The 71838-nt window shown below is 43.0% G+C and overlaps 3 protein-coding genes and 2 long non-coding RNA genes across 6 annotated transcripts; 3 read left to right on the forward strand and 2 right to left on the reverse strand.

Annotated features, from left to right (window-relative positions):
• Window positions 1-14701: 14701 nt before the first annotated feature.
• On the reverse strand, window positions 14702-45109 carry LOC122047463 (cationic amino acid transporter 1-like). Of its 2 annotated transcripts, XM_042608791.1 has the most exons (5): window positions 44917-45109; window positions 44248-44340; window positions 17024-17113; window positions 16489-16949; window positions 14702-16198 (listed from the first exon to the last, which is right to left on the reverse strand). In XM_042608791.1, exons 4-5 carry the CDS (start codon window positions 16922-16924, stop codon window positions 14832-14834), a joined length of 1803 nt encoding a protein of 600 aa, XP_042464725.1. In that variant the 5' UTR covers window positions 16925-16949; window positions 17024-17113; window positions 44248-44340; window positions 44917-45109; the 3' UTR covers window positions 14702-14831. The 2 variants fall into 2 exon arrangements, with proteins under 2 accessions (XP_042464725.1, XP_042464726.1); XM_042608792.1 differs by lacking the exon at window positions 17024-17113.
• LOC122047466 lies at window positions 30006-31491 on the forward strand. The gene is made up of 5 exons (XR_006130543.1): window positions 30006-30072; window positions 30453-30518; window positions 30749-30866; window positions 31209-31385; window positions 31478-31491. It is a non-coding gene; the product is annotated as an uncharacterized LOC122047466 (long non-coding RNA).
• Window positions 31754-35667, forward strand: LOC122047467. Its single transcript, XR_006130544.1, has 3 exons — window positions 31754-31805; window positions 32004-32069; window positions 35608-35667. It is a non-coding gene; the product is annotated as an uncharacterized LOC122047467 (long non-coding RNA).
• A 1614-nt stretch (window positions 45110-46723) lies between the features above and the next one.
• On the forward strand, window positions 46724-49160 carry LOC122047465 (L-ascorbate oxidase homolog). The gene is made up of 8 exons (XM_042608793.1): window positions 46724-47027; window positions 47099-47208; window positions 47287-47557; window positions 47627-47726; window positions 47796-48141; window positions 48209-48553; window positions 48616-48694; window positions 48776-49160. The coding sequence occupies exons 1-8, from the start codon at window positions 46782-46784 to the stop codon at window positions 48977-48979; spliced, it is 1701 nt and encodes a 566-aa protein (XP_042464727.1). The 5' UTR covers window positions 46724-46781; the 3' UTR covers window positions 48980-49160.
• Window positions 49161-69305: 20145 nt separating this feature from the next.
• LOC122047468 (feruloyl CoA ortho-hydroxylase 2-like) lies at window positions 69306-70492 on the reverse strand. The gene has a single exon (XM_042608795.1). The coding sequence runs from the start codon at window positions 70432-70434 to the stop codon at window positions 69373-69375; it is 1062 nt and encodes a 353-aa protein (XP_042464729.1). The 5' UTR covers window positions 70435-70492; the 3' UTR covers window positions 69306-69372.
• Between the last annotated feature and the right edge of the window lie 1346 nt (window positions 70493-71838).

The raw sequence follows: 71838 nt of genomic DNA on the forward strand, positions 1-71838 counted from the left end.
TTTCCATCTGCCTGACTTCACTCACCAGGACTTCACCTAGCTTCACTCACTTGGATTTTTCCACTGCCCAGCTTCACTCACCGGGACTTTCACCTGCCTAGCTTCACTCACTAGGTCTTTTACCTAGCTTCACTCACCAGGATTTTCCAACTGCCTGACTTCACTCACCAGGACTTCCCCTTGCCTAACCTCAAGTTAGAACTTTCCCAGTCAAGTATCCGGTCAACCCTTTGACTTACTTGAGTCTTCTTCACATCAGGCTGGTCAAATCTTGACCAGACGAGAATTGCTCCAACAATCTTTCCAATTGGACGATTACTTCTGCAATCTTCATATATTGTCAAACATCGAAATCCAAATATCAATACTCAAGCTTGAGTCAACTCAAACTTAGTCAACCTGGTCAACCTGACCCAGAGGATATTGCACCAACACCCCTTTCGGTTATCAGAGTACCCCTTCGGGTAAGAGACATACCCTTCTTGGTATCGTCTCTATCGACCTAATCTTGTCAGTCGTTGAGTTATCCCTTCGGATATTGGCATAACCCCTTTGGGTAAACTTATTCCTAAGGATAAGAGTATTAAGGTCAAGATGAATGCTAGACCTTTTTTCTTTAAGACGATATTACCCCGCCCAGGTGCGTACGGTTTATTGGCAATCGTCTCTCATGATATAACGACTTGCATATTGAAATAGGAGCACTCTAAATTTTAAGCCCTATTGAACTTTTGAAGCCTTAAAACTCTTAAGAGAGGAGAGAGAGAAGAGAACCCAAGAGGAGAATTCACAACTTGAGAATTGAGTGTTTTGAGTAGAAGGAATGAGGTTTATTTTATAGGGATGAAGAGTTACTCCGAAGAGATGAAAATTTAGTTTCTTTCAAGAGGTGAAAGTATATGAGATGTGTCTTTTCCCTTAAACCTTTTTACTTAAACCTTTTCATTATGATTAATTAATTTAATTGATTAATATGATTAACTATTTACTTAATTTATTGTAAATATTAATTAATCAATTAATTAATATCATAATGATTAATTTTTTAATTAATCAATAAATTAATCATAATTTTATACCCCTCAATTGTTCCACATACTGAGTTAGCGTTCATCTATGAATCTAACTCGTATGTGAATCAAATTTCCATCCGATCATATCGGGCCAACTCTTCATTAGACATTAATTTTTCATTCACTCAAGAAGTTGGTTTATGACGGTCTACTCGCAAAATAGCCATCTTATCCCTATTTGTCACCAAACCAATTTTCCAACAATAAATTGGGAAGCGCTTGCGATGAGTGGCCCAAAAGCCCAACATATCATGGTGACAAATTGGTGCCCTTTCACAATGATTTTGAAGAGCCTATGGATAGTGATGGGAAGATTATGAATGTAAATATGTGAAAAAAGCAAAAATATGAGCATGTGACAAATAGAAAAGTCATAAGGGCAGTGTCTAAACCCTCATTTTTATTTTTATTTATTTATTTATTTTACAAGTATACCATTTAGGATTTTGCCTAAGTTTAGGGATTAGGTTATACTATTAAGCATAAAAAAAATTTCAAAATGAAAAAAAAAAAATTAGGCGCTCACGAGAATGACATAGTTCTGCCGCACCCCTTATTTCGTACACTTCGCGATCACCTAAATTTTTTTCATTTTGAAATTTTTTTTATTCTTAAAACTATAACCCAACTCCTAAACTCTAAGATAAAATCTTAATAGTATACTCGTAAACTAAAAATATTAAAAAAAAGGGTTCAGGCACTGCCCTTACAAGTAGGATCAAACAAACCTCCCTCATGAAGGTGGGTTCATTCAATCCTACCCATAAGCGTAGTGACTGAACCCTTTTTTTTTGGGTTCATGGGTATACCATCTAGGATTTTTCTTTAGGGTTTTATTGTTGAGTTATAGTATTAAGCACACAAAAATTTTAAAAATGAAAAAAAAAAAATTGGTGTTCCCGAGGTGTATGGGCTAAGGGGCACGACAAAACTATGTCGTTCTCGTGAGTGACTATTTTTTTATTTTGAATTTTTTTTTTTTACTTAATACTATAACTCAACCCTTAAATCCTAAAATAAAACCCTAAATGATATACCCGTAAATAAAAAAAATTAAAAATGATTTGGGTATTTCCCTTATAGGCGGGATCGAACGAACCCTTGCTTAGAGCATCTAGAATATCCTATTGCACTGATGTGGCGAGAGTGGGAGGAAGCTCCTTTATTAAACATGGGAGTGACTCCTATTTAGGGAGCCCCTCCTTACTTTCAAAAAAAAATTTGAGTTTTTTAATTTTATTTTTAAAAATTAAAAAAATTAAAAAATGTTATTCAACAGCTAAAAATTAGCCATTGAATAACGACTAATTTTTTTTTATTAAAAAATATCTAAAAATGCATCTTTAACATTTCATTTTTTATTTATTCTATCGCTCTCTTTGCTCTCTACTTTTTTTTTCCCTTCTTTTCATTCTTTATTTGTATTCGAGATAGATGAAATTTTTAGTGCTTCTTTTATAAATATTTTAAACTCATCAAATGTGGAAGAAAATACATCTTCTCAAAATACTCAGATTCATTTAAATGTTCAATATTCTCAATTTTCCTCACACATAATACCTTTAAATTTCTAAAATATTTCACTCTCCACAATATCCTCCAAATTTCTCAAAGTTTTCAAAAAATTTCAACAAATTCAAGTAATGTCGCCCTAACTCCATTTGGTACGTATCAACCTCAAGATTGGTCAACCATGGAAACCAATTTGGGATGTCTTCTCTGTCTTTTGTATTTTCTCATCCTCAATCATTAGTCATGCTTTTGAATGAATTAAAAAGGGCTATTGTCGACCCATCTATCAGCGATAAAGAACATGTAACATCATCATTTATTCTAGAAACTCAGTGGCCACCACACTCATTATAAGAAGAGCGTGACGTTGAATGGGAGAAAGATAATTTAAAACAAATATTCTAGTCTCCCAATGAAGACATGGTCCTTGCGAAGTCATGGGACACTATTAGCACCGATGCAATCATTAGTAATGACTAGAAGGATCACACTTTTTGAAAATGTATAGCTGATTACTACAACCATCATCGGCTCGGTGGAACTATGTTGAGAAGCTGTCAACGGCTAAAATCATATTACTATAAGTTTACGTCGATTGTAAATGGATTTTTAGCAGCCTACAATATTTTTTATACCCATCATCAAAGCAGTTGGAGTGATAAGAAACTGTTGTAAAATGCATTGAATATGTGAAAATCTAACAAAAATAACAAAGACTTTAACTATATGCATGTGTAGAGGGTTCTTAGAGAGTATGAGAAATATGCTCTACAATCAGTTGATCATTACTCTAACAAGAAGGCAAGAACATCTTAATCAGGGGGAACACTTCAATATCAAATCTAGATACGAGTGTTGATGTGGATGACTCTGAAGTCTGTATTCGCCTGATAAAACAAAAGGCAGCGAAGAGAATGGGCAAATCTGAGGGTGACACAATGGAACAAAGCATCGACAAAGATTGATAAGATATTAAAGAATATCAAACGCAAAAATGGATTTATGGGAAGCCTAGAGCCTTCATAAGAAATATAAAATTCTTATGAAGGATACTAATGAGATGACACTAGAACCTTCGTATACATGAAAATAATGTTGAAATAATTAAATAAAAACATGACATAGTGTAGATGTGTTTAAGTTGATCTTTATATATTATTATAATTTATATCTTTTATTTAATGTATTGCAATATTTATATAATATATTTTTTAAATTATTAATGTTATTTAACAATTTATGGATTTAAATTTTATAGAATTTTAATTATATTTTATTAATTTATGTATAAAAATTAAATATAAATCTAAATAATATATTAAATATATATTCTAAATTACCCTAAGTGTTCACAAGATCAACCACATCAAAGCTTAATCATGCACTAAAGAGCTTTAGGAAAAGCTTGTGAAATTCTTAGTTAGAGATAGAGGAGAATTTGTTGAATTGAAACTACATGTAATCAATTTTAGAGTTACCTGTCGAGATGACTTGAGCGGATAATCTCAAGTTACCAGGTAGGAAAGAATGAACTGCTTGGGATAACTAATCTGCCTTATATGGCTGAGCTACTTTGGCTGAGTTGCCTTGGTCAAGCTTCCTTGGTTTAGCTGGTTTGGCCGAGTTGTCTTGGTAGAGCTGCTTTCGCTGAGCTACCTTCGTCGAGCTATCTTGGCCGAGTTGTAGAGTTGTAGATGAGTTGCTGAGTGTTCCTAAGAGGCCAAATGCTCAGTTGTCAAGTGCTCCCGAGTTGTGAAACTGAGAGTCAACTGCCGACTGACAAGTCGGTAGAAAGAGTTGCCAAGGCTTGTGTGACATAGTTTCCTTAAAATAAATTCATCCTCCTCCAACTGTACTTTAAGGTTACAATAAACATCTGTTTCCTAGGATACAACGACAAAATCATATACACAATAAAGCACTAATTGTTCATGGCAAAATTGAGAAAATGCTTGATTATTATCATGGGTAAACTGCCGAATAAAAAAATATACGGCAGAGAGGAGAATTGAGGGAACAAAGGAGGAGAAAATTCTTTGCTATTTCTGCTTAGTATGTGTGTCCCATTGCCTAAGGTTGTTGCCTCCTTATATAGAAGTTCAGAATAAAGGTCATTACTCGTCCAACTTTGAAATGTTAGTTGTCGACCATCAATGGTTAGTCGTTTCACTCGGCAGTTATAGATTTTTTTATTAATCATCGATTAATGCATCTATTACACCCTTAAGTAGTTAATAAAAATATTCACGTAGCAAAAAACATGTTCATTTACTTGGGTAAATTTTGCCTTGACTAATCTAGCTTTCAACACACGCAAGTCGTGCTTGCATAGAAGTCAACTTGGTTCAGTGCAATCCAGACCCTAGACTTGTATAGGAGTCAACATAAGTATTCCTTCCTAAGCTTTTCTCGAGCCGTGGAATGGCCGACCTAACGATGCACAGCTTTACCTTCGGCGCTAGTTCTGAGAGACTTCCAAACGGATCCTGACTTCATAGATGCCTCTGCACAACTGGAATGCTGATGTTTGGACCTGTTCAGGCTATTGACAGATGACATCTTGTTCCTATTCAGGCTGAGCCGCACTCCCTTAGAATTACCACGCTCCTTAGGTATGGTTCATTTTACTCATGTTAACCCCTAGTTCTTTACTTTGACTTGGCTATTATCCTTGCAGCCGACAGCCTAGCCCAAGCGTCCCCAGTCAGGCCACTCCCCTTGAGTGATATGGAGATACAGCGTCGAGGACAAATAATATTGGACTGGAGGAATGTGTCGCATCTAGCTCCCCTCCCCTTGGAGGCCACCATTTCCCCCGCTCCCCGGTCATCCTCTCAAGCAGCTCCCCATGCTCATTTCACTGCGGAGCCTTCCCGACCTACTCCTACTGCGCCAGCACTTGCCGGCCTAGGACCCCGCTAGATGAAACAAATTCGGATGAACAACCACTCTCGTGCCGCCCCAAATATCGACATAGGAGACTCGGCCTGGTTTCTAGACCTCCTATGGCTGAGCCGGCATCCCGATCGACCCCTACACCTACTCCAGGACAACCTTTTCCAAGAAAGTCCACAATGGCCTCTGCGACCCGAGCTGGATCTGGGCGGGGGAAGACCCCGATCATCAAAGAAGAAGTTATTGCAAAACCTTCTCATGTTCCAATAGCTCCTGCTTCAAATGCCCCTTTTCAGCCTCCCTCTTCGAGGATGCCTCTCAGGACAGGACCAGATGACACCACTGCGACTCAAGTTGGATCTCCTACATCCCAACCTTCCACCTCTGGGCATCCGCCTATCATCGAGATTGATGATGGTCCATCAACCTTCCCGCTTCTGGCGAGACCAGGGTTGCACCATCTCATTCGAAGACCCCCAACAACGGTCTGTGACAATCACCAAGGCTTCAGAATGAAACATGCGTAAGAAGTCAGATGCTCCCACTAGTCGTCTCAAGCTGAGGGGTCAACTGTCAACTCAATGGGAGGAGCGTCTTCGTCAAATGCAAGCTCTTCCTATACCTTCTCAGCAGGATTAGTTATCCGAAGGGTCTGTCGCGATAAGTTTTTATGACCCTTTGTTGTTCCCCTTTTCTCTTTATTCTAACCCTTCGATTCTACCTATTCGTTTTCCCGCATAGGCTTTTGCTGATTCCATGGCATTGGGTTGCACACTTTCCCTCCTTCATCAGCAAAATAAAACCTTGAAAGAAGAGGTGGTTGACCTGAAACTTCAACTGTCTGATCCAACCTCAACCGGGTTCTTGCTAAGGGGAGAAATGGCCACTCTGAAGAGAACAAGCGCTACTCAGCAACAGCTTCTCAAGGAGACCCAGCGAGAGGCTGATCGCCTCCGCGATGAAAAGAGCAAGCTTGAATCTCTTTTACAAGCTACCGAGATGAAGTATCAAGAAGTCCAGTCAAATCTCTCGGGAGCCTTGGCTACCCTAGAGACTTATAAGACGGAGGAGGCTGATTGGCTAAGAGCGTACCTAGAAGAATACTTACGTTCTTCGAAGTTTGGTATGCAAGTGGTGGATCGCTTTACTACGTCCGTGACTTATGGGGTGGTAGGAGCGCTCAGGCAACTCCATAAGGGAGGGTACCTATCTTCCATTCCTCCAGAGAATTTCTTGGATCACCGACGCATCCTTAGAGAGATGTCCGATGATGTGTTTGATGCCTTTAAATGACTTTATGTGAAAACTATATGACTACTGTAGTGTGCTATGATATTTGATTATTATACCTTTTACTTAGTTATGACACAAGAGATCCTGAGTTGTAAAACCTCAGAACGAGGATGTGCCTCTATACATTCTGATATGGTTTTCCATGCCCGACCTATCACATTTTCTTCTGACCCTTATGTTTTACAAATCCTACCCTAGACCCAATAAGGCTGGAGATGGTTAGCGCTCCATGGGTGACTCAGTGGTCTACCCTGAGCATCTTGCAAATAATAGACCCCTGAGTCCAGCTTTTTGACCACTTTGTATGGGTCATCCCATTGAGGTGACAACTTAGTCACCTCTCCTACGGGCTTCGTCCGCTTCCAGACTAGATCCCCTTCTCCAAAGAATCGGGGCACCACCCTTTTATTATAATTTTGGTGCATCCTTTATCGATACGTTGTTAACCATATGATCGCCCGCTCACGAACTTCACTAATAAAGTCCAACTCTGATAGTCAACGTTCTGTATTTCCCTCATCATACAGCATTCTTCTGATCGAGGACACTCCAACCTTAATGGGCACCATTGCCTCACTGTCGTAGACTAGATGGAATGGGGTAAGCCCTGTGCTTTCTCGAGGGGTTATTCAGTATGCCCAGAGGATACTAGGTAACTCCTCCACCCAATCACCTCCAACGTGATCCAATTTGATCTTCAATCCTCTGACAATTTACCTATCAGTGACCTTAGTCTGCCCATTGCTCTAAGGATAAGCTATAGACGTGAAGACTTGAGTTATGCCGAACCCCTGACACCAGGCTTGGATTTTTCATCCTTGAAATTGTCTTCCATTGTCAAAAACCAACTTGTGAGGAATCTCAAATCGGCAAAGAATGTTCTTCCACAGAAATTGGATAACAACTCCCTCTGTGATCATGGCCAGGGCTGCTGCCTCTACCCATTTGGAGAAATAATCCACGACCACAAGTAGAAATCATTTTTGTCCTGGTGCCATGGGAAAAGGTTCTACAATATCCATGCCCCACTGATCAAATGGACAAGAGACCAGGGCAGTTTTTAGTGCGTCCGTCGAGTGGTGGGTCAAATTCTGATGTTTTTGAAAAGATAAGCAAGAGTTTACCAGTCGCTGTGCATCCTTCTATAGAGTGGGCCAGAAATATCCAGCCAGCGATACTTTCCGGGCGAGCATCCTTCCCCCGACATGACTGCCACAACATCCTTGATGTATTTTTAGTAGAGCATATTCTACTTCCTCTGCTCCTACACATTTAAGCAGTGGTCTAGAGAATCCTCGCTTGTACAATTGACCCCCGATCAGGGTGTACATATGAACCCGTTTCCTGACCAGCCTGGCTTCTTCCGGATCACTTGGCAGGATACCTCGCTGAAGATAATTGATCATTGTAGCCCTCCAGCCAATTACTTCTTCAATATTATTCTACAAGTCTATTTGAGCTATCAAGAAGGTTTGAGCGACCGACTTGTCCAGTACCCAAGTAGTCAAAGAGCTAGCCATTTTAGCCAATTCATCGGCCTTTTGATTTTTTTGCCCGGGGAATCTTAGTAACTATGACCTCCTTAAAGTCCTCCTTCATTTTCTCGTATGCCTCTCAGTATACTTGTAACTTATTACTAGTGACCTCAAAGTTGTCTGTCACCTGTTGAGCTACCAGTTGAGAGTCTGAATATACAATGACCCGAACTACCCCTACATGCCAAGCTACTTGCAGACCAGCTAATAGAGCCTCGTATTCTGCCTCGTTATTGGTGGCTCTGAAATTTAATCGGACGACTAACTATAAAATGTCTTCTTGGGGGAATATCAAAAGGATTCCCACCCCACTCCCCTGTTGAGTAGATGACCTGTCCACATAAACCTTCCAAGTTTCTTCAGATTCTATTTGATGAACTTCCATCATAAAGTCGGCCAGAGCCTGAGCCTTAATCGCTGCTCAGGGTTGATACTGTATGTTATATTCTCCTAGCTCAGTCGCCCATTTGATGAGTCGGCCCGCCACTTCCATGTTAGTGAGAGCTTTACCCATGGTGCTATTGGTCAGGACTGTAATGGGATGTGCTAAGAAATAAGGTCTTAAGCGGCGTGTCATGAGTACTAATCTGTACACTAACTTTTCTAGGGCTATGTACCGAGACTCATCCCCTTTCAATAAATGGCTGAAGAAGTACACCTGTCGTTGTAGATTATTTAGCTCCTTGACCAACACCGCCCTCACGGTCTCAGGGGTGGCTGACAAATAAACCCAAAGTGGCTCCCCCGCCGTAGGTTTAAATAAAGAGGGTAGAGTCTCCAGGTGCTTCTTTAATTCTTCAAAGACCTGATTGCATTCTTCATCCCACTGAAATTTAGCAGTTCCCTAAGAACTTTGAAGAAGGGTAAGGCTTGATCTGCTGACCGGGATATGAATCTGGACAGCGTCGTTATCCTGCCTACTAGCTTCTGAGCTTTTTTCAGATTTTGAGGGACCTTCATGTCTTGGAGTGCACGCACTTTCTCAGGGTTGGCCTCAATTCCTCGCTCAGTAACGAGATATCCCAAAAACTTTCCTCCCCGAGCCCCGAATAGACACTTCAACGGATTTAGCTTCAGCTCATATTGTCGTAATGTGCTGCAGGTCTCTTCAACATAAGCAATCAGATCACCTGCTAAGGTGGACTTGATGAATATGTCGTTCACATAAACCTCCACATTACGACATATCTACTCTCTGAATATCTTATTCATCATTATTTGATAGGTTGCTCCTACATTTCTCAGTTCGAAGGGTATGACAGTATAACAGAAAGTGTCATCGGCTGTGATGAAACTGACATTCTCTTGATCCTCTCGGGCTAGAGGGATTTGATGATAACCTTGATAGACGTCCAGCGTGCAAATCCTTTCGTACCCCGAAGTTGAGTCCATCATTTGATCGATCATGGGTAGCGGATAACAGTCCTTGGGGCTAGCGCGATTGAGGTCATAGAAGTCGATGCAGACCCTCCACTTATTATTAGGCATAGAAACTAAAACCACATTAGAAAGTCAAAACAGGAATTGTACCTCTCTAACGTGACCTGCTTTCCTGAGCTGATCCACCTCAGCTCGGATGATCTTATTCTGCTCAGTCGAAAAATTTCTCTTCTTCTACTTAACAGGTCGGGCGTCAGGCAAAAGGTGTAACTTATGCTCGGCCACCTCGGGTTTGACTCTGGGTAGCTCCTCAGGAGACCAAGTGAAAACGTCCCTATTACGAATCAAACACTAGACCAAGTCACCCTTGACCTCCATGGGCAAATCGCTGGGTATGTGGGTGAGACTTTCAGGGTGCTCAGGGTACAGTTGAACCTCTTCCGAGGGGAGGGGCTCCTCCGCGATAGACAAAGACTCCTCTTGGATGATGTGGATCCTTCCGTCCTGAGTTCTTTGGGTTTTGCGAGCCTCTACCTTCACCATGTCTACATAGCATCTTCGGGAGATCAACTGCTCCCCTCTTACTTCCCCGACCTGGTCCCCTACCGGAAACTTGATCTTTTGGTAGAAAGTGGAGACAGCTGCTCGAAACTCATGTAACGCCGGTCTTCCCAAGATGACGTTGTAGGAGGATGGTGAATCCACGACTACGAAGATGCTCCTCCTTGTCCACACCAGAGGTTCAGTACCCAGAGATATCACTAGCTTGATTTGGCCCATGGGGTGTACTTCATTGCCGATGAAACCGTACAATGAGGTGGCCATAAGTTGAAGCTCGTTGGCATCAATCTGCATGCTCTCAAACGCACTTTTGAACATCATGTTGACAAAGCTCCTGATATCTACGAAAACTCTGGCCACGCGACTGTTAGCTATTACGACCTTAATTATGAGAGCATCATCATGGGGAAGCTCTAACCCCTCCAGATCTTGCGGCCCGAAACTAATTATAGGCCCTACCGCTTGCTCCCGACTATATCCCACAGCATGTATCTCTAGACGATGCTCATGAGACTTTCGTGCCCTGGTGGAATCCCCACTAGTGGGCCCTCTAGAAATCAAGCTAATCTCTCGGACGACCGTGTTGCCCCGATTTTCAACCTCCCTGACTTCCCCCCGCTCCTGGTTGTGACTGAGCTGCTGATTCCTTTGTCTGGCAAGATCAGGCTGAGGGCGGCTAGGTTGGCTTGCCCCGGCTGCGTCCTGTTGGCTGGCCAGTATCCTTTGTTGAGTCCTAGGTGCGATTTCGGGTGGAGGTAGACCTAGCTCAGCAGCACGCCGAGAATCTCGGACGAACTGAAAGTAGTCACTAGTGGCATGGGTGTGGGAGCGATGGTAAGTGTGGTAGCACGGTCCCCACGACCCAGATCTTAGGGCTTGAACAGCTGCTACACGCAAAGTCGATCGGGTATCCAGACTGGGGCCAAAGGGGGGTCGAGCGTCGTGAGTACGCGGAAGAAGTTGGCCTGGCGGCTATGGTGCCTTCTTTTCTAGTTTGTTGGTGGAAGTAGACACCTTGTCTGCTTTCCGTCGAGCAGTTTGAGCCTCCTTCACGTTGATGTAGCTGGCAGCCTTTCCCAACATCTCGTCGAAGTTCTTTACGGGATCTCGAATGAGGTTCCGGAAGAACTCTCCCTCTACCAGTCCATGAGAGAAAGCGCTCATCAATATTTCGGAGGTAGCTGATAGAACGTCCTGAGCCACTTGGTTGAAATGCTTGATATAACCTCGTAAGGGCTCAGCTGACCCTTGCTTGAGCGCGAAGAGACAGTGATCTGTGTTTTGGTACTTCCTGCTACTGGTGAAGTGGCGCAGGAAGACTGTCTTGAAATCATGGAAACAAGTGATGGACCCGTTCGACAACCTGTCAAACCATTTTTGTGCTGAGCCGAATAAAGTATTAAGGAACACTCGGCACTTGATAGCATCACTATACTGATGCAACAGGGCAACATTCGTAAACTTACAGAGATGATCTTCCGGGTTTTGACTACCATCATATTCACCGATAGCAGGAGACCTGTCATTTTTGTGCTGAGCCGAATAAAGTATTAAGGAACACTCGGCACTTGATAGCATCACTATACTGATGCAACAGGGCAGCGTTCCTAAACTTATAGAGATGATCTTCCGGGTTCTGACTACCATCATATTCACCGATAGCAGGAGACCTGTATCCCTTAGGTAACTTTTCACTGAGCACCTTTGTAGAGAAGGGCACTTGCTCCTCAAGATCCATTCTAAGCTTCTCCTTGAGAACTATAGCTTTACCCTTCTTAGAATCCCTGGGCAGGGAGCTTTCTGCCTTAGAAGCTTGTGGTTGCTCTTTCTTATTATAAGTGCTTGGAACCTTGTGATGGTAATCGAGGCCCGGCTCTCGATAGAAGGCCGAGGGAAACTCCTCGGGCCCCTCTATCAGAAGTGTTGGTTGGCTCCATAGAAATTGCAGGCATCTTGTAAAGTCGAGAAACGGTGGTCTGCTTCTCAGAGGCTACCCGCCTCTTGGTTTTTTGTACAGTTCGTATTCTCCTGCCGTCATGGTTACGTTGATTCTACCGGTGTCCTCCATCCTTTCGCTCCATAACAGGCAAAGAAGTTCCCACAGACGACGCCAAATTGATCCTGTCCGGAGTCTGAGTTAAACGAAGGTCGGATGAAGTGTCGCTGATATTGACGGGGAGGAGACTATGATGCTGCGGTCGCACGAGATTCAGAGACCGGACCCCCATGTGGCCCGGAAGAACTGCTGGGCTTGCAGAAGCGGTACCAGACCTCTGCACACACTCCGACAAGCACATGAAACGTTTGAGACCAAGAACCAGGGAAAAAGTTCCCAGAGCAGGCCCTCCGACGCTCAAGTCAGGTATTTTTTCCCCAGAAGAACAGTGTACGAAGGAAGAAGAAAAGTAGACAAGGGTGCGAGTGAGCGTACCTGCACAAGGGAGAGAATGCCCCTTTTTATATGACAATACGTACCTTCTAGAGACTGACCCCTGTCAGAGGATGTCGGGTGTTAGGACTTGTCGAGTGGTGGAGGACACGTGGCCTTCTCCTACAGATTGAAGGAAGGTTCTACTTGCAAATGATCCTAACTGCTAGAATATTCCCTAACATACAGCAGATATTCTCTGACAAGTGGTTACGATTCCCTAATCTATTGTCGCGTAGTGTCTTCTATCCTGCCCGGGTGCGATTGAAAACAGCCTTGGTTGGTCCATTGGGTGTTGATGAACAGACTGATCGGGCCCCTTCTACCGTCCTTTATGATCCTGATCCTACCGAGGGTGATAAGTTGCTCACGTGGGCCAGCTTGACAACCCCTGATCGGTAAAGTCAAGTTGGGTTTGGTCCTGACCGCGCTTCCTGTCGTAGCCCTGATTTCTCAACCGACGGACCCCTCCCTGGCTTCATATATCGGCTGGCCCTAGGTGGGTTCACTCCATATATCGACTGTCACATCTCCTTATCTTTTGACTATCACGCCCCCTTGACTTCTGGCTGCCACGCCCCCTTGACTTCTGACTGTCGCATCCTCTTGACTTCTGACTGTCACGTTCTCTTGACTTCTGACTATCGTGTCCTCTTGACCTCTGACTGCTACGTTCTCTTGACTTCTGACTGTCACGCTCCCTTAACCAGATCCTACTACTATGCACTGTATCAGTGTTGTAAACATGAAGTTAATTGAATGGTTTGCTATGGAAAAGAAAGAGTGGCCAATGCGTACTAAATTTTCAGACTATGCACAGCAAAGGTGTTTTCGGAGCAGGTTGTGTGGAGGGATGGATTGCTGCCTAAGCATCGATTTACTTGGTGGATGTTGGCCCATGGACGATTGAGGATAGCGGACACGATGACTTATGAGTCGTACAAGATATGTTCCCTATGCAAAAAAACAAGATGAGTTGTAAGGCACATCTACTTTCGTTACGTTGCTCCATCATAAGAGCATCCGCAACGCTAATTTATTATAACATCCACCATCTCATCAAAAAATATAGGACTCACTGCCATATAATCATTATAACAAGATATCTCTTTCTGGAATCTTGTGGGGCCGGGGCCAGGGGCCGCTAGGGTGGCAGTTCCACCTTTTTGCCATTATAACAAGATATCTCTTTCACTCGTATCCCTTTTAACATTAACACTCATTATTTATGAGCCTCACCATCCACTTATTCATCCTTTTATTGATTTTTTAAATAATATTAAAAAGTTTATAATTTAAAAAAGAAAAAGAAAATATTAAAAATTAAGAGAGAGTGTGTTTAAATTTTTGAACATTCTCTCTCCTCTCTCTTGTGAGTAGACATTATAATGACTACTCACAATGAAAAAAAAATGTTAAACGGATATTATAATATTTATTTAATACCCCATTAAGGATGCTCTAAGGGGATTGTTGGATCAGGTGAGGCGTTAGTTGGAATTTTGACATCAAATATATTTTGTGCAGCAGCTATTCAGAGCCCTCCAAAAGTGGTATCGAGGTAATGGTTGGCTAACAAAGGCACACTATTTGGCAGTCTTTTGTATGGTTTACCTCTTGTGGTAAGCACAGAATAAGAGCAGGTTTGTAGGGGTGGTACCGTGCGTAGAGGAGTTGTTCCGTAAAGTGCAGATCTTTATTTTTTTGATTCGTAGACGTCTAGAGTTTGCATTTGTTACGATGTGTTGATGTTATGTAACGAATGATGTGCCCTTGCGTGGTTGTGCTAGCCCGCAAAGGTTATCATGTTTATGTGGTTGTGTGGGTCATGCCTCCTTGTGTGGACTGTTTTGCCCGTAAGGTTTAGAGATACTTTTCGTTTTGGTTTGTAGATGTTGAGACTTGAGAGTCTATATTGATTTGATCATTGAGATCTTTATCTATATTGATCTTTTGAGAAAAAAAAAATACGGATTAATACATTTCTACGCACAAAATCTAAATCCGATTAATTAAGTCTATGATTAAACATCAATTAAATCACGTACTTTATTGAACTTATCCATAATGACAATACTCGTGTTATAACTTTAACATGTATGGATCGGAGAATCAAATCCCAACAATTTATACATTGCCTGATCGAGAAGATGATTAAGAGTGTGTATCGTTGTCCATTGCGCTGCCCTCCTCCATCGTCTTCCCCGCTGACGCAGCCTCCGTCGCTTTGGCAGTGTCGTAGGTAGCGTGCAGGCCCACGAAGAAGTAGTATAGCAGCAGCAATACCGTCCATATGCCGAACCGCATGAACGACTTCCTGTCGATCGAGCCCAACAAGAATATATTGATGGCGATGGACGCCGACGGCAGCCAGGGTACCAGCGGCACCCCCCACAACCTCGGCTGCCTCGCCTGCGGCACCCACCACCACAGTCCCGCCGTGGCCAGCAGCCACGCCGGAACCGTCACCACGTACGCCACCCACCCCTTGTCGGTCGCCGCCCAGTAGACCGCCGTCGCGACGGAGGAGGCCAGGATGAGCAGGAGGAAGCCGACCAATTTGGCCCGGTCTGCGCTCGACGTCTGGCCGCTGACGTAGTAGCGGCGCACGAGGAGGGCAAGGGCCACGAGCATGAAGATGAAGAGCGTGGAGATGGAGAGGAGGTTGGCGAGGATGCCGAGGTCGGTGAAGAAGGCGATTACGGCGGTGGCGACGAGCATGACGACGGTGGCGTTGATGGGGGTGCCGGTGCGGGGATCGACGTGGGCGAACCAAGGCGGCATCATGTGTGTCCGGGCCATGTGGGTCAAGTAGCGGGCCTGGCCGACGGCGGAGACGAGGAGCACGGTGGTCATGCCCTTGAGCGCCCCGAAGGCGACGATGTACTTGGCCCAGTTCATGCCCACGTTCTGGAAGGCCACCGAAAAGGGGGCGTGGGGATCGATGTTGCCGTACGGCTGCATCAGACAGAGCGTGATGGCCATCGCGCAGTAGGCGAGCGTGGTGATGGACATGGAGCACACGAGGCCGATGGGGATGTCGCGCGCTGGGTTCTTGGTCTCCTCCGCCATGGTGGACACCGCGTCGAAGCCGACGTAGGCGAAGAAGAGCACGGCGGAGGCGTGGAAGATGCCGCGGGCCCCGAAGTGGAAGAAGTCGTCGAGGTTGGAGGATTTGGCCTTGGTGAGGCCGGCGACGATGACGAAGAGGATGACGACCACATGGAGGATGGAGGCGATGTAATTGAAGCGGGAAGTGCCCTTGGTGCTCACCGCCGCCACCAGGCAGACGATGGCGATGACGACGACGGCGATTGGGTCGAGGTGGCTGTAGTCGGAGGCTAGGGCGGTGGCGTGGATGAGGAAGTCGTTGGGCTGGTGGTTGAGCAGAGTGGCGAAGTAGGACGTCCAGGAGCGGGCCACGGCCGCCCCGCCGATCACGTACTCCAGTAGGATGTTGCCGGCGGCGACGAACGCCACGAAGTCCCCCAACTCCACCCTCAGATACGAAAACGACCCACCTGCGCACCACCATCAATGGCATTAATCACAACCCGTCAATAATCCTGCAAGCACGTTACCGATCACCATCAATGATCTAACAAAAGTAAACAAATCGAAGCAGGAGGGATTTCAAGTGTTGAAATTGTGGACTGCGTGTGCAAGACAACTTGCAATTCATTGATTATCTTTCTTCTTCTTCTGTTTTTTTTTTCGAGGGGAAGATCGGCGGGGCGGCTCTCAAGGACAAGAAAATTGAAGAAAGAATGATGTTTGATATCGTCGGAGTTTCGATCGAATTGAGAAATACCGGCAACGGGGATCTCGACGGCGAACTCTGTGTAGCAGAAGACCGAGAGCATGGCGGAGATGCCTGACACGACGTAAGAGAGGACGACGGCGGGGCCGACGACGCTGTTGGCCTCCTGGCCGGTGAGGACGAAGATGCCGGAGCCGATGACGGCGCCGATGCCGAACCACATGAGGTCCCACCAGTTGAGGTTCTTCTTCATCTCGTGGCCGCTGCGCTCGCGCACCTCGTGCAGCTCCGCGTGCTCCTGCGACCGGGAGAACAGCCGGTCCCGGAGGCGCGGCCCCGTCTGTCTGAGCGACCGCATGTAGCTCTCCCAGCTCTGGAACGTCTCCTCCGGGAAGAAGTCATCCTTCGTGCAGGAGCACCCTCGGCGACGCTTCACCGCCACCACCACTCCGCCGGCAGCATCACTCTCGCCTTCCCCTGTTCCCATGCTGCTTCCTCTTCTCCTCGCCGATCTGAAGAATCGAATTGAAAAGAGATTAAATAACAAAGAGATCGATAAAAGATTGAAATTTTGGCATCTACCGACCGACGGCGGATTCGGAATCTCCGCTCCAGACAGAAGCGCAAGGGACAAGAATCGGAAGCCGGCCTGGAAATCCTTCCTCTTGTTTAATGGCTGTATAAAGCCAATGAGATAGTTGTGAAATTTGAATATTCCAACTTTTATTTTCATTTTATTTATTTATTTATTGTGTAAGATTGAATAATTAATGATGTCGACTTTTTTTGAATCTTTGTTAGTTATACAACCCAAAGAGACAAATTATGCTCTGCTTATTCCAACGCGACGATGGAAAGAAAGAATAAATTACACCAAACTATATTTTTCTGTTTATCTACTTAGAAAAAAATAATAGAAGAATCATCTAAATTGAGTGGAATTAATTTTCTGTCCTCTCAAATTAACTCTGACTAGTAAAAAGATGAATTTTGATCCAACTGATTTCATAGTGAAATTGGTAGTCTTAAAATTGTTGTGAAGCCGTGGACGTGTGATCGTGGCGAGGCTACAAGGAAGCCATGAGTCTACGGCATTGACGAGTTCATTTAGATGTGACCGCGAGATTCTTTGTTCCTTTTTTATTTTATTTTATAATTTTTTTTAATTATTGGTTCATTTTCTTCATTTGTCTCCCAGTCAAAGTAAATAGGGTATCAATTGAGAGTCTGCCAGACGCTGCGACTCACATTTCAATAGCGTGCTAGTTTGTATAAGGATGCAAAATGTGATAATTAATATTTCAGCACCTATATTTTAAGTTTAAGGATAAATCTTGACTTGGGTGAATACTAAACCATTAGATTAGTTGGAGTCAATGATCCGATCAATTGTAAGATGTTGCCAATCCATTGGTAATCTAAGTCAACTAAGGACTGAATCCCGAACAAAATATTTGTTAGGAGCTGAATCGATAGAACAATTGATTAGATAGGTTGAGTCAACACACATGATCCCAACATTCTACACTTATACATTGGACGCACTTTATCAAAAAATGTAATACTATTTTAACTCAAACTCTTGCCTATGAAAGCATATGATCGTTCACTTGGAACATAATTGCATCAATATTAGTGTCACCCCAACAGTGTTCTCTGTGATCTTTGTATGTTTTACCATTTTAATGGGATTCCCTTTGATTATATGGTACGTGTGTGATTTGCCTGTGTGTATGCATGTGTTTATACATAAACGTGTGTATGCATGCGTAAATGGGTTGCTTGGTTCAAGTCAGAATGCGGCGGGGCACAATCAACTAGTTTTGTTGACCATGACATAGCCGAATATTTTGACCAATGAATTTAGTTTTCAATAATAGGAACAATAAATGAGATAGGCGTTGACTGTCGACAAGAAATTGACTTTCAAGAAAAAGAATAAATTCTGTGCAATTAGTGTACAAGGAGCATATGATTAATACAAGTTAGAATTTAAATGTCCTCTTTCAACTCTGGACTTCCAACTTTGACTTATAAATTGGTGGTCTTGAATCTTATCAAAAAAAAAAAAACTCCAATATATCCAAATGCCTAAGAATAAATAAAATCCTTCTCTCGCTTAACATTTCAATGGAAGAGAACCGATAGGCTGCTTGAGCAGAACTTTCACAAAATCACAAGTTAACAATTTGTTTAATTTTCAAAACAAAATTTTTGACGATTCTATCCATCAAATTAGGTGTTGGCTTTTAGTAGGATTGTATTAGATGATGGTTTAGAAAGAAAAGTGATCATGCACAGAGAAATAATCCTTCTTTAGGTCAACATTCTCTTCCTACGTGGCCCGACTACTCCACATCACATGGCAGCAGCATTCCTCTCGACTCGATCAAACCTAAGCACCTTTTGTTGTGGAGAGGTCAATACTGCTCGGGGGGTTAGACACCTCCACCTAACATTTAGAGTGCTCGACAACTTGAGCACCTTTCTTAGTCACCAAAGTGTTTGGTGGCCCGAGTGCTCAGTCTCGGGTATCCTAACCAGCTCAACAATGCAAGTCCCTGATATAACTCTACATCTCCGGCCACTTCCATGACTTGACTTCGCAAGTCCATTAAGACACTCGGCCTTCCAAATCCCTCCTATAGCTCGGCCCTTCCAAATGCCCTGTGCAATTCGATGCTCAAGCTTTGTACTAACCCTTCCCGACGAGCATCCTAGGCTTTAGTTTATGCAATCACACCCAAAGAATATAATTTTGATGTTTGATAAAATTTAAGTTAAGGTTAATGAAATGAGATCTCATGATGAGTGTGCAGATAAGTAAGGTAATGAAAATCCAAAAAGATCGAGGATCATATTCTAGGGGGAAAAAATATATAAGAAAGTCAAGGACCTGATTTTTAGCAAAAAGAAGAACCCGAGCATATCGTGGATCGGATGCAAAGGTGGATGAAGACCTAGAGACGAGAAAACTCCAGTCATGAAAGTCCAAAGAACAAGAGATTCATCTTACATCAAGTACTTGGGAACGAGGGTGGAGATGCTTAGGTGAATTCAACCTTAAAATGATTGACAAAAGAGGATCAATCAATTGATCCATACATCAATATACTTTGGAAAAATAGAAGCAAGGATTTAAATCGAACTATTAATTGATTGACTGTTACATCAATCGACTCATATCAATATAGAACCGAACAAAAGTGAGTCAGACTCGCATATCCAATTTGACTAATGACATCAGTCAACTGATTCCGATCTGAAGTGAATAGAAGCAAGTCGAACTCTCCTATTCAATTTGACTTATTATATAAGTTGAATGATGGTTTACATCAGTCTGTTGATGCCAATTGAAATTAAACAAAAGTGAGTCAGACTTGCTTGTTTAATTTGACTCGATTGAATTAGTCAAATGATGATTTATATCAATCGACTATTGTTCAAATTATCGACAAAATTAGACAACATGAATAGTTGTTGAAGACTTTATCAATTGACTGATGATGTACAACAATTAATAGATTTATGAAATAAAGGTCTTGAATCAAGGATTTATATAAAAGCAAAAGGAATAGTTGAAGGGTTAGAGCTCTCATTTCAAGCCAAGGTTTTCGTGCTAACTCATTGCTGAGAAGTTCTAGAGCTCAACTTCCATCTTTGATGTAAGGATTTTGAAGAGGAAGAAGCATACATCTATCAAGCAAATCATTGTAATACTTTCTTGTTTCATCTCCTTGTAAGACTGTTGTAAAAGATTTCTCAACCTTCGGTTTTGTTTTGAGAAGGATAAAATTATTATTGGTGGTAGATCTCTAGGGATATGTCTTGAATTAGTTTTCTTAAGAGTCAGATGCCAAATAAAATAAATGTGTTAACATTCTGTGTGTGCTGAGCTTGTTGTGTCTCCTAGTTTTTGTTATGCAAGTTCATTCAATGAAGTGATCAAAGTTATTTAACCCCTATTCTAATTCACAACATCCTAACAGTTTCATCTCTCATGACTTCTTACTACAAAACCAACCCTGCCCTTAGATGTAGCCAGATCAAAATTATTATGACCCGTGCGAGCTAGAGAGAGAGTGAATAACTCTGATCGTTTCGTCTCGATCTTGTGCTTGTCGTTTGAATGTGTAGTAGAAACCTCTATTCAAACTCGACTCCACATAGACAACACTTGAATTTTACTTGATATCCACCTCCTTAAGGTGACTAATCCAAGGATTCTCTCCTTACTCACAACTTCCACTAAAAACTTCCTTCTTCTCAAAAATCTTTCAGGATGAAGAAGTCTCTTACAAGCTTGAGCATAAGAATATAACAAGAAACTAGAATGCAAAGACAAATGAAATTGAAAATGATTTTACAATCAAAACCTTATTTTGCATGATCTTTTGTTTCTTTAAAATGTCTCTTATTTGTAAGAACCCCATAGTGATTTTGATGTGATCAACCAAGTCAAATTAAGTCATGTTGGTATTTAACCCCTGTGTCTAAGTGTGCAGGAACTTAGAAGCACAGGAAGTCGAGCGAAAGATGCAGCTAGCGAGAAGGACGACACGGGAAAGAGTCGATGGGCTTGGTGCGTCCGAGAGATGAGGTGCTGCTGAAGAGTACGCGGGCAGACAAGAAGAAGGTGCGCGACATTTTCGAGGGATGAGAAGCCGAAGCGGAAGACTGCTCGAAGGTCAAAAATTGGGTTCGGGTGAGCCCTATTCTGGATAGTTGAGATCATCCAAGCAAACGGAACCGAAGTGGAAGACCAGGACCAATGCGAGCGGAACCTAAGCAAAAGACCCGGACTTGGTCCGAGCGCACGAACTCCGGGTGCTCGGAAACCTTCTGGGCGCCCGGAGTAGGTTTTGATCCAGAACCTGACATGGCACGTTCCATTACGACGGGAATAAATTTTAGCCCCCTTGGTGCCTGGAACCCTTCCAGACGCTCCGACCAAGGCTATAAATATAGCCTTGACCCGAGACGTTTAGATAGAACACTTATAATCATTCCTTTCTTGTTTATCATTGTAATTGCTGCTTCAACGTTGTAAGAAGTTACTCCGCCCATAGGAGAATCTTAGTATGCTTTTCAAGGTCTTGGATTTACAATCCCCTGATTGTAAACCAAGTAAATTCGGTGCCTCCTTTTCTTAGTTAGTTTCTGAATTCCATTTATGCAAGTGTTAGTTTTAATTACGCTGTAAAGCTTGAGAAGGGTTTGCATTTTATTTTTGCAGGGTAGTTGACCCCCTCTTGCCGGCCGATAAGAGTCCTACAAGTGGTATCAAAACAAGGTTACCTTCAGAAGGACTAACCGCTAACCGAAGCAAAATCAATGGTTGGACCAAGCCTTGTCTCACCAAAGTGTTGGTGCGGTTTTGCACTAACAACCTAACTCGGGTTTTGATGAATGGAAAATAAATTAAGTTAGGTTCTGTTGTAATCTAACCACTTGATTAAGTGTACAGGAAATCTAGCTAGGTCAACGGACCAATCGGTTAGTTGGTATGAAATTCAGCTAGGTCGATAGGCCGACCGGATAGCTGGTGCAAAATCCAGCTAGGTCGACGGACCGACCGAATAGATGGTACGAAATCTAGCTAGGTCGACAGGTCGACCGGATAGCTGGCACAAAGACCAACTAGGTCAACTTGCCGACCAGATAGAATAGCTGGTACGAAGTCCAGCTAGGTCGACGGACCGACTGAATAGTTGACACAAAGACCAACTAGGTCGACTGACCGACCGGATAACTGGCATGAAGTCCAGACAGGTTGACGAGCTGATCGGATGTCTAGCAAACTGGTAAGTTAAGATAAGTCACTGGAGGAGAGTGACCAAGTGAGGATGTGTCCCGGTTGGAGGAGCAGTAGGCGTCAGTCTAGTTTAGGTCCATTTGGAATCCCTAAGCTGAGACCTTGACTAGTTCCTGGTGCTAGGAGGACAAAAACTAATTACTACTTTGTATTATTATTAAATTGGAATCCCTAAGCTGAGACCTTGACTAGTTTAGGTCCATTTAGAATCCTAAAGGTAATTTTTTAGATCCAATAAATTTAAAGAAATGCAGAACAAAAAAACTCCAAGAAATAGAAGAAAAGTTTGATGCTACCGGTGTCAAAAGGAAGGACACATGAAGGAGGACTGCCTGGAGCTCAACAAGGAAAAAGACAAGGGGCCCAAGCTAAACAAACACAAGAATCTCAAAGCTACTTGGGACGAACATCCAAGTCAGAAATAGAAGCATACACCGGATTAGCATTGATGGCTAGTCACGAAGATCAAAGCACCTTAGAAGCCAGCGTCGATGAAGGGGGAGCAACATCGGACGAAAGCAATGAAGCAGAGGCAGAATCAAGCTTTAGATCTGACAAGGTAAGTGAGGTATGTTTCTTACCTCCTGATCAACTCTATTTCGGTATTAAGTATATGGCTAAATCAATGTCCAAATTAAAAAATAAAAATGATAATTTGAAAAAGGAGAATTTAGAAATTAAAAGAATCTTAGCAAAGTCATGCTTAATAGAGGAGCTTGATAAATTGAAAATTAAAAATGCAAATTTAAAGGAACAAATAGAAAACTTAAAAAGTTCTGCATATTCAAATTTTTTCTGCTTCAAATTTTATAAACTATAAAGGATTAAACTGGTATTATAGATTTTATAAGGGCTAAATTAGAAAAATATCATAAAAATATATTCCTAAGAAATTTTTTATTAGTCCTGTAGGAAGAAACCTATTTTGGGTTCCAAAATCATATTTAGATTAATTTTTTTTTTTACTTTCAGACAGAAAGTTAAATATTTATTTTTTTAAAAAGACTTTGTCTAGAAAGTGGTTGTTGCTTCAATATCCAAGAAGGTCTAGTACCTCGCCACGACCTAGAAGCTAATTATTGAAATAAGTATTTAATTGACTAACTATTAAGTAATTAGTTGTTATAAAAATACTTTCAAATGTTTGTCAAAAATTTTGTTAGAAATTATTTAAAAGGAAATTTTTCCGAGAACTTCATCACTTAACTGTAAGAAAATTTTCAAATATTAAAATTTTCTCAATGTTACATTTTTTAGAAATTTTTTTCTGCCTTAAATATGTTAAATTTTTTTTTCAAAGCTTAAACTTTAATGTTTTTTTTGTCCTTTAGACTCTAAATGTTTTTTGTCCCTTAGCCTTTTTATTGTTAAGTAGAATTTTTTAAAGTATCCCATTTTTAATGAGATAAAAAAGGAGAGTAGTAAAGATTAAGTCTAGTGGGTGGGTAGTATAATTTTTAATTTTTGTACTTGCAAAAATCTTATTTTATAACTGTTATTTTTATGTTTTACCCTAACTTAACTTGGGTTTGCTCACATCAAAAAGGAGGAGATTATAAGTACCCTGTGGTGGTTTTAATGTGATCAACCAAGTCAAGTTAGGTTGTATTGGTATTTAACGCATGTGTCTAAGTGTGTAAGAACTTAGGAGCACAGGAAGTCGAACGAAAGACGCAGCTAGTAAAAAGAACGGCATGAGAGATAGCTGACGGGCTCGGTGCGTCCGAGGGAAGAGGTGCTGCAGAAGAGTACGTGGACGGACGAGAAGGATGTGTGCGACATTTCTAAGGGATGAGAAGCCAGAGTGGAAGACTGCTCGAAGGTCGAAAGTTAGGTTCTGGTGTGTCCTATTACGGATGGCCGAGATTATCCAAGCGAGTGGAACCAGACTGGAAGACCCGGACCAATGTGAGCTGAATCAAAAGGGAAGAACTGGACCAAAAAGTCGACTGGAAGTTGATGTAAGTACCCAAGGTAATTTTGATGCGATCAACCAAGTCAGGTTAGGTCCTGTTAGTATTTAAACCCTGTGTCTAAGTGTGTAGGAACTTAGGAGCACAGGAAGTTGGGAGAAAGATGCAGCTAGCAAGAAGGGTGACACGGGAGAGAGTCAACGGGCTCGGTGTGTCTGAGGTACGAGGTGCTGCAGAAGAGTACGTGGGCGGACAAGAAGGAGGCGTGCGGTGTTTCCAAGGGACGAGAAGTCGGAGCGGAAGTTTGTTTAAAGGTCGGAAGTTGGGTTTGGGTGAACCCTATTTTAGATGGCCGAAATCACCCAAGCAGAGCTGGAGCCGGAGCGAAAGACTCAGACCCAAGCAAGCGGAGCTGGAGCGAAAGAACACGGATTAAATAGTTAACATGATGTTAACTTGGGTCTGAATGCTCCAAGCAAGCTTTTGTCTGGAATGCGACATGGCACATTTTGTTACGACAGGGATAAAAGTTTATCCCCTCCCAGGTACCTGGAACTCTTCCAGGCACCCTGACCAGGGCTATAAATATAGTCATGGTCCCAGAAGCTAAAAAATAATACTTGTGATTGATTCCTATTCAGTTCTGTTATGTAATCTAGTGCTTTAATTGTTGTAAAGAGACTTCTCCACCTGAAGGAGAGTTTAGTGAACGTTCAACTTTCTTGGATTAACAACCCTCTTCGGTTATAACCAAGTAAATCATTTGTGCCTCTTCCTTTCTTTATTTAAGTCTCTTATTTCTTTTATGCAAGTGTTGATTATTATTATGCTGTAAAGCACGAGGAAAGTTCATTTTTCTTTGTAGGGCTATTGACCACCCTCTAGTCAGCCGCCAATGGGGCCAACAGTTGACTTCTGGTCTAGGCGTCCAAAATCCTTTCGGGCGCTGAGAGCAGGTTTTATCTGGAACGCGACGTAGTGCATTTTGTTGAGATAGGAATAAAAGTTTATCTCCCCAGACTCTTGGAACCCTTCCAGGCACTCCGACCAGGGCTATAAATACAACCCTGGTCCCAGAAGATTAGATAGAACATTTGTAATCAATTCCTTTCTTGTTTAGCTTTGTAATTGTGTACTTCAACGTTATAAGAGGCTACTCCACCCAAAGGAGAATCTTAGGGTGCTTTTCAAGATCTTGGATTTGCAATCCCTTAATTGCAAACTAAGTAAATTCGGTGCCTCCTTTTCTTAATTAGTTTCTGAATTCCATTTATGTAAGTGTTACTTTTAATTACGTTGTAAAGCTCGAGAAGGGTTTGTATTTTATTTTTGTAGGGTAGTTGACCCCCCTCTTGTCGGCCGACAAGGGCCCTACATTATTGGTCCGGAAATACAGTAGCACTTTGCTCCAAAACCTCCAAGAACTAGTGGCAAGAATCCTCTTTGAAATCCCCTTTATATGGATGTTGTTTGAGCTAAAAAATGCCTCCCAATCGATTGATTTTATCCCAAATCGATTGTCACATTAGATCCGATTGTTCAAACCTACAGAACAACTATTTTTCACTTGATCAATAGATTAGTGAGTCACTTGAATTGATTACTTAGCCTCCAATTGATTGCCCCAATTGATTCTGAGACCTACTGTTTGCTAAAAATAAGCTAATCAATAAATTGATTGTCGCCCATCGATTACACCAATAGATTCTGAAACCTTCTGTTCTCTTGCGAAAGCACTGTTAATCGATTGGTGATTTCTTCGCCTTTTGTGCTCCCGAAATAAGCTCTCAATCGATTATTTTGGGCCAATTGATTTCCCAACCATAAACCCTGAATCTAAGTTTAGGGTTTACCAATCGATTATCACCTCTCATCAATCGATGGCAACCCTAAATTCAGCCTTTTCAAGGTTGAATTCACATCTTGCTTGGTATATGATTGTCGTCAACCTGCTAGGACTTTCTCTTCTCAACATCCAGTCATCCGTGACCTGTTGAGACTTTCTATTGCCTAATATCTGATCAACCTTGACCTATCGAGACTTTCTCATCAAGTGTCCGATCAACCTTTGACCCACTTGGACTTTCCTCTTGTCAACTTTCTGTTGGACTTTTAATCACTAAGTGTCTAGTTCTACTTGACCCACTTAAACTTTTCCTTGCCAATTTTCCATTGGACTTTTGATCAGCAAGTGCCCATTCTTCTGTGACCCACTTGGACTTTTCCCTTACCAATTTTTCATTGGACTTCCGATCACCAAGTGTCCAATCCTCCATGACCTACTTGGACTTTTGCCTTGCTAACTTCCCATTGAACTTCTGATCACTGTCAAATATCCGGTCAACTTTGACCTACTTGACATCTTACTAACATCGATTAAATCAAACTCGAATCAACTCAAACTTGATCAACCTAGTCAACTTTGACCTAAGATCGATTAAATCAACAATCTCCCCTTTTTGATTTTTGACCATATATTTCAATTAGGCTAATTTATTAACTTAATTTCTTTCTTCTCATGCCAAAGTATGAATGAGAGTTTTCTAACTTAAACCCTACATTCCTCCCTTTGACACACATCAAAAATTTCTTTTAAAATTTTATTCATCTTAACCTTCCAATATCTGAATAGAGGTTTTCTATCTCCCATTGTTTCTAATACTTCACCTTAAGCATTTAACCATTATCCTTCAAGATTTACTCCTTTCTTACCCAAATCATGTCTTTAAGCTAGACCTCCCTCTCAAAATATACTCCATGTTTAACCATTGTACCAATAATGATTTAGAGTTCCTAAAGTTTTAGAAAATCTCAAAATTTAAATCATAAGGTTAAAAATTCAACTTTGAATCTAAAACTTCCTCCTTGATTCCACATTATTCTTCTTTAACTATCTCTTTCTTATTTTCATCATAAAAATTACTCTTAAATACTTATCCAAGCAATTAAGATGATTAGGAATAGTTAAATTAGTTCGACTTAATTAATTAAATTAAACTCATTTCAATCAAAATTAATAGTCATCAATCGATTGATATCAGTTACCAATCGATTGTTACCTGAGCTAATCGATTGGTGTTGGCTACCAATCAATTGATGCATGTGTCAATCAATTGGTAATAGTGGCTAATCAATTGGTGTGCCTGAATTTTCAACTCAATTTTAGACCAAATTTCATAAATTCATAAATAATTCTATGATTCTAAAAAAAATTATAAATTTTCATGTAAATATTACTTATGTCACGTATTATCAGTGAAAAATAGATTTATATGAAAATATATTTTATTTTCAAAGAATGATACAAAATTGAAAACCATTGAAAATTTTAATATTTCACTCTAATTTTTGTATCTAACTAATCTATAGTAATTTCTATTAACAAATAGACTTCATTAAAGTTTTTCAAAATGATTTTGAAATGATTTTTAAAAATAATTCCCAACCATGATCTTTGGACCAAATGCATATATGACTTACACATTAACTTTCTCCATGATTAACTAATACAAAATCTATATATTTTCATGAAACTAAAGCTCATTTTGATACATCAATTGCTTCTTAAACTTAGTTCATCATTATAACATCTCACTTGTTTTTAGTATGTCTCAATGCACAAGTAAGTTGGCCCAATAGTTCTTGTGAGATGTGTGAATTGGTTTTCTTTATACTAAAGGATCATACATTTTTAACTAGACATTTTAAACTTGATCGTCCTACATAGGATGCCAACTAAGGTCTTTATCCTTAATTTCAAAATGGTTTAAAGTTTATGCATGTGAGTATGACATATATCCAATGCATATTTTCAAAAGAAAAACTATCATAACTTAATTATGCATGTATAATAGGACATGTAGCTTTGTTCATGACAATATAAAGGTATAATATGATGTCATGGTATGTGATATAGCACACAAACATGGTTGTTTATAGCATATAGGAAAATACCTAGATTTGTTATCTAAGTTTCAATAACTAATCATTATGTCAAAATCATGATTTGACATAGATGGTCCTATCTTCCTCGAATGTGCCAAAGTCCCAAGTTTGGCACTCTCTTGACTTCTATCTTATGTTGTCAATTTGATTAATATCAATACCTCAAATTTTTATTGGCACATTTTAAATTCTTCATGAGTAAAAATCAACTTCTTATTTTTAAGATGTCTCGATATCTTAAAAATGCTCTTGAATGCCAACTTCACCATAGTTGGGTTAGCTACCCTACCAATTAGGGTTGACATACTTTATACCCATTTAGTGTGAAAAGATCACACTCTTAGGAATCCGATGCATATTGACACTCCTTGGATGCACTAGGTACTCATTAGAGATAATCTCCTTACACTACAACAAAAACTGCAAACGACAACACCCCTACGACAACACCCCTACGACAACGGTTTTAAGAGAAAGCGTTGCGTATTTGCTCAAAGACAACGGTTTTGGCAAAAACCGTTGTCTTTGAACTCCCCATTAAATATAAAAGACAACGGTTTTGGCAAAACTATTGTCATTGAGCAATATTTTTTTTAAAACGACAACACTTTTTACAACGGTTTTATAAACCGTTGTCTTTATCCGCGTTTTTAGCGTCTACAACAATAGTTTTGAAAAAAACCGTTGTAATTGAATTTGGTCATTTTCCCCCCTCACTGTTTTCCTTTCCCTCGCTGTTTTCTTTTCGGCACCGTGTTTTTCCTTCGCGCTCCCGAACCTAGGGCAATTTTCTTTCCCTCTCCTCATACAATCTCTTCACGCCATCCCGTCGACCACTGGATCTTCCTCCACAACGGTGTGCTCTCCTCTCTCTCTCATTCTCACCCTCACTCTTGATTTGTCTACCTTTGCCTCCTAAAGGTTCGAGATGAGCCATGTCCTTGGTGCGCTCCTTGCATCTTCCCCTCTTCTGGCACAAGCCTGGACCCGCTGCCTGCGTGCCAATGCAGGTAACGCCAACTTCGTCATTGACAGGAGCGATGATGCGGTCTTCATCACCTTCTCCGGGACGCAAGCCATCGCTTCGTCGTCTGGCATTGGCAGAGGGTTCTTCGAACCTGTTTCCCTATATAGCAACACACACGACATCTTCGCACCGCTGGGAAGAGGCGAGGAGGATGACGGCGGGAAGCCGCAGCCCATGCTCCTCCAGGCCAGTGCCCTCCGCTTGTTTATGAGCTTGTACCACACCTCCGAGTTCCAGGTATGCGCTCGATCTTTTTTTTCCTTCGATTAGGGTTTCCTCTGCTTCAGATTCAATCGAATTAGGGTCATTTTTTTAAAAAATAATTCACCAAATCGTCTTAATCGTATCATTAATTGAATATGGCGATCATTTTCCACGAGATTTGTTCCTCTAGTTTTTCTTAATGACTTCTTAGATCAGAGAAGAACATGAAAACATACGTCTATTTTGCATGTAAGCAAGCTTCTTCTGCAGGGTCTATAGCAGACTGCAAAGGCATCAGGATTTTAGCCATGGCATCCTTGTTTATTGTTGTTTCTGTTCATGTCTATAGAACTACAGCAGAGTCGGAGATGCATATTTCTACATTATATGCTTCAAGAAGACTGCCCATTTTCTAACAAAGAGAGTCAACAAGTTTCAGTCAAAATAGGCTAATTTTTCCATGCCTGGAGAAGGCAGCAGAATCTTTGATGTCCAAGTAAGTTTGATCTGCTTTCCATCATAAAATTAGCATGTGACCTCTTCTATACTCCTTTTGTTGTTTAGTCAGTATTAAGATAAGAAGTTCTTATTTTAAATCATTAATTAGTATTAGGATGGCGCCGAAGCCGCAAGACTACGAGTTGCTGAATGAGAATGTGAAGAAAGTTGCATATGCTATCAAAGGGGAGCTTTACCTGCGGGCTTCGGAGTTGCAGAAGGAGGGGAAGAAGGTTATGATGCTTTCTCATACTCAATTTTCGTTGATTGTGCCACAACATGATTTGAGTTAAATAGAATAAATTTTATTGAAAGAGACTCTTATTTCAATTCCTGAAAGATCTGACTTTGATTGTTTTTTTTCCATTCTTGTTATCTGGTTGAAGATATCTTCCTGGGTTATTTAGCACTGTATATGTTTGCTTTATTGCTTGTATCAAGATATGAAGTGCACATATGCCTTTGATTCTTTTTATTGTTAGCTTGTTGGGATGCCACTTGTGAGATTAAAATTTGAGGTTATAATACTGCACTCCCCTTGTGATTTATTCTTAAGAAACAAGATACAAGTTGGACTTACTTTCCATGAGATTGGTTTTTTTGTTGTTTGCAGATTATTTTCACAAATGTCGGGAACCCTCATGCTCTCGGATAGAAGCCATTAACATTTCCCCGTCAGGTTTCCATTTTCTCTTTATTCTTTCTTAAAAACTACTTGTATCAAAGTGTTGATCATTCTTCTCTATTGCTTGACTTAAGGAACTCAGTGAGAAAAAATCATCTTCACAAGTCAAAAATTCCTTGTACATGGAGCAATTTCTCCTTCTCTGTGCTCCCTGAGATAAAGAGACATTTTCCATTAGATTTCTCTTTTTAATGGTGTAATTTTTTACCTATACTATTCTCCAGGTGGTAGCATTGTGCCAAGCTCCATTTCTATTGGATGACCTTAATGTCGGGCTTTTATTCCCAGCAGATGTCATTGCAAGAGCTAAACATTATCTTTCATTGAATTCGGGTGGTTTAGGTATTCACATATTCCTACAATTTTCAACTCGCAGTCTACTTAAACCTTTTCCTTTTTGATGCAGTCTGTTTCTCAAGCTAAACTGCTTTGCAACTTGTTTCCTCTTGTTAACGGTGATCTGGAAAAGAAATGTATTCTGTACTTGTTTGTGCAATTGTAACCCAAGCAATTTTTATGTTGACCTTTTCATAACATTTGTGTCATATTCCAGTTTTTAGTTGTATCTTTATATGTAACAAACCCAAAACATCATCTGCAGGCCTTGTTATTTTTTTCATGTTGATGAGTAAATATTGTTTTAGTCATTCTGATAAGAATCTCAACTTTCTTTCGAGCAATCAGGTGCATATAGTGATTCTCGAGGACTTCCTGGAATTAGGAAAGAATTTGCAGAGTTCATTGAAAAATCTATGCATGAGTTGGACTTTTTTATTTCTTCTTCTAACTCTTGACATTTTGTATGGCCGATAAGTCATTTGCAAGGGATGTTCAATCGAACTATCAGATTATTAGAAGCAGGTATCGAGCCAATGTAAGTCCATTTGCATGTCTAAATATCATTTTGTTTATCATTCAGCCACCATATTTTATTATCATCTTTTTTATGCCAGATATGTATTTGACGGGCAACCTCCAGAGTTGAAGAAACAAGAACTTGCCATAAGGCTAGTCTTTACAGTTTTGTCATTGTCCCCCTCCTTTTTTTTTGTTGCAAGATAATGATAATCTTTAAGCTTATTTTATTCTTTAGATATTTAAAGAGGAAAGATGCAACTAACGATCTGAACACAACAATTGACGTCATTGCTTGTGCATAACAAGTACCTTTATTGGGACTCCTTAGTGTGCTAGAATTTCTTTTGCTGTCTTGGTTACATTTGTTGTTTGCAGACTGGTGATTTGGAGGGAATTGAAAAGTACAGCAAAAGGACTGTCAAGGTAATCTTTGATATTGCTATTTTATTGGAAATTACCATGAGGATCTTATTGATTATGATGGAATCAACATAAAGTTAGCATGCTGATTATCTGTTTTCTTCATATGTAACATAGAGTTTCTTTAAATATATTTTGAACTTTCAAATTACTTTCTTGAAGAATTTGATTCCAGTAGATGACTGTAGAGTTTTTTCACAGGTAACCAAGCAACATAATGAAGATTGTAAACGTCTCTTAAGACTAATGGGTGTGCCTACTATTGAGGTAAACTAGTCCACTTTCACTTATTGAATTCTTTATCCTTGCTACTGTAGGATCGAAAAGAATTTAGATATCTCCACAATTACATGATATTGTCCACTTTGGGCCTAATCCCTCATGGTTTTGCTCTTGGGCTCTCCCCAAAAGGCCTCATGTCAATGGAGATATCTTTCTCTTATAAACCCATGATCTTTTCCATGTGTTTTCAATATGGGACTATGTTTGCAACCTTGCAACCCCAACAATCCCCCCCTCAAACAAAGGACCATGGGCTTCCCACGTCCGATCCTTGACCCACCAGGTCTTCCTGCCCCTCGGTCTACCCGACCTACTAGGACTTCCTGCCCCTCGGTCTACCCGACCTACTAGGACTTCCTTGCCTAGCCGCAACTAGGACTTCCTGCCCCTCGGTCCACCCGACCTACTAGGACTTCCTGCCTGGTGTCTGGTCCTCTTAATCCGAACATAGGAGCCCCCACTTTCTTTGTTCGAGGTTAATATTGTACTCACATGGTTCAATTAGACCATAGCTCTTGTGCATAGTCGGTGGTTAAACCTTCTGGCAGTCCGGGCTCTGATACCACTTGTAGGACCATTAGATTCGATAGAGGGGGGGTGAATATCGATTCGAAAAAGACGAGTAAAAATACGCAGCGGAAAAGTAAATGAACACAGTTGTTTTTTACTTCGTTCGGAGCCTGTGACGACTCCTACTCGAAGGCCCGTGGTCCTTGACCACTTTCGTTGGGCAATCACTAGCAATTCGAATATAATTACAAAGTGAGTACAGGAAATGCTAATGAAACAAAGTAATATCGACAAAGAAATTAATTAAAAACCTAAGGAGCACTTTGTCGGAGCTTTGTCAGCGCCGCAGGAACGTAGAGCAGTAGGACCAGCAGTAGAAGAGTTCTCATATTGATGATTGATTCTGAAGCTCCTGCCTGGGGCTTCTTTTATCTTCCGGGCGCCTGGAATGTGACGTAGCTGCTCAAACCGTGATGCTCCACGTGGCGACGACTCGACTGGATATAATTTGCCTTCCGGGCGCCCGGACCTCCGAGCGCCCGGACCACCTTGTTCCAGAAAACTCCCTTTTCCTGCAAAACAAAGTTAGTCCGAGGCAATATATAACCTGCAACATAGATTGTTAGTGTTGGTGCAACCTTAGGTCAAGGTTGACCTGGTTGACCCGACTCGAGGTGACTTGACTCGAGTTGTATTTTTATGTTTGACTTGGGAAGATTGTCGGTGCAACCTTAGGTCAAGGTTGACCTAGTTGAGTTGCATGTTGATGTTTGACACTCGTGAGAGAGTTCTATTCTTGATGTGAGACAAGAATAGATGGTTGGGAGATTATTGGTGCAACCCTATGTCAAGGTTGACCTGGTTGACCTGAAAAGTCCAAGTATGGAGACTTGGCACTGGAAAAGTCCAAGCAGGGAGCTTGGCACGCGAAAAGTCCAAGTATGGAGACTTGGCACTGGAGAAGTCCAAGCAGGGAGCTTGGCACGGGAAAAGTCCAAGCAGGGAGCTTGGCACGAGGGAAAGTCCTAACTGGGATGTTAGGCAGTTGGAAAGTCCTGGTGAGTGAAGTCAGGCAGTGGGAAAGTCCTAACTAGAATGTTAGGCAGTTGGAAAGTCCTGGTGAGTGAAGCCAGGCAGTGGGAAAGTCCAACTGGGATGTTAGGCAGTTGGAAAGTCCTGGTAAGTGAAGCCAGGCAGTGAGAAAGTCCTAACTGGGATGTTAGGCAGTGTGGAAATCCTGGTGAGTGAAGCCAGGTGGAAAGTCCTGGTGAGTGAAGCCGGGCAAGGGAAAATCCAGATAGATCAAGGGTGATCGGACATCTGGTGTTGAGAAGTCCAAGTGAGTGAAGCTTGGCATATGGAGTCGGAGAGGGCTCGGTAGCTCGTTCTCCGAATTAGGTTAGAGAGGGCACTCTAAACCTAGGAGTTGGATCGGTCTGCAGAATGATCCAGTGATACTCAGTGGAATCTGATCGATCAGTGTTTCCTGATCGGTCTGGTGATCGATCAGATTCCACTCAGTAGCATTCTGTGGAGTTCCTGATCGGTCCCCAGACCGATCAGGCGACGATCAGAAGTGAAAAAAGAAGCTCCTGATCGGTCCAGGGACCGATCAGGTGTATGCCTGATCGGTCTCCACGACCGATCAGGATGTTTCCTGATCGGTCCATGGACCGATCAGGGACGGAACAGAAGCGAAGGCTTCTTCCCTGATCGGTCTGCAGACCGATCAGGGTTCTAGCCGTTGTGACGTAACGGCTAGTTTCTTCGCTGTTTCTTCTTCGCAGGTATAAGGAGACGAGGGCATCTTCTGTGCAGACTTCTCTTTTTTTTCCTCCTTAGAACTTCTGTTCTGCTGCTGAAGTTTTAGCTTCGACTGAGCTTTGTTGAGCTCACTTCCGAAGCCCCGCGTGAGCTTCTTTCGGCTGAGCTGCTTGTTGGCATTCGTCCGTGAAGTTGTTGCTTCCAGGACTTCAGTCGACGACAAGAAGGCAAGCTTGTATTGTTACATTCATTGTATTTACTTCTTGTATTCCTTGTATTCTATCTTGCTGTTGCGAGTTATTGTGGCGAGGTTTCTCCACACACAAGGAGTATCTATTAGCCGGGTTTCCGGGGATTCATCCACCGACGGATTGGTAGGCTTCGTCCACCTTACGGACACGCCGAGGAGTAGGAGTTCATCTCCGAACCTCGTTATATGGTTTGTCTTTCTTCTCCTGTTTTCTTTCTACGTTGTATTTTCCGCTGCACTAACCTAATCGTAGGAAGAAACGAGAAAGATTGGGGTCGGCTATTCACACCCCCCTCTCTAGCCGAGTACGAACGATCCTAACAGTTAGCACATTTTATAATAGTATGAATTAGCACAAATAGTATGACTTAGATTCCGTCTTTCCGAGACCGAAATCTAGTCACGATCTCGACTTAGACATCCGAAATGGATCTAAGCCGGATCGACGCCTAATGTTCCCTTCCCGGGAACGCGTCCTCGCAGTCACTCCCCTCCAGTGACTTACCTCACTTACCTGCCAGACGTCCGGTCAGCCCGTCGACCCGTCTGGACTTCTCGCCAAGCGTCCGGTCAGCCCGTCGACCCGCTTAGACTTCTCGCCAGCTATCCGGTCAGCCCGTCGACCTAGCTGGACTTCTCGCCAAGCGTCCGGTCAGCCCGTCGACCCGCTTGGACTTCTCGCCAGCTATCCGGTCATCCCGTCGACCTAGCTGGACTTCGTGCCAGACATCCGGTCAGCCCGTCGACATGTCTGGACTTCTCCTGCACACTCGATCAAAGTGTCAGACAACAACAAAACTAACTTAACCTATTTGTCATTCATCAAAACCTGGGTTAAACCGTTAGTGCTACCCGCACCAACAGCTACAAGAATTTGAACTAACAATGACACAATTTTACTTTCTCTTGCAAACATTTCCTAAAGTTGCATGCAATTGCTTAATATACAAGTATTGTATCTCTAGTTTTAGAAGCTAAACTCATCTTTCTGATCTAAAGGCACCCTGTGAAGCAGAAGCTCAATGCGCAGCTCTTTGCAAAAGTGACAAGGTAAAATGATGCAATGTAACACATTATATTTTATTTTTTTAACTTTAATATCCTAAACTTATTTGTTTGTTATCAATCTCTAGGTGTTTGCGGTTGCCTTAGAAAACATGGATACTTTAACTTTTGGGGTACCAAGGTTTCTCCATCATTTAATGGATCCTAGTTCCAAAAAAATCTCTGTGATGGAATTTGACGTTTCAAAGGTATATTTATTCTGCTTATTGCTAATTGAATTACTGTATTTATTCTCATCCTTATTTTTCAAGTTCTTGAAGAGCTAAGACTCACTATGGATCAGTTCATTGATTTGTGTATTCTCTCTGGATGTGATTATTGTGATAACATTAAAGATAAACTTTCTTATGAGATATTGTACATTCAACAAGTTTAACATACAAGGCTAGTACTCTACTGCTTACTGTTTACGAAATTTGATAACTAATGTTCATTCAAATCTCTAGTATGATAATGCTTGTGTGGTTGAATATGGTGTCAGTGCTACAACTGTTCCATGTCTATGTTACTTGGACTTGATATAGTTCAACATGAGTATGATCGCAATCTCTGACATGGCTATTTTTACAAATTGTACATGTGTTCAATAGGATTAGTGATTGTTCACTCTTAGTGTCACTGTTTGAGTGTCATTATCCAATTATCTATATCCAACGCAGATTTGGGCAGTTATGTCATGCTTTGGAAATTTCCATTTTTTTTTACATGTTTGGTTGAAGGAAAAAAAACTCTGTTTCTACATTTGATGTTCCATGAAATAAATTATACACATACCTTTGCCCAATACCTCATTCTAACATTTGATGTTACATGACGCTTATTTAGTTGTTTCTGCATTATGCAAGGACTGACGGTTAAATTATATTTTGTGAATACCAGAGTTCTTTTCCTTTCAGACACAACCTTGATATTCCTCTTCCAATGTGTTACTCATGAATGCAGCTGATTGAGAGAGGATTTATTATTATTATTATTAGAACCATATTTCGATAAGGCTCCTTGAGTCACATGGAGTACATTAGTTGGAAGAGTTTCTCCATTTCTTCTAGCAGTGGCTAACAGTTCTGCAACATGTACAAATAGATACTCAAAGATTATGTTCAAGGGTAGTCATAAGTTTGAGTCAATGTAAAACTTGATGAAGTTGCAAAAAATCCTCTTTAAACCAGTCATTAGTTGAAAACGTAAGAGAAGGAGGAAAATTTGCAATTGTCTATTTTTTTCCCTAACTAGATAAAAGTAGTTTTTTAGTTGCTCTTATTCTTTGGTAATCATATTTATAGTAATTTTGACTATAACCACCTCAAACATGCAACTTCGAGTATAAAATGGCCTGTTTCCTTGTATTGCTTATTTTCCAAGAATTCATGTTGTCATGTAGACTATAATATGGAATTATGGAATTTTATAAGTTTTGTTGAATTTTTCTTTTGCAGGTCGGGCAATTCGTGAGACTTGAGTTTTTTTGATGCAAGAAGTGAGCTTTGTTAGGATGTAGCTTGCCTTGCTAATTTGTAAATTAAAAGCGCGCCATATGGAGAACAACAAATGAAAAACATGTGATTTAATGTATATGGAGAACAATAATGGAAAACATGTGTATTTTGATGAGTAACAACTCATTTTGTATATTTTTGTATATGTGTGGCTACAAGATGAATTATATATGGATGTTTATTTTAGATTTAATGTAGTAAATATTTAGTTTTGTATTGGTGGTTTGTTTATAGTAAAATAAGATTGGTTGTTTGGTATTAATGAATATTAAAGACAACAGTTAAAAATGTTGTAAAAACTATGTAAACCACAACGATTTTTTTTTGAAAAAAGTGATAAAAGATAACGGTTTTATCCGTTGTAAAATATATTAAAATTGTTGTAAAAAAAAGCAAAACGAGTAAATATTATCTACCACAACAGTTTATATCTGTTGTAAAAAGAGTCTACTACAATGGTTTATTTCTGTTGTTGAAATTAGCTACCACAACGGTTTTAAACCGTTGTCGTATCCTTCGTAGCTAAATTTTGAGCATATATACAACAACGGATAAAAATCGTTGTCAAATGTCTACAAAGACAACGGATTCAAAACCGTTGTCGTAGGGCAATACATTCTACAACGCCCTCAGTTACAACGATTTTTTGACCCTACGACAACGGATAATATCCGTTGTCGTTTGCAGTTTTTGTTGTAGTGTTAGATACCTTCTTAATGACTCTCCTAGACTTCTTAGAAGCTTTAGTCATGCTAGTCTCTCCAAAGTCAATCCTAGGAACAACCTCCCTTATAACCTTAACTTGATTCCCAGTCCTAGGGTTAGTTCCATAGTTATATGATACTCTATGGTATGAGGTCATGTTTTCTTTGGACTTAGGATTGTATCTCAAACCTTTCTTGTCCTTAGAAGATATTTGTCTACCTAAGACTAGATCTTGTGTCTTTTACCCTTTAAACATATGTTACATCTTGCTAAGGGTCTTCTCTAGCTTGTTAAGTCTTGATCTCAAGACTTGATTTTCAATCCTTAAATTTATTTCTTCATGACTGTCTTGGACATTTTTCTTTCTAGGCATATATCTAAGTTGCTTAAGGTTCTTGATTAAATTATTTCTTCCTATCCTTAGATAGAGTTGTTCTAGCATGATATGATTTATAATTTTCTTTAGAATTATCATGTTTTCTATTTTCATGGTAATAAATACTAAAATCATAAAACTTATTTCTAGCATGGTTATTATCATGATATAAAGAAATATCATTAACTAATAGTACCTTAGTTTTGCTCTTAAAAGATCCCCCTTAATTTGATCTTCCTCCCTTGTTCAAACTTGAAGACCTCCTCTTTGTACATTTCTTTTGATAATGTCCTTTTTGATAACACAAAAAGTACACAATATGCCCCCTTGTCCTTTTGTATCATGGAGCTAGCTTTTCTTGGTTTCTCCTTCACCTTGGGTGATACTTCTTCATTAATTTAGGGCACTTACTCTTGTAGTGTCATTTTTCCTTACCCTCGAAGCAATGTGATTTTTATTTTTAGCAATCAAAATTGTTATACCTTCTCTAGTAAAGGTAACACATTCTTCTTCTTTGGTTTCTAATGTAAATACTTCTTTGTGTTCCGATGTCAATGACCCATACTCCCCCTCAATCTTTGAGGTGAATACTTCTTTAACTTCCTCTTCAGATATTGAATACTTCTTAACTTCCGCGTTCTCTTGTTCTTAATCTAAAGAGTCTCACTCTTTGGACTTGTCTTCACTTTGCATTGAGATTGGATCTTTATTGAGCTTGGCCAAACTTACGCTATAACTCCTTGGCATCTTGGCGTGCACCTATCTTGCATAAGATATTATTAGAGAATAAATTAATCAAAATTTTAGTTACCTTATCATGAACCTCGGATCTCTTTGCTTCTCGGTCCATTTACTCTTCCAAAGAGGTTCTCCCTTTTTTCTTTAGGAGTTTCAAATCCTTCCATTAGAGCAAATCATTGCTCTATATCTATCATCAAGAAATTCTTTATTCTTAATTTTCAAATATCGAAGCCTCCTAATACAAAGGGTGGAGGTGTTTGGATATTATATCCAAATTCATCCAAAAGCTCCATTGTGAAGTTGAGCTCCTCAGATAATTAGTCCTTTGACTTGTTGATATCAAGGACTCAAAATCTTAACTTCTTATTCTTTCCCTAGCTCAAGCTTCTTTCGGCAATTAGTCCGATGAAGAATGGTCTCGTTCTAATACCACTTGTTAAGATTCGTGTGAACTAAAGGGGGAGGGTGAATAGCTCTGATCGCTTTGTCTCAATCTTGTACTTTTCATTTGGATACGCAATGAAAACCTTAATTCAAACTCGACTTCACATGTACAACACTTGGATTTTACTTGGTACCACCTCCTTAAGGTGAGTAATCCAAGGTTCACTCCTCGCTCACAACTTCTACTAATAATTTCCTCCTTCTCAGAAATCTTCTGAAGGCGAAGAAGTCTTTTACAAGCTTAAGCACAAGAATACAACAAGAAACGAGAATGCAAAGACAAATGAAATAAAAAATGACTTTACATTCAAAACCTTACTTTTCTTAATCTTTTGTTGCTTGTAAATGCCTCTTGTCGGTTTGGAAATACAACAACACTTTGCTCCAAAACCCCCAAGAATCGACAATGAGAATCCTCCTGGAAATCCCTTTTATATGAATGCTGTTCAAGTTAAAAAAAAAATGTCTCGTAATCGATTGGTCTTAGCCCCCATCAATTGTCACGTCAGATCTAACCATTCAAAACTATAAAACGACTATTTTTTGCCTGACCAATCAATTGGTAAGCCACACCAATCGATTGCTTAGCCTCTAATCAATTCCAAGACCTGCTATTCACTAAGAATAAGTTGATCAATCAATCGATTGTTGCCAATTGATTCCGAAATCTTCTGTTCTCTCGAGAAAGTACTCCCAATAAATTGGTGATGTCAATTGATTGTCCCAACCAATTTTGTCACTTTCTGTGCTCTCGAAATAAGCTTCCAATCGATTGCCTCAATCGATTGCTTTGGGCTAATCGATTACACCAATCGATTACCCAACCCTAAATCCTGAATCTGAGTTTAGGGTTTACCAATCAATTGTCACCTCTTGTCAATCGACGGTAACCCTAAATTCAGCCTTTTCAAGGCTGAATTCACGTCTTACTTGGTATTCGATTGAGCTCAACCTGCCAAGACTTGTATGCTCAACATTCAATCATCTGTGACTTGTTGAGACTTTTTGTTGTCCAATATCTGATCAACCTTGATCTATCATGACTTTCTCACTAAGTGTCCAGTCAATTTTTGATCCACTTGGACTTTCCTCTTACCAATTTTTTATGGGACTTTTGATTATCAAGTGTCTGATCCTCCTTGACTTACTTAAACTTTCTTTTACCAACTTCCTGTTGGATTTTTTATCACCAAGTATCTGGTCCTATGTGATCCACTTGGACTTATTCCTTGTCAATGTCAACTTCCTATTAGACTTTCGATCACCAAGTGTCCGGTTATCGATGACGACCCACTTGAATTTTGCTCTTACCAGCTTCCGTTGGACTTCCAATGATCGTCTAATATCTGATCAACCTTAACTTACTTGACATCTTACTAATATATTAGTCAAATATTAAAATCTAAACTCGAGTCAACTCAAACTTATAACTTGATCAACTTTGGCTCGAGATCAATTATACCAATAAGAACTTCCTTACCATTTATATGATTACAACTTGGCATGCTTCAAGCAAATCGAGACCATTATTGGTGAAAGCCCCTCACAATCCCTACTAGCCAAAGACTCCTAACAGTCCGTACTGACACAACTCCTCATCCCTAGATCCAACAACTCTAGGGTGTCCTACCGTGATCATATATTAAAAGGGTTAGTAGTGGTAAAGGAAGTCTCTAATTCTCTGTAGCTCTTTTTCTCTCTATGGGCGGTCCTGAGAAAAACTAGGCCCGGGGCAAAATTATAGATTGGTCCATTTGGGCCCTCCCTCTTGCATTAACTTAAAAAATCAAATATATATTAAAATAATTAATTATATATCATAATCAAAGTAATCAAAATATGTAATTAAAGAAACTATATATTAAAGAACATTTTACAGGATTTCTCGAAATAACTTATTCAACAATTAATATTATTTAAAATGCACTCTTCTTACATTTTTTGAAGCAAAGTCATCAATTATATCGTCATATGGGATATCCTCCAATATGTCTTTTTCCATGCAAAGGATCGCTAAGTCATTCAATCTCTATTGACTCATTATAGTTCTCAAATAAGATTTCAATAATTTTAACTTTGAAAAGCTCCTTTTAGCTGATACTGCAGTCACAGGAATAGTCAGTAAAATTTGATAAGCAACCATGACCATAAGAAAAATATCCATTTTCAAAGCAAACTCTAAAATTTTAATGGTCGCCCAAGATTTATTTGTGTCATATGCTTCCAGAGGTAGCATCTCTTGCAACATTCGTAATTCCAAAAGTAGATCATATGCATCAATATCAAACAGATCATCCTTTTTTAGAGCAGATTCAAGATTCATACAACATTTCTCAAATCATCTTCATCCAATGCCATTAACTGTTCTCCATCGAACAAGAATCCAAACATCTCTTCAAAAGTATTCAATTGTTCAAACCAACTCCTCAACTCCATAAGAGCAATATCTACCACAACAAGAAAATAATCAGTCCTAAAGCATTCTTCAGCTTTTTGTGGTTCTCTTTCAGTATTAGCAATCTCATCAAATTATCTTTTTCTAGAAATTTGTCGTCACTCAAGAAATACAGGATCAACTCCTATATTGGAAGCAATTTCTTTAGCAGAATTTATGGCAGATGCAAATCCTTTGTCCCTATAATTCTCAAAAAAAAAAAAACAAGCTCTTTCAATTGTTTCATTACAACATCAATTCGCATCGTTTCAGATTGTAAGAATTTACTGACCGAGTTTATGTTGTAGAGAATATCATACCAAATTACCAAGCTTAACAAAAATTCAAAGCTGCTAAGTTCATGTGTTGCTAACAATCTAGCATCCCTTGATAATCTTGCATCATTAGTTAAATCAGCTACCTTAAGTAAAGCTTCTCTGATTTGCCCAACTTGTGATTTAATGGATTTAACACTTTCGATATGACTTTCCCGCCTTGTGGTGCACAATGACTTAAGTGTCAAATTATCCAAACAATCAAGTAAAATACTCCAACGTTTTGTAGAATTGGAGAACACTGTATACATGCATTGACATGATCCAAAAAAAAATGTTACTTTAACACAAGATTTTACCATATTACAAATCACCAAATTAAGACAATGACTACCACATGGCATGTAAAAGGCTCTCGGATTTATATCAAATAATCTTTTCTGAACGCCTTGGTGTTTTCCTTTCATATTAGAACCATTATCATAACCTTGTCCTCTAATATTATCAATATCAAGGCCAAGAGAGTGTAATGCGTCACACAATTCATTGAAAAGACTCAATCCACTCGTGTTTCCAACATTCAGAAATTCTATAAAGTACTCCTCAATTTTTACAGGAATACATGACACATCAACACACCATATTATTAAAGTCATTTGTTCCTTGTGGCTTGCATCAGAAGTACAATCAAGTATCACCGAATAATACTTTGCTTTCTTGACCTTTTCAATGATTACACTTTTCACTTTTAATGACATATTTGTTATCAACTCATTTTGAATTTTATGACTGAGGTAATGATGATGAATTTCTTTTCCTTTAATGAGTTGAAGATGTTCTTGCATTATAGGATCAAACTCGGCAATCATCTCAATCAAGCCAAAGAAATTACCTTTTGAACCATCTTCCAAGTTTTCATTCTTTCCACTGAATGCCAGGATATTTTTAGCCAAGCATTTTACCACTGCTACAATTCTTGTCAGAACCCCTCCCCAACGGTATATTTCATTTTTAATCTGTGCCTGCAGTTCTTTATCAATTGTTTCATTTTTCCTTAATCTCACCTGTAACTCCACCATGGATCTTAAATTAGCAAGATGTTCACGACATTGTTCGTGTTCTCTAAGTTTCTCATTTAGATGTTTCCAATCTCTAGATCCCTCTTTTGCTAATTGACTTCGTGATTGCAATGTTTTGAAAAGCTTACGACAAAACAAAATACTTTACCCAACTCTTTTGAATAAACTAGCCATTTTCTTCCATGATTTGTTTTGTTTGAAAGCACTCTATTATAATGTTTTGAGGAAAAATGTCTACCAAATTCATCATGAGGGTATTCAAAATTAACTTCTCTAATTGGGCCTTTTTCAACGAGTAAATCCCTCATTTTTGTATCAAGGTCATCCCAAACTCTTGGATAAAATTTATTTAGAGAAAGATCTATGTTTCCATCTTCCTCATTATTATTTTTGTCTTGATCCATATCTTTAGTATTTACAATATACACATCTTCTATTTGTTCTTCAGAATGATTTGCTGGTGTGCTCTGATTATTTAAATCATCAATCAAATTTTCTTGCTTTGTTTTTTTTCCTTCAAAATAAATTTATCCATAGAACCTTTCATTGATTGAGTCATCTTCTCTTATGTTGTTTTTTTTTCCTTTTAGCACTTCCGGAGGAGTATTTTCTAGGCATCATTTTTCTTTAAATTTTGGTACACCGAGTACAAACACAATAAGATAAAAGTGATAATTTAATTTCTGATATAACACAGAAACAAAAAATGAAATAAATCATGTTTTGCTAAGAAATTTTAACACAAATAAAACTTAAAAGCAAGAGTAATCATGCAATTTCTAAAAATGACTAACAGAAAAAAAAAACATGTATGAACCTATAACACATATTATCATTCATAGAGAATTGAAATATGCAATACAAACAATACAATCCGATCGAAAATAATAGAACTGTGTTATCTACTGATATAGCACAGATCCAAAACAATAGAAAAAACAATAGTAACCATGCAACATATATTGATGATAACAAACAAAAAGACTATTGGAGATGAAGAATAAGACAACAAAATCCACTATACCTTCCTCGTTACAGATCCCTTGACAATTTCAATCCAGTTGTTCTTTTTCGATCAAGATGATCCAATACTAAATATTTTTGGGTCCAATTTTACCTAAATCAATAGCCAAACCAAATAAACAGGAAATGATGATGATCAAAGTAAGCAATACAACTTCAAAGTTCAAAGATTATATAGGCTAGAGCCGTGCCTACATCTGTATTTGGAAAGACACAGATGTTGACGCCACTGTATAAAAGTCCAAGTTATTTTTTTTATATTAAATGGTTTGAAAATATTAACATATTTTTGAACTATCCGGGGGAAAAAAATCAAAGTGTACTGATCGAGGAAACACACATCAAAAGAAAAAAGGGAAATCTTTTTTAAATAAATCCATCATTTTTTCACTTTAGGGCTTTCAGAGAACATTGGATCAAAAAATTATTAGGAAAAGCATTAGAATATCAAAATGTCACATAAAAGATGTGATGAGAAATATGCAGAAGAAGAAAAGTAGTCTTTATATTTAAGACTCCGGACATTAACTATCAAAAACCGAAGGAGAAGATCAGAATTCAGAAGAACAAGGCTAAGCTTTGAAATACCACAAGTAAGTCCTTAAACGAAAAACCAAAAAAAAAAAAAGGAAGAAGAGGAAGAAATCAAAGTGAAGGTGCAGTGATTTACCACATGTCGTCGCGCCATCGTGGGGCTTCGGAGATTGGTAGCGAGGACAATGAGGGAGGGCACAACAAGAGGGAGGGCGCGGCAAGAGGGAGGGTGACTAGGCAAGAGAGGGCTAGGGAGAGAGGGAGGGCGAGAGAGCTTCGCTTCGGGCCTTCGACGAGGAGGGAGAGGGCTAGGGCGAGAGGCTTTCAATTCGGCGAGGAGAATTCAATGAGGAACTAAAATTATATTTTTATTATAATATATTAAATAAATTATGATACTCCACCCAAAGTGGGGCCCTGGGTAGGTGCCTTGCCTGCCCTCCACAAGGGCCGCCTGTTCTCTCTCCAATCCATTTTCTCACCTAATCTCTCTTTTAAAAATTGACTTAAGCATTAGAGGGGCTTTATTGTTTAGCGATGCCCCTTTAACACTTGTTGATCTATCTAAATTCATTCACATTGTTGGGGGAGGCACTTGCAACTGAAGTATCCAACAAGGGGATGGATTTCCGCCGCATCAAAAAAGGAACATTTATATATATATTGGACGATGATAATTCACACTTCAGTAGGATGATCCAAAAGGGAAAGCAACAGTACGCACATTCAAATTTGCATGTTGCTCATCAAAAAGACCATTTACCACTGAGAAACAAGGAAAAAAAAACAAAAAGCATTTTTGTATCTCAAGTAATGCTTTCCTATGAATTTCACAGTTAAAAGACAACCACAAGCCATGATCAAACTAAATAAAAGAAAGCAACCGCGGTTGACTTATTTTCACAGCTAGCCGACAGCCATGGGCCACAGAGGCGACTCCATATAATAAAGTTCTATGCCATAAAGCTTATTGGCAATGTGAAAGCTAACTTCAAGTCGAAGACAAAAGGCAACTTCCCTTGTCAAATACGTTTGGTCTTGCCATATTTTCCTTCACTTGGACCTATCAACAGTTTGCCTCACGCAAATAGAATAGAAAGATTTTGTTGACTTGTAAGTTCTATCCCAACTCATTTGTTTGTAATAGCTAGCATTGTGTCACTTACGTTGTTGCAAGTCAATTCTTGAGATGGAGCTTATGCCATTGGCCTTGATTCCTTTCCCATTGATTTGAGTTGTATATGGCAATTGTCGTTCTCACTCAAAAAAAAGTTGACATGACGATGGATAAAGAGGAATATGTACTCTTGGACTTTTAATTAGTGATGAAGGAATTTAGATGACACATATTAAGTTAACTAGTTGAATCTTAATAGGAGAAATAGAAGAATTTGGGTCTGGATTTGAACAAGTGGGCTTTCAGATAATCCAGCCCATTTGAAGTTATGCTTGATAAAAAATGGGTCACATCGAGCTAAGCATGGTCCAACCCGGCCCATGTGTTAAGCAAGGTAGCAAGTAAGGGTTCCTACCTAAGCCTATCAATTCAATGTAATATTTTATATGAAGTCATGAGTGGGTATTACTTCTTGGTGTAGGGGAAGCAGCTTCGGTATGCATTGTTTGTGTGCGTGCGCATCACTCCAGCTGCTGTCGCTAGATCCAAAACCAGATTGCGAGATCCAATTACCACACCCAAAGCTCCAGCCCAGTCGTGCGCGAGATCCAACTATATATCGCGCCACTAATTGATAATTCAGGTAACTCCTTAGCCATCGAAGGTGGCGAAAAGTCAAAGTAATATGATTTCTTCTACTCGATTCACGAGAAAACATCATCAGCAGGCGACACTCAAAGAGACTACGAATGATTCGTGGGAGGTGGAGGTGGTGGCGGTGGTGCGATCGAGTGGCAACCACCACATGCAATTCTTAATGCTTGCCACCACATGCAGTTCTTAATGCAAGCAATTAATCTACGTCTGCGTGCGCCGTAGATCGAATGAAATCCAATTCCCAGATCATGCCTCCTCAATATATATCCCATATCATTCCGGCGCTATATGTGTATATATATATAGAGAGACCGCCTCCGGCCTCCCGACCTCCCATCGCCATGGCTGGAACGATGAGCAGGCTACTCCTGTTCCTGCTCGCATCAGCTTTCGCCATGGCGGATGATCCTTACCGCTACTTCACTTGGACCGTTACCTACGGCACCATTTCTCCACTCGGCGTCCCCCAACAGGTCACTATGCACTTACACTACCACTGCTTGCTCGATCTTCTTGTCGTTGCTAAATTGGTAGTGGCTGGCAGGGCATCTTCGTCAACGGCCAGTTCCCTGGCCCCCGACTGGATTGCACCACCAATGACAACATCATCATCAACGTCATCAACCAGATCGACGAGCCTCTGCTCTTGACATGGTACTAAAAATAGCTTCGGATTTGGACTTCAATGGCGAGGGAAACTAAAGAATCGAGGACGGGTTGCAATGTGTGCAGGAATGGGATCAAGCAGAGGAAGAATTCATGGCAGGATGGTGTTTTGGGGACCAACTGCCCCATCCCTCCCAAGGGAAACTACACCTACAAGTTTCAGACCAAGGATCAAATTGGCACCTTCACCTACTTCCCCTCCACCGGAATGCACAGGGCCGCCGGCGGCTTCGGCGCCTTGAACGTCCATCAGCGGACGCTCATCCCTGTCCCCTACGCCCCGCCTGCCGGCGACTTCAGCTTGCTCGTCGGCGACTGGTACAAATCAAGCCACAAGGTACGCAGAGCCGCGTTTGACTGTAAATATCAACAGGATAGGAGATTGATCAAGTCGAGTGTGCATTAGGCATTACGGAAGACTTTGGATTCTGGAAGCCCTCTTCCCTTCCCGCACGGCCTGCTCATCAACGGAGTAGAAAAAGGAAGCACCTTCGCCGGAGATCAAGGTGCCGTAGTTAGTCTCCCCTGCTTTCAAATTCCTCTGTTTTTGTACTGAACACTACTGCTTTCTTCAGGGAAGACCTACCTCTTTAGGATCTCCAACGTGGGGTTCGAGACGTCGATCAACTTCAGAATCCAGAATCACAAGCTGAAGCTCGTCGAGATCGAAGGATCTCACACGCTTCAGAATCTCTACGATTCGCTGGACATCCACGTCGGCCAATCCTTGTCTGTGTTGGTAACGCTTGATCAAACGCCCAGTGACTACTACATCGTCGCTTCCACGCGCTTCACGAGGAAGGTCCTCACCTCCTCCGGCGTCTTGCACTACAGCAACTCCAACTCCGGCCTCTCCGGTGCCATCCCCGCCGGCCCTGCTACCGGTGCGCATTGGTCTATGTTACAAGCCAGAACCTTCAGGTGAGCTGGAACTCGATCTCGGTGCGAAATTTGTCGTGGTCTAATCCTTAATCGCTGTCGGTTAAAGATGGAACCTGACGGCGAACGCGGCGAGGCCAAATCCTCAGGGAACGTACCACTACGGCAACATAACGAGATCAAAGTCCATTAGTGTGGCCAATTCAGCTCCGGTGATAAACGGCAAGATTCGGTACGCCGTGAATGGCGTATCCTTCGTGCTGCCCGACACGCCTCTCAAGTTAGCAGACTACTTCAACATCAGCGGAGTCTTCACCTGGGACGACGTTACTACACCGATGGGCACGCCGGTGCTCCGCTTCAATCTGCACGACTTCATCGAAGTCGTCTTCCAGAACACCGAGAAGACGATCCAAACCTGGCATCTCGACGGCTACGACTTCTGGGTCGTAGGGTGAGTTCAGTATCCTGATTTCACTTGCATCGGCGGCGTTTTCTTCATTGAGTGTTTTGCAGATACGGGTCCGGTGAGTGGAGTGAAAATCTGAGGAGAAGATACAACTTGGTGGATGCCGTCGCAAGGCACACCGTTCAAGTAAGGATGAGAAGAATGCACTACTGTGTGATACAGAAGTTCGGCAATGTGACAATTGTTGAATGTGTTTGCGATTTGCAGGTTTATCCGAATTCATGGTCGGCGATCTTGGCGTCCTTGGACAACGAAGGGATGTGGAATCTGCGATCTGCTATGTGGGCGAGGCAGTACCTGGGGCAGCAGCTGTACGTGAGAGTGTGGACGCCTGAGAAGAGCTATTTCAATGAATATGCCATCCCTCAAAATGCTCTCTTGTGTGGGAAGGCGTCTGGCTTCCATGTGTAGTTGATAACGAGTAACTGTCACGAAAGGGTGACTAAGTGGATCAATTTGGACTCTTTTCTTTTGCTTTACTGAGCATGCATTATTGTTGTTTCTTTTAAGTGTTTTTTTTTTACAGGGATAAGAAATATTGTTTCGTGCATTTTTAAGAAAATGGCAATTTGGAACTAATGATTAGGGCTTATATTCTTGATCAATTAATTGAACTCTGGTGTCACACTCCTTGATTTCTTCTCTTTTCAAGCTTTATTGTATTTTATCTTATGAAAAGCTTATAATGGGTTTCTCTAGCTTCCTTCAAAAAAAAGTTCGATAAGATGAAAAGCTTTTGGAAGTGATTCGGTTTTAATTAACATTGCTGACTTGTTAGCAAGTGCTAAAGTGTTAATAGTAGGAAAAATTGTTATTCTCCCGTAACTTTCTAGTCATTCATCGCAATGAGGAGGCCTAAATTCTCAATGGATAGCAATGAATCTTAGCAAAAGCAATGTGGAGAAAATGCCGAGGAAGAGGAAGAGGAAGAGGAAGAGGAAAGTAATGTGCTTCAATTACTAATACTGACAAAGTTTAAGGACTTCGGAGGAGTTAAGAGGAAAAGAAAGGGTAATTTTAGCAAATCACTGTTTAGGGCTTTAAAAGAGGGGAGGAAGCATTGTGGAAAAGGGGGTTTTTTCGTGTCTTCTCCACCGCCTCACACAGCAAGGGTGTTTTTGGAGGTGACGGCCATCTCTTCCTGCTCCATGCCACCGCGACCTCGGACAGATGAGGTCGTCGCCGTCACTGCCTTCTCCCTCGTCGCCGGCGAGCCACCACTCCCCTGCTCTACTTTCCCTCTCCTCTCGCTGGCAAAGGCCTCTAGCCGCCACCTCCTCTCTTCTCCATGCCACTGTGACCAAGGAGACGGGCGCCTCCGAGCCACCTTCTTCCTCCCCACGCCAATGACGCCAGATTCGCATCTCCACCGCCGCTAAACACGCATGGTCGTCTCCCCTCCCCGTGCCGACGACATCGACGTTGCTCCTCTCCACTCCCTCTCTCCTCTTAGCCCTAGTTGTCGAACCCGCCGCCAATGTTATAGCTCGCTGCCACGCCCCTTTCTCCCTTGCAGCCCCAGCCACTGGATCAGTTGTCATCGCCATAGTCGCTTCCAACGACCGTCGTCACCCTCCAGGCCGTCGATAGCCAAGCTCCGCCTCCGTCTCCCTCTTTTCCAACATCCACAGTCGCCTACCAGCGGTTTCCTCTAGGACGCCATAGCATCGCCTCTCTTACTGCCTCATAGTAGGCAACGTCCGGCCAGCCGCACTGTCATACGCTTCTGAGCCTCCGAGGCCATTGCTGCCATCATGCTCCAATATGACCTATCTCCGGCCTTCGAGCCATCATTGTGTTCTAGCCTTCGAGCCGCCATCGTGTTCCGGCCTTTGTGTCATTATTATATCTCGGCCTACGTGTCAATGTCATATCCCGGCCTACGTGTTGATGTCATATCCCGGTTTGTGTGCCGCTATCACATCCCGGCCTACGTGCCGATATCATATCCCGACCCGCGTGTCACTATTAGGTCCTAACTTGCATGCCACTTTCCGAGTCTAGGTCGCATTCGACTCTGTGCCGTCAGATCTAACTCCTCATCCGACTCGCATTCGTTTACTCTTTCGGGTCACGACAACTCGATTAACGCCACAATCAACTCACCGATCCGCTAGAGGATGCCCCGGGGCCAAGGTACGTTCTTCATTCTTATTCTATACATATTGCATTGCTCTATTATTTGTTTTTGATCCGGCGATAAGGCTGGGGGGCCCTCATGGGCAAAGAGTCAACGACACGTAGGGGTCAGGAGTCAAGAGGGGTCAACCCCGTGGGCTCGCCGAGCGGGCACCCTATGCCGATCGCCAGGCCAGGCCCTCTAGCCGAAGGAACTGTAACCTGGCCATGAGCCCAGGTTTCAGACGCCAAGGTAAAAAGGCTATATGGTCGAGCGGGGGTCCGCTCGGCCGTGGCCCAAGGGAAGGGTACAAGGTAGAGTGACCTGTCCGCTCGGCCAAGGCATCAGGCAACAAGACCAGAGTGTTCGTCCGAGCAGGCGACTATAAACCCCCCGGACGGAAGACCGTCGAGCTCCGACGTTAAATATCGAGAGTCGGACCGGCGACTATAAACCCCCCGGACGGAAGACCGTCGAGCTCCGACGTTAAATATCGAGAGTCGGACCGGCGACTATAAACCCCCCGGACGGAAGACCGTCGAGCTCCGACGTTAAATATCGAGAGTCGGACCGGCGACTATAAACCCCCCGGACGGAAGATCGTCGAGCTCCGACGTTAAATATCGAGAGTCGGACCGGCGACTATAAACCCCTCGGACGGAAGACCGTCGAGCTCCGACGTTAAATATCGAGAGTCGGACCGGCGACTATAAACCCCCCGGACGGAAGACCGTCGAGCTCCGACGTTAAATATCGAGAGTCGGACCGGGGACTATAAACCCCCCCCCCCCGGACGGAAGACGATCGACGAGAATAAAGGGTGAGATCTAGTGGGCGAGCGCTGTTCGCATTCCGAATGGCCACATGGTCGAATTAAGACGTATTTTACGGGCAATCGGCTCAAACTCAAGATAGAAATATGGAGGTGTTAGGCTGAGCGACCGAGTTATAAAAAGTACTTGCGCGAAACTAAGGGGATGAGTATTGGTCGAGCAACAAATGACAAATAAAAACAAAGTTCATTACATAAAGAGTTTACGCCGAACGGCGGCCAAACAAAAAGTAGCAAAATATACTTAAAGGAGATCTCAAAGACTCCTCACTCACTATCCTCGAAATTAAAAAGAGCATCCGGGATCTCGCCCATCAAGGCAGCCAGTTCTTCAGGGGGAATGGATAGCTCTGCGGGAATATGACCCTTCGTCTTCAAATGAGCAACAACAACCTTCATGGCTTCCTCAAACGTTAGGGCCAACTTGTTGCTAAACTTATCGCCGAACTCATCCGAGCGAACGAAGGCTTGCCGCGCCGTGGCCAAACGGCTTGATTCTCCATCCTTATATTCTTTCAAAGCAGTGCGGGAGGCTTCTACAGAGTCTTGGAGACCTTTTAGATCGCCCTCAAATTTGGTGCGCTCAGCCGAGCGTTCATCCCGTTCGGAGGACAAGAGGGCGTTTAAGTCTTTGACGCGTTGATCCAATCCCCGATTCTCCACTTTCATAATATCCAGGTCTGAGATGGCCTGAAGCTTCCGGTTGGTCGCAAGCTTTATATCATGGTCGCGCTTCTTGACCACAACTTCAAGCTGAGTCACCTTCGCCGTCAGCTCAGAGGACTTTTGCCGCTCGGATTCCAAAAGCTTTTTTGTTTTCTCCAGCTCGGCGGATGACTGCCCCTGACTTTCCCCCGAGAGTTTGAGTATTTTTAGCTCGTTTTCCAGCTCAGCCAGGCGATTGCTAATTGCAATCTGTTCTACCCAGGTCTACGCAGAAGAAGGGATGTCAAAGGTTGATTAAAAAGGAACACCAGGGGAGAAAGAACATACCCCGGTGGCCTGTTGTAGATTGCTGTCTCCCAACTGACTGGGAGTCATGAGTGCAACGCGAATCCGGGCATCCTCCCAAACTTTGGCAAGAGGCCCTGTTAGGGTGATTTGCTGCTCGGGGCTCGCAGGCCGATCGACCGCCAAAAGATATTCCTCTGAGGGAAAGCGCAGAACGGTCTTGATCACCCGAAGGCCGCTCGGATCATCCTGGGTCTTAATTGCCTGAGCGGAAGGCCCCCCAATAGTAGAAAGTTCACCCAAGCGCCTAAGGCGACGACGGGTGCGGGGGAGGGAATCAGTAGGTTCCACTTCGGGGAGCGCCGCGGGGAAGCCAAGCTGGGAGTGTTCGATCCGAAGAAAGCGCCTCAACGGACGCCGGAGCTCCTTCTTCCCGCTCGGGAGGAATACCACTTCGCTCAGAGAGTTGTTCACCAGAAGGGACCGATGGTGGCGTTGGGTCCGTCCGGCGTTTCTTCCTGGTCCTCAGTGGAACGTCGTCAATAGGAAGAGTCTCCTCCTCGACTGGGGCAGATGAAGTAGCGTCACCCACGGCTTCGTGCACGGGGGCCCGAGCGGCTGATACTTCAGGGGCGGACTGTGTCCCTTCAACCCCCGAGCTGGCTGGGACAAGCCCCCGCGCAGCGACCTCCTTTTCCGTAGCCGCCTCAATCTCAGTAGTTCTCAACTTCAGGCGCTCGGTAGCTTTAGCGCACCACATGATCTCGACTACAGAAAAGAAAAATAAATCAGTTAGAGCAAAGGAGAAAGTTAAAGAGTAATCCTTACCCATGCTACAAGGAATGCCAGCCCGAACGGGAGATAAGTCGAACAAGTACATTACTCCCTTAAGTAGCAGCTTATCAATATTGTATCATTGGCCGACCAGGCGGTTAGCTGCATGGAGGTAGGCCGGATCGCTCTTGTATTTACCGAGCTCTGGTTGGGTCAGCACCGCAGTCTGCCACTTAGTTCAGAAAGGTGGCGGCTCGAGGAAACGTATATAGAAAAAGTATTCCTTCCAATGCTTGTTGGAGCTCAGCATATTGCTAAAAAGAACAAAACCAATCCTAGTTTGGAAAATGAAGGTGCCCCACTCAGATTGTTTTGGATAGTAGAAGTAATGGAAGATTTTGGGGTCCAGAGGGATGTTGTTCATCTTGAAAAGAATCACCACCCCGCACAGCAGCCTAATGGAGTTCGGAACGAGTTGGCCGAGCGGGAGGCGGAAGTAATTACATACTTGCAAGATGAAGCGATGTAGAGGAAACTGCAGGCCAGCCAAAAATTGATCCCAGAAAAAGCAAATAGTGCCGGACGGCGGGTTATTGGGCCGGTCAGAAGGAGTGACTAATATTACTTCAAGGTTAGTGGGGAACTCGTAAGTACGAACGAGGCGTAGGGCATCTTCCTCATCAAACCGGCTCTCCGTGGCTATATACCAAAGACCAAGGGCGGAGCTAAGCGATTGTGAAGTGCTCGCCATGGTCGGAAGAGTAAGAGAAATAAAAGACGGAGAGAAGCGAGGAAACAGACGACGAATATTTGAAATAAAGCAGGAGGAACAACTAAGGAAAGACGCGGAGGAATGACAGAATAACAGGAGAGTAGAGCTTACAGGGGAGATGACGATCGGGAAAGTGGGCCGCGAGGGCGCTGGAGATCGTCGGGAGACAGAAAAACAAGGTCGCCGGAGGAAGGAGGGATGTGGAACACACGAAGGTAGAAATGCGGCGGGGGGAGAAGGAGAAGACTTTATAGGGACAGGCCTGAATGACCTAAGTCGTTAGATGCAGTCACGCGAATCAATGCCCGCATCTAACCGTCCATTTCAAACATCGGCTGTCTCATCGGAGGTAACGCCGCCGCCGTACGCTGACGGCATCAGAAACGCCACGTGGCGCTACCGCCTGAGGCGTATTTAATGAGCACCATTACCGCGTGCAGCGCGCGTGCTCGGCTTTAATGGGAAGGATTTAGCACGCATTCCGAGGGGATCCCAAAGGCATCAGAGTTGACCGTCCCTCTGTTAACAGCGCCGAACGGGCGTGGGGGAGAATGTAAGCCGAACGGACGAGCATTCCACTGGTCGTCCGAACGCCGTTACACAGTCAGACCGGAAGTCCAGTCAGTCGGACTTAGCGCCTCCTTCGACTAGACTTGAAGGGAATGCAAGTGATCCGGCGATAAGGCTAGGGGGCCCTCATGGGCAAAGAGTCAACGACACGTAGGGGTCAGGAGTCAAGAGGGGTCAACCCCGTGGGCTCGCCGAGCAAGCACCCTATGCCAATCGCCCGGCCAGACCCTCCAGCTGAAGGAACTGTAACTCGGCCATGAGCCCGGGTTTTAGACGCCAAGGTAAAAAGGCTATATGGCCGAGCGGGGGTCCGCTCGGCCGTGGCCCAAGGCAAGGGTATAAGGCCGAGCGGCTTGTCCGCTCGGCCAAGGCGTCAGGCAACAAGACCAGAGTGTTCGTCCGAGCAGGGGACCATGAATCTCCCCCGGACGGACCAACATCCACGACGGGTTGAAGGTAAGGAGCCGCCGAGCAGCCGGACGCTTGGCTCGAGAGGATGAAACCAAAAGACACGGGGCTGTAAGGACGTCATCCTAATAACCCCTGTCGCTGACAACAGGCATGTTCGATGAGCAGGCCATACGCAGAATCGTACGATGGAAGGTTCTTCTGTCCCATCAAGGAGGTGCGCGGACTGTAGCATGGCGTCAGGCACGCTCTTCTGACAAGCCCATACTGAAGTATGGTGCAAGGCACGTGTACGCCTCGATGTGTGTGCGCCAGGCTTACCATAGCTCTATATAAGAGCCCTCAGACTTCGCCGGAGATATGCAATCTAGGATCTTGTTGCCTAGATCGTCGGAGGGGTTATTTCCCCCCTTGTCTGACTTGATCGTCGAAGGGTCATCACCGGGAAACCCCACCCGGCTCAGTTTTGTTGCAGGATCATCGGAGAGTATGAGGAGTCAGCAGGGAGCGCCACGTCCCCAGCGTCCGTTGATTCAGTGCTCGGACAGGATCAGTTTTGTTCCTTATATATTCATTGTATTTGCCTTGAGCATCGGGGTACCAAGGATCGGGGCGACCCGATTGCTGGCTATAGGTAGCGCTGACCAGAAGACTTCTGACGACTTAGTTAACATAGAAGTCATCTCAGCATACCCCTCCCTCCAGGACATAGTGGTTTGGTCAACATTCCAGCCACATCACCCCGGCAGCCCCTCTGCCTCAGCTTCAGGACATGATCAATTTGGCGTCATCTGTGGGAATCTCCTCCACCTGTTCTAGTGTTGAAACTAATATATGAAGAAAGGAAATAAAATAGAGAATAATTGTTTGATTGATGTTTACTAAAAGTAATAGGTTTATTTTGTCAGTACCCCAGGGTTGTTTTGATGTGATCAAACAAGTTAGGTTAGGTCTTGTTGTATTTAATCGTGTGTCTAAGTGTGCAGAAACTTAGGAGCATAGGATATCGAACAAAAGACGTAGCTAGCGAAAATGATGACATGGGAGAGAGCCAATGGGCTCGGTATGTCTGAGGGACGAGATGCTGCGGAAGAGTACGCGGGTGGACGAGAAGGAGGCGCGCGACATTTTTAACCATCACCCTGGTAGTTCCTCCGAGTTAGCTTCTGGATAGGATCAATTACCAAAGAGGAAGGACACAATAGTGATCAATGTCCAAATTTGAAGAAAGTTGAGGAGGAAAAACATAGAGAGAAACAACTCGATGGCTACTTGGGATGATACATCCTCATTATAGGAAAGACAAGATTCCTTATCTTCATGGTCAAGGAGGATAATGTAATATTGACATCCGAGCCAGAAGGAGAAGAAAGTTCAAGTAAAGAGGAGCTCAATCATATGACTTCAATGACATTATGAGGTTAAATTAAATATCTACCGCTTGATGATTTATTAGATGAAGTTTCTAGCCGAACTAGATCTTTATGTAAAGAAAAATGGAAGAATGTGTATCTTAAGAAGTTAGTAGTTATTTGAAAAAAAAAATTATAAAATGTTAATCTAGTTGTAAATTGCATGATTTAGAGGTGGAAAACAAGAGGCTAAAGGAACAAGTAGACACCTTAAAGATAGCCCTAGAAAAATTTAAATCTGGCTCTCAATCCTTGAACATTATCATAGGGAGCTAAAGGGTAAATTTTAATAAAAATGGATTGGGATATAAGAAATCCAAAAAATAAGAAAGCATATCATTGTCTAATTATTGGATGGTTTTCGAATAATTTTTCAAGTTATTTGATCCCGTCTAGAAGCTGAGTCGGATGGAGGTGGGCCTTGATGGACTGGAAGTTGACGGGAAGTCGCCGAAGCGTCGGATCTACCTGGCACCCCCCTGAAAGGTTCACACGGGCGGCTGACGAAGGAAGATGGCCAGGATGATGACACTGCAGCCCTGCGCACACTCAGACGATCCCACGAGTCGTTAGAGACCAGAAACCAGGAAAAAAGTCCCCGGGTCAGGCCCTCCAACGCTCAAGTCAGGTACTTTTTCTTCAGAAAACACAGAGAAAGGATGAAAGTTAAAGACTGGTGAGAAATGACGAGTGAGCGTACCTGCATAAGGGACAAAGCATCCCTTTTTATACTGCAATGGATGTGTCTGGTACCTGGCGAGTGTTAGGGAATGTCAGTTGTCATGCTTTGTCTAGCGGTGATTGACACGTGACTCTTCCTAATAGGCCGGCGGCAAAACCAAAGACATAGTGAGCCCCGATTGTTAGCATATTTCCTGACACATTGATTATTCTCTAACAAGCGGTTACGATTCCTTGGCTTGTTTGTCCTGTAGCGCCTGGACGCTGGGTCTGTATCCCGAGATCTGTACCCCGACTTGCTTCTGTATGTTGTTATCCGTGATTCGTATGTCCCGATCTGTGCGTTAGGCTTGTATCCCGACCTGCCTTTGTCAGCTGTTATCCATGGCTTGTACGTCCCGACCTATACGTTAGAGCTATGTCCTGACCTGCTTCTATCTACTATTATCCATGGCTTGCACGTCCCCGACCTGTACGCTATAGCTATGTCCCGACCTGTACGCTAGAGCTGTGTCCAGACCTGCTTCTGTTTATTGTTATCCATGGCTTGTACATCCCGACCTGTACGCTAGAGCTGTGTCCTGCTTCTGTTTACTGTTATCCATGACTTGTACATCCTAACCTGTATGCTAGAGTTGTGTCCAGACTTGCTTTTGTCTACTATTATCCATAGCTTGTACGTCTCGACCTGTACGCTAGAGTTGTGTCCAGACCTGATTCTGTTTACTGTTATCCATGGCTTGTACATCCCAACCTGTACGCTAGAGCTATGTCCAGACCTGCTTCTCCTACTATTATTCATGGCTTGTACGTCCCGACCTGTACGCCAGGTCTGTTTCCCGACCTGCTTCTGTTTACTGTTATACATGGACTGTACATCCCGACCTGTACGCTAGAGTTGTGTCCAGACCTGCTTCTCCTACTATTATCCATGGCTTGTACGCCCCGACCTATACGTCAGGTCTGTTTCCCGACCTGCTTCTGTTTACTGTTATCCATGGCCTGTACATCCCAACCTGTACGCCAGGTCTGTTTCCTGACCCGCGCTCACCTATTGTTATCCATGGCTTGTACGTCCCGACCTGTACGCCAGGTCTGTTTATTCTACGCCCAGGGCCTTCTTTCATTTACCTTTACTTGACTTATGGGCTCAGTCCTCAACTGTACCTGGCCCGTGGGCCCTGTCCTTGACCGCTATCAGGGCTGGCCTTGTCCGACTTATACTCCCATCCTTTGAACACCCCATAAGCTGAGACTTGGACCCTGACCGTGTAAGCTTAACTTCTGACCAGCCACGGAGGCTGGACTTCTGACCTCCATGTAAGCCTGACTTCTGACCAGCCACGGAGGTTGACCTTCTGACCTCCACGTAAGCCTGACTTCTGACCTCCACATAAGCTTGACTTCTGACCTCCACGTAAGCCTGACTTCTGACCATCCTGTGGTCTTGACTCCTAACTACATCATCTTACTGACCCCACGAACATGCACCGTATCACAAGCCTCCCCCTCAAGTCTAGTCGAAGGAGGCTCTAGTCCGATTGACTAGACCCATGTCCTTGAGTTACCTGACTTGGCTCTCGCGTTCTCCACCGACCTGTCTTTCATCTGTATTCTACAAAGTTTCCCTCCGTCTTGGGAGACAAGCAGGCTCTTCTACGCGTATGCTGACTCCTCAACTTCCGAGCGTACTCCTTTTCCATGAATATCTCACGGTTCTCCAAGCAACAACTCAAATTCCGAGGAAATCCCTTCACCTTCTCTTTCCTTATAAAAGGTCCGAGCATCTAATGCATCCAGCTATCCTCTTGCTAATATAATATCTTATCTTCATGGAACCTACGACAGAACCTAACGAACTTGCTTCTTTACTTCGGCAAACTTCCCATCTGCTGTTGTTATCTGCTCAGAAAGAGGAAGCCTTGCTTCAGCAAATTGCTGCTCTGACGGAGTTACTGGCTCAAAAAGAAGAAATCCTGCTGGAGATGACTGCGAGCAGAGATCTTCAAGCGTCCCTTACTCATGAAATGGAAAGTCTTTGGCTGGCCGCCAAATCCAAAACCCGAACCGAAATCGCCCTCAAGCTTAAAGCGCAATCGGACTTCCAGAGCCAGGTGCACTATATTATTTATCTGAAGATGAAGCATGAGGATGAGGTAACTCTTCTGAGAGAGGAAGGATGGATCAAAGATGAGACTATTGGGCAACTGAAGCGCGCCATCAATCTTATTAAAAAAGATTTAACCAAAGCCCAAGCTCATCTGGCTAGAAAGGATCAAGTCTCTGACTCTGGTAGCCATGTAAACCCTTAAAAAATATACCTCTGATTTAACGGATAAAACCTGTTTTCTGCGTTCCACTCATGGTGTAGCCCCACACCCTAGTGCTATGGTATCGTTATGTTTTTATATAGAACACCTGTGTTTCTCTAATATTTCAAAAAATAGCAAAACTAATGAAGATAATTTGCTTACCCTATTTTCCCCTTACCTCATAACATATGAGCCTTTGGTCGAAGCACATGAGACGCTCTAGAGAATGTGCCTGCAAAATTTCACATTTGGTAATAACCCTTGAAATACAGCTTACTGACCAGTCTGGCATGATAACTTGGCTTGCTGCATTTTGCGCCGGTGAATATAAGGAGTACCGATCGAGAAAATCATTGCACCGACCGAGAAGGTCGTTGGGCGTGAGAGCATGCTCACTTATAACTCGCCCTGGGCGAGAGTCTGGGACAGCCAACCGGGAAGGTCGTTGGGCGTGAGAGCCTTGCTCACTTATAACTCACATTGGGGCGAGAGTCTGGGACAGCCAACCGGGAAGGTCGTTGGGTGTGAGAGCCTTGCTCACTTATAACTCGCACTGGGGCGAGAGTCTGGGACAACCGACCGGGAAGGTCGTTGGGCGTGAGAGTCTTTCTCACTTATAACTGAGAGCCTTGCTCACTTATAACTCGCACTGGGGCGAGAGTCTGGGACAGCCGACCGGGAAGGTCGTTGGGCGTGAGAGTCTTGCTCACTTATAAATCACACTAGGACGAGAGTCTGGGACAGCCGACCGGGAAGGTCGTTGGTGTAGGACCGTTGGGCCGGCTGGAAGGGGGGTTGTTGGATATCCTGCAAAATCAGAACAAACAACCCTTCCTCGAACTCTTTAGTTAACACTTGCATAAGAATATAAAAGAAATAAAACATAAAGGAAGAGGCACGAGTGTTTACTTGGTTACAATCGATGTGGTTGTTAATCCAAGGAAGATAAAGCCCACTATCAAACTCCTTCAGGCGGAGAAGCCTCTTACAACGTTGACGCGCAGAAACAGAAGCTTAACTACAACTCTAAAGCACACAAGTGTTGGAATTACAAGTAATGAGTTCGTTAAAAAGCTTCTGGACCAATGCTATATTTATAGTCTTGGTCGAGGCGCCCTGAAGGGGTTCCGAGCGCCCTTAGGGGGATAAAACTTTATCTCCAATGTTCAGATCACGTTTGACGCGATCCGGTCAACTATCCTGGTCCAGGCGCCCGGAGCCATTCCGGGCGCCCCGGGCTGCTCCGGGCGCCCCGGGCTGCTCTAGGCGCCCCGGAGCCCAAAGTCAACATATGTTGACTTTTTAGCCTGAGACCTCTTCTCTGGTTTAGTCCCGCCTCGGTCCGGTTCTTCTCCTCCGGATCCGCTCGCTTGGGTGATCTCTGCCATCCGGAAAAGGGCTCACCCGAACCCAACTTTCGGTCTTCTCGAGCAGCCTTCCACTCCGGCTTCTCATCCCTCGGAATCGCTGTGTGTTTCTTTCTCGTCCACCAGCGTACTCATCTGTAGTCTTCGTCCCTCGGTCGCACCCCATGCCGACCTTCTCGCTAGCTGCGTCTCTTGCTCCCCGAGCAATCTTCCGCTCCGGCTTTCGTCCCTCGGAACCACCGCACGCTTCCTTCTCGCCCACCGGGGTACTCTTCCGCAGCACCTCGTCCCTCGGATGCACCGCGTGACGTCCTTCTCGCTAGTTGCGTCTTCCGCTCAAGTACCTGTGCTCTTAAGCTCCTGCACACTTAGACACAAGGTTAAAACAACACAGGACCTAACTTAACTTGTTGATCACACCAAAACAATCTTGGGGTTCCAACAATCTCCCCCTTTTTGATGTGATCAACCCAATTTAAGCTAGGGATAAAAATAGATATAAAAATTAAACAATTTTAATATTGCAATCACGTTCAACAAGATAGAAAAAAAATTAAATTCCAATTTTTCAATTTCTACCTCCCCCTAGACTTATACTTTTTCTTCTCCCCCTTTGATCACATAAAAAATTGGGGTTGCAAAAAAAGTCTAAAGGTTGACACTTAGAAACTTATAAAAATCTATCTCAATGATTTTTAGAAAAAATATTTCCAAGTCAAGGAAAATTTTCTATGTAAAAAATAACTTGTGAAAAATTTTCTTAGTTTTCGCTTTCAAGAAAAAAATCTTTCTGAGCCCAAAACTTTATGCAAGAAAAACTTTAAGACAATTGATAACATTAAAAAAAAAATTCCTATGCATTTATTTATTTTATTCTAATGCCTTTATCAGAAAATTTTAAATTTCCATTTTAATTTATCATAATTTCTTAACTTTGAAGCAAGAACATTGGAACATGTAAAAATTTGTATAAATTGTAACATGTCATTTTCTATTGTATTTTGAATTCCTAATTTGCAAAGATATTTTGATAGTATAAATTCTAATTTAATAGAATTTTTGAACAATATAATTTGTAAAAATTCTTTCGGCAATGTCTTTCCTTTGCAAAATTCTTTCAGAAGAATATTTTGTAATTCGCAGAAGTATTTTGTCATAAATTCTAATTTGCAAAATCTGTCGACAAAATATTTTGTAATTCACAAAAGTCTTTCGGCAAAATTTCTAACTTGCAAAATTCTTTTATCAAAATATTTTGTAATTCGTAAGAATCTTTCAAGATAATTGGTAAACCGAAACACTCTTTCGATAATTCAATTTTTAAATCACAAAAATCTTCAGACAACTTTTCTATTGAATTATTCGATAATTCAATTTTTAAATCACAATAATCTCCAGGCAACTTTTCTATTGAATTAACCAGTTGTTTTGAGGGTAGAGGTCATACCTTACTTACCTCATCGGCCGTTGGTTCTCCCCCTGTTGAATTACTTTCTTCTGAAGACTCTCCCCCTTTCTCGATGCTCATCTCGGTTGAGCTTTCTTCATCTTTAGGTGGGTCTTCTGTTATGATTGTTGTTTCGGTAATTTCTTTAGTCTCGGATTTGGCTTCTTCTAATTCTTCATGAATCTTCAAGAACTTTTCCCAAAGTTCTTTTGCGCTTTTGTACTCGCCAACTCTATTGAGATCTTCATTTGGTATTACGGTTAGAATGTGAAATTCTGCCCGACCGTTTGCCATTGACTCGTCACGTTGCTTCCTGTTCCAGAGGCATAGATCGAGTTCTTCTCCATTCGTTGTCTTTGGTGCTTCATAGCTAAATTATAATATTAAAGAAATACCAAAATCAAAATTAAGATATACCTCCATTTTTTGTTTCCAAACGGCAAACTCCCCCTCGAATGCTGGTGGGTAGTCGCTAGCTCCGACCATCGTTTTGTTGCTTCAGATGGTGGTTAGTCCTTCTTGAAGCGTCTCAGCTCTGATACCACTTGTAGGACCGTTGGGCCGGATGGAAGGGGGTTGTTGGATATCCTGCAAAATCAAAACAAACAACCCTTCCTCGAACTCTTTAAGCTAACACTTGCATAAGAATATAAAAGAAATAAAACATAAAGGAAGAGGCACGAGTGTTTACTTGGTTACAATCGATGTGGTTGTTAATCCAAGGAAGATAAAGCCCACTATCAATCTCTTTCAGGCGGAAAAGCCTCTTACAAAGTTGACGCGCAGAAACAGAAGCTTAACTACAACTCTAAAGCACACAAGCGTTGGAATTACAAGTAATGAGTTCCTTAAAAAGCTTCTGGACCAAGGTTATATTTATAGTCTTGGTCGGGGCGCCCCGAAGGGGTTCCGGGCGCCCTTGGGGGGATAAAACTTTATCCCCAACGTTTAGATCGCGTTTGACGCGATCTGGTCAACTATCCTGGTCCAGGCGCCCGGAGCCATTCCGGGCACCCCAGGCTGCTCCAGGCGCCCCAGAGCCCAAAGTCAACATATGTTGACTTTTTAGTCCGGGACCTCTTCTCTAGTTCAGTCCTGCCTCGGTCCGGTTCTTCTCCTCCGGATCCGTTCACTTGGGTGATCTCTGCCATCCGGAAAAGGGCTCACCGAACCCAACTTCCGGTCTTCTCGAGCAGCCTTCCGCTCCGGCTTCTCGTCCCTCGGAATTGCTGCGTGTTTCCTTCTCGTCCACCAGTGTACTCATCCGCAGTCTTTGTCCCTCGGTCGCATCCCGTGCCGACCTTCTCACTAGCTGCGTCTCTTGCTCCCCGAGCAATCTTCCGCTTCGGCTTTCGTCCCTTGGAACCACCGCACGCTTCCTTCTCGCCCACCGGGGTACTCTTCCGCAGCACCTCGTCCCTCGGACGCACCGCGTGCCGTCCTTCTCGCTAGCTGCGTCTTCCGCTCGAGTACTTGTGCTCCTAAGCTCCTGCACAATTAGACACAAGGTTAAAACAACACTGGACCTAACTTAACTTGTTGATCACACAAAAACAACCTTGGGGTTCCAATAGTTGGGCGTGAGAGCCTTGCTCACTTATAACTCGCACTGGGACAAGAGTCTGGGACAACCGACCGGTAAGGTCGTTGGGTGTGAGAGCCTTGCTCACTTATAACTCGCACTGGGGCGAGAGTCTGAGACCCGACCTGGACGGTCGTTGGGCGTAAGAGCCTTACTTATAACTCGCACTGAGGCGAGAGTCTGGGACCCGACCTAAACGGTCGTTAGGCGTGAGAGCCTTGCTCATTTATAACTCGCACTAGGGCGAGAGTCTGGGACCCGACCTAAACGGTCGTTAGGCGTGAAAGCCTTGCTCATTTATAACTCGCACTGGGGCGAGAGTCTGGGACCCGACCTGGACGGTCGTTGGGCTTGAGAGTCTTGCTCACTTATAACTCGCACTGGGGCGAGAGTCTGGGACCCGACCTGAACGGTCGTTGGGCGTGAGAGTCTTGTTCACTTATAACTCGCACTTGGGCGAGAGTCTGGGACCCGACCTGGATGGTCGTTGGGCGTAAGAGTCTTGCTCACTTATAACTTACACTAGGGCGAGAGTCTGGGACCCGACCTGAACGGTCGTTGGGTGTGAGAGCCTTGCTCACTTATAACTCGCACTGTGGTGAGAGTCTGGGACAGCCGACCGGGAATTCTAATGAAAACATGTTCGGCGATAGATGTTGCCGACCTTGGGGTGATTTCCCGACCAGGATAGATGTTACCGACCTGGGGGTGATTTCCCGACCAGGATAACTTGAAGAGATTACTTCAACTTCGTCTTTTCTTGGTCCTCCATCGCTAGAGGTATCTGATGATACCCCTGATATGCATCCAGCATGTAGATCCTCTCGCAGCCGGCCGTGGAAACCACCATCTGATCGATCCGGGGCAGAGTATAGCAGTCCTTGGGACTAGCTCGGTTGAGGTCTCTGAAGTCTATACACACCCTCCACTTATTGTTCGACTTCTTTACTAAAACCACATTAGAGAGCCAGGACAGGAACTGCACTTCTCGAACGTGGCCTGCCTTCTTGAGCTGATCCACCTCATCTCTGATTATTTTGTTTTGCTCGGCCGAGAAGTTTCTTTTCTTTTGCTTAACAGGTCGGGAGTCCGGTAGTAAATGTAACTTATGTTCGGCTACTTCCGGCTTGACCCCGGGTAACTCTTCTGTAGACCAGACGAAGACGTCCCGGTTACAAATCAAGCATTGAACTAACTCTTCCTTGAAGGGAGAAGGAAGGTCGCTTGCCAAGCGGGTCAGACTCTCAGGACGCTCAGCGTATAGTTGCACCTCCTCCCAGGGGATGAGTTCTTCAGCCATAGGCAAAGGCTCTTCTTGAACAGCGTGGACACCCCCATCTTTCATCCTTTGATTTTTTTCGAGCCTCCACCTGGACCATATCAATATAGCATCGGCGAGAAACCCTCTGCTCTCCTTTAACTTCTCCGACCTGCTCGTCAACAGGAAATTTGATTTTCTGATGAAAGATTGAAACAGCGGCCCTAAATTCATGCAAAGCGTGCCTTCCCAAAATGACGTTATAAGAGGAAGGGGAGTCCACCACTATAAAAATACTCCTCCTTATGCGCACTAACGGCTCAATGCCCAAAGATATGGCTAGCTTAATCTGACTCATTGGCTTCACCTCATTACCTATAAATCCATATAGAGATGTGGCCACATGCTAGAGTTCAGTAGCATCAATCTACATCTCATCGAATGCAGTCCTGAATAGAATTTGACCGAGCTCCCGGTGTCAACAAAAACCTGAGCCACTCGGCTATTGGCACTGATGGCTTTGATGATAAGGGCACCATCATGAGGTAGCTCCAAACCTTCCAGGTCTGCAGGCCCGAAGCTAATAACAGGGCCAGAAGCCTGCTCCTAGCTGCATCCTATATTGTGAACCTCCAAGCGGTGCACATGTGACTTGCATGCTCTTCCCGAGTCTCCATCAGTTGGCCCTCTAGAGATCATGCCAATTCCTCGGACGGGGGCATTGCCTCTATTCTCGGCTTCCCGCGCTCCTTCTGGCTGTTTCCCCCGACCAGGTTGATGTGTACTGGGTCCTGCTAGGTCAGGGCGAGGTTGCCCGGCCTGTCCAGCCGCGGTTCGTTGCTCTTCCATTATCTTGAGCACTTGAGGGGCTAGATCTGGCGGTGGTAAGCCTAACTCGGCAGCTCGCTTGGAATCTCGCGCAAACTGGAAACAATGAGTAGTATCATGAGTGCGAGACCGATGATAAGTGCAATACTGAGTGTTCCATGGTCCAGGTCGAGGAGCATACACGGCTGCAACTCGGGGAGCTGGTTGGATCTCCGGCCCGGGATTGAAAGTAGGTCTGGTCTCCCGAGTGCGCGGCAGAGGTTGAGGAGGTGGTTGAGGCACCCTTCTTTCTGGCTTATTGGTAGAGGAAGGTGGTCTTTCGGCTTTCCTCCGAGCCGCCTGTGCTTCTTCTACTTTGATGTAGCAGGCAACTTTTTCCACCATCTCATCAAAATTCCGAGTGAGATTTTTGATGAGATCTCTGAAGAATTCTCCTTCCCCTAATCCATAAGAGAATGCGCTCATTAGAATCTACGAAGTGGCGGTGGGGACATCCTGAGCCACTTGATTAAAGCGGTTGATATAACTTCTTAAGGGTTCAGTCGACCCTTGCTTCAGAGCGAAAAGACAATGATCTGTCTTCTGATATTTCTTACTACTAGCAAAATGACGCAGGAAGGCCGTCTTGAAGTCCAAGAAATAGGCGATGGATCCTTGAGGTAGCCCATCAAACCATTTTAATGCCAAGCCAGCTAGAGTGTTCAAGAAAACTCGACACTTGACAACATCACTGTATTGGTGTAGCAGGGCTGCATTTTTAAATTTGCATAAATGCTCTTCCGGGTCTTTGCTCCCGTCATATTCTCCGATCGACGGGGCCCTATAACCCTTGGTCAATCTTTCATTTAAAATCCTGGCCGAGAAAGGTACTTTCTCGTCCGGATCTTCCGGGAATACTTCTGGTATTATGAGAGCCTTCCCTTTCTTTGAGTCTTGTGGCAAGGAACTTTCATCCATGAAGACTTACGGCTGTTCTTTCTTAAGGCTGTGGCCCTGGGGCTCTGGCTAATAATACCCCATGTTGGGCTCACGATAAGGAACCTGAGGAAATGCCTCAGGATGTTTTCTCTTAGAGCCCCGATCCGAGACACGGAGGGGCTCCTTAGAAGCTTCAGCAAGAGCTTGGCGTGGTCGAGAGACAGTCGCTTGCTTCTTAGAGGCTGATCGCCTCTTGGCCTCCTTGAAGAGTTCGTATTCTCCGGTGGTCATAGTGACATTGATACAGCCAGACTCCTCCATCTTCATGTTCCGGAATATGTTGTTGTGTTCCCACAGACGGCGCCAAATTTGATCCTGTCTAGAAGCTGAGTCGGATGGAGGCGGGCCTTGATGGACTGGAAGTTGACGGAAAGTCGCCGAAGTGTCGGATCTACCTGACACCCCCTTAAAAGGTTCGCACGGGCGGCTGACGAAGGAAGATGACCCGGACGATGACACTGCGGCCCTGCGCACACTCAGACGAGCCCACGAGTCGTTAGAGACCAGAAACCAGGGAAAAAGTCCCCGGGTCAGGCCCTCCGACGCTCAAGTCAAATACTTTTTCCCCGGAAAACACAGAGAAAGGACGAAAAGTAAAGACTGGTGAGAAATGACGAGTGAGCGTACCTGCATAAGGGACAAAGCATCCCTTTTTATACAGCAATGGATGTGTCTGGTACCTGGCGAGTGTCAGGGAATGTCGGCTGTCAGACTTTGTCTGGCGATGATTGCCACGTGACTCTTCCTAATAGGCCGACGGCAAAACCAAAGGCTTAGTGAGCCCCGATTGTTAGCATATTTCTTGACACATTGATTATTCTCTGACAAGCGGTTACGATTCCTTGCCTGTTTATCCTGTAGCACCTGGACGCTGGGTCTGTATCCCGAGATCTGAACCTTGACTTGCTTCTGTATACTGTTATCCGTGATTTGTATGTCCCAATCTGTGCGTTAGGCTTGTATCCAGACCTGCCTTTGTCAGTTGTTATCCATGGCTTGTACGTCCTGACCTGTACGCTAGAGTTATGTCCCGACCTGCTTATGTCTACTATTATCCATGGCTTGCACGTTCTGACCTGTACGCTATAGCTATGTCCCGACCTGTATGCTAAAGCTGTGTCCAGACCTGCTTCTGTTTACTGTTATCCATGGCTTGTACATCCCGACCTGTACGCTAGAGCTGTGTTCTGCTTCTGTTTACTGTTATCCATGGCTTGTACATCCCGACCTGTACGCTAGAGTTGTGTCCAGACCTGCTTCTGTCTACTATTATCCATGGCTTGTACGTCCCGACCTGTACGCTAGAGCTGTGTCCAGATCTGCTTCTGTTTACTGTTATCCATAGCTTGTACATCCCGACCTGTACGCTAGAGCTATGTCCAAACCTGCTTCTCCTACTATTATCCATGGCTTGTACGTCCCGACCTGTACGTCATGTCTGTTTCCCGACCTGCTTCTGTCTACTGTTATCCATGGCATGTACATCCCGACCTGTACGCTAGAGCTGTGTCCAGACCTGCTTCTCCTACTGTTATCCATGGCTTGTACGTCTCGACCTGTACACCAGGTCTGTTTCCCGACTTGCTTCTGTTTACTGTTATCCATGGCTTGTACATCCCGACCTGTACGTCAGGTCTATTTCCCGACCCGCGCTCACCTATTGTTATCCATGGCTTGTACGTCCCGACCTGTACGTCAGGTCTGTTTATTCTACACCTAGAGCCTTCTTTCCTTTACCTTTACTTGGCTTGTAGGCTCAGTCCTCAACTGTACCTGGCCCGTGGGCCTTGTCCTTGACCGCTATCAGGGCTGACCCTTATCTGACTTATACTCACATCCTTTGACTGCCCCATAAGCTGAGACTTGGACCCTGGTCGTGTAAGTTTGACTTCTGACCAGCCACGGAGGCTGAACTTCTGACCTCCACGTAAGCCTGACTTCTGACCAGCCACGAAGGCTGGCCTTCTGACCTCCACGTAAGCCTGACTTCTAACCTCTACGTAAGTTTGACTTCTGACCTCCACGTAAGCCTGACTTCTGACCAGCCATGGAGACTTGACTTCTGACCATCCTGTGATCTTGACTTCTAACCACATCATCTTACTGGCCCCACAAACATCACCGTATTATTATTAAAGATAAATTTAAATGTCTTTACAAAACTTCCATCCCCAAAGCCGAGAGGAAATTGAGTGCATCAACAAACTACTTAAGTTTTACTAAATACACTAGCTGTATGAACACTAATCAACAAGATGGATAAAGTTGTCATGTTCTTGCCCCATGATCCATCTTTTAGTCTCTTCCTTAAAGTCACTCTTGATATTTTTCTAGAATCTTCTCACCATGCTTCCTTCCTTTCATTTGTAATTATATCCTCAAGAATACCAAGTCTTATAGATATACGATATCTATTGTAAGATCAAAGATCTTAAAATGCAGTTAGTTCCACACCATCAAACACCATTTTATTTCATGTTACATGATCTCTTCAACACAGATATGTTACATGATCACTTGTTCTTCTTGAAGTGATATATCTGGATGTTCTCCACATCCAACTTCTTGAAGTTACTCTTCTTCCTTGTCATAAAGAAGTCGCCCCAGTTGAACTCTTCATACTTGCCAACATTATTCTCGTCTAGAAGCTCCTCCAATGGCTTCACCATCACATGATGCGCAGGGTTGAAGAAGAACGGCATGGAGAATCGCTCTTTCGCCGAGTTCACGGACACCCTGTGCTCTGCGCTCTCGTACCTGTCGTTGCTCCACACCTGAACAAGGTCGCCGACGTTGACGATGAAGGAATTGGGGACCGGCTTGACGCGAACCCACTCGCCGTCGGACTGTCTCCTGACGTCGAGCCCGCCGACATCATCCTGGGCGAGGATAGTGAGGGCGCCGCTGTCCTTGTGGCGGCCGACGCCGAGGGCGAGGTCGGGGAAGGGGCAGGGCGGGTAGTGGTTGAGCCTGATGAAGCTGGTCTGGTCCCTGAAGAAGTCATTCAACCTCTTGGCCGGCAGGTTCAAGGTGAGGGCGATCAGTTCCAAGAGCTTGAAAGCTAGCGCCTCTGTGGCCTGGGCGTACTCTGTCAGCGCTCCTCTGCATCCAAGAGGCGATTGGGGCCACTGGTTGCGCAGCTCGATCAGCCCATCGGCATCTCCGCCGTCCGCCGTCAGAGAGGGGATGATGGTCGGCTCGTGGACGATCAAGTCGAACACCTCCTTCCAGTCGCGCACGTTCTTGGTGTTCTCCGCCTCGTAGTACCCGACCGGATTGGCCTCGTCGCGCCGCACCCGGCGCCGCTCCTCCAGCGGCAGCGCGAAGAACCCCCTCGAGGCCGCCCACGCCCGCTCCACCACTCCCTGCGGAACCCCATGGTTGATCACCTGGAAGAAGCCCCAATCACGGCACGCCGCCTCCACCTGCGCCACCAGAGCCTGCAACTCCAGGCGGGCGTCGAGGAGGTGGAGCGGGGCGAGGTCGATGACAGGGATCCCGCCGGCTTCGGACACGACGGGCTCCGGCCGGTGCTCCGGGGCTTGAACGAAGGCCGGCTCGAAAACGAGCGTCATTTTGTTCCCCTCTCGCTTCTTCACCTTCCTTGATCCTCCTCGGTTTGCTATAAATTGGTTCGGTCGATGGATGTGGACGGTTTAACGGCTCGGTTCATTATATGCAGAGAATAACATTACGTACCTAGGATGCTCCAGTCCCTAAAACTACCAGCCTATCGATTGGCTTTCAAGTGGGCCATGCTACTCTCAGAAATGAAAATTAATTTAGGCGATACGAATTATGAGTATAATCTCCGACGAAAACAAACGAACAAAAAACATGGAATTTTAGAGACGGCAGAATTTGGCTCTAACGGCCATTCATGAAAAAGACATATCTAAAATTTTAAATTTATCAAAAAAAAATATATTTTATTATTTATCAAGATATATGTTTTTATATATATTTTTTCTATTTTAAGCTGATAAATTTGACTATTTTTTTTATTTTTTATGTCATTTTTCTTTCTCTTCTATTTTCCTTTTTCTTTTTTCTTTTTTCTTTCCACTTTTTTACATATCGATTTTTCTAAGAATATTTTAAAACTCCCCGAGAAGTTAAAATAATCAATAAATAACACTATTTAAGTTCTTACAACTCTAGAAATTCACAGGAATATGAAATGGATGCAATCGGAATTCTCTAGGTCCATTAGTGGGTTTTGGTCGAAATCTACTGATGAACTTAGACCAAAACTCACTGATGGATTTAGAGAGCTCTGATTGCATTCATTTCAATTCCTATAAATTTTTGGGTTGCAAAGAGTTCAAATATGCTATCCATTATTTATTTCAACTTCTCAAAGGTGTTAAAATATAATAATAAAAGAATCGTCAAAATTCTCCACATTGGATCTGATATGAAATCATATCAGGCCTAACGTGGGTCTGACATGAAATGATATCAAGTTCAAGTTGGGTCTGATATGATTCCATATTAGGCCTGATGTAGAGAATTTTGACGATTCTTTTTTATTACATTTTAACACCTCTGAAAAGTTGAAATAAACAATGTATAACATATATAAACTTCTTGCAACTCCAAAAATCCACAAGAATTGAAATAGATACAATCGGAGTTCTCTAGGTCCATTCGTAGATTTTAATTAAAATCCACTAATAGACCTAAAGAGCTCCAATTGCACTCATTTCAGTTTCTATGAATTTTAGGGTTCCAAGGAGTTAAACGGTGCTATCCATTATTTGTTTCGGCTTCTCAAATGTGTTAAAATATTTTTAGAAGAATTGACGTGTAATAGAGAGAAAAAAAAGGAGAGGAAAAAGAAGAACATTGCATGCATAAGAAGAAAGAAGAAATTAAAAAATGACAAATAAAATAAAAATAAAAGTAATCAAAATTTATTAGGAGGCTAAATGGAAAAACATTATAAAAAAACACATCTTTTGATAAATAACAAGTAT

The sequence above is a fragment of the Zingiber officinale genome, chromosome 2B (genome assembly GCF_018446385.1).
Source record: "Zingiber officinale cultivar Zhangliang chromosome 2B, Zo_v1.1, whole genome shotgun sequence".
NCBI classification, from domain to species: Eukaryota; Viridiplantae; Streptophyta; class Magnoliopsida; order Zingiberales; family Zingiberaceae; genus Zingiber; species Zingiber officinale.

Coding starts and splice junctions, on each gene's coding strand:
- LOC122047468 (XM_042608795.1), bottom strand. CDS start 70,434: ATGACGCTCGTTTTCGAGCCGGCCTTCGTTCAAGCCCCGGAGCACCGG.
- LOC122047465 (XM_042608793.1), top strand. CDS start 46,782: ATGAAATCCAATTCCCAGATCATGCCTCCTCAATATATATCCCATATC. Junction 48,142..48,208: donor TTACAAGCCAGAACCTTCAG/GTGAGCTGGAAC, acceptor TGTCGGTTAAAG/ATGGAACCTGACGGCGAACG. Junction 48,695..48,775: donor TCGCAAGGCACACCGTTCAA/GTAAGGATGAGA, acceptor TGCGATTTGCAG/GTTTATCCGAATTCATGGTC.
- LOC122047463 (XM_042608792.1), bottom strand. CDS start 16,924: ATGGGAACAGGGGAAGGCGAGAGTGATGCTGCCGGCGGAGTGGTGGTG. Junction 16,199..16,488: donor CGTCGAGATCCCCGTTGCCG/GTATTTCTCAAT, acceptor GGTGGTGCGCAG/GTGGGTCGTTTTCGTATCTG.